The sequence below is a fragment of the Eptesicus fuscus genome, chromosome 6 (assembly GCF_027574615.1).
Source record: "Eptesicus fuscus isolate TK198812 chromosome 6, DD_ASM_mEF_20220401, whole genome shotgun sequence".
NCBI classification, from domain to species: Eukaryota; Metazoa; Chordata; class Mammalia; order Chiroptera; family Vespertilionidae; genus Eptesicus; species Eptesicus fuscus.
In genome coordinates, this window is record NC_072478.1 from 4,592,771 (window position 1) to 4,653,718 (window position 60,948).

At 45.7% G+C, this 60,948-nt stretch overlaps 1 protein-coding gene and 1 pseudogene across 1 annotated transcript; one reads left to right on the top strand and one right to left on the bottom strand.

The window, feature by feature from the left end:
- Nucleotides 1–33,574: 33,574 nt before the first annotated feature.
- ZNF595 (zinc finger protein 595) lies at nucleotides 33,575–47,194 on the bottom strand. Its single transcript, XM_054717085.1, has 4 exons — nucleotides 47,167–47,194; nucleotides 46,832–46,958; nucleotides 45,522–45,617; nucleotides 33,575–35,770 (listed from the first exon to the last, which is right to left on the bottom strand). Exons 2-4 carry the CDS (start codon nucleotides 46,956–46,958, stop codon nucleotides 34,206–34,208), a joined length of 1,788 nt encoding a protein of 595 aa, XP_054573060.1. The 5' UTR covers nucleotides 47,167–47,194; the 3' UTR covers nucleotides 33,575–34,205.
- On the top strand, nucleotides 36,827–37,192 carry LOC103301647 (histone H3.3A-like; annotated as a pseudogene).
- Nucleotides 47,195–60,948: the final 13,754 nt, after the last annotated feature.

Genomic DNA, 60,948 nt, shown 5'->3' on the forward strand with positions numbered 1-60,948 from the left:
GGCGCTAGACTTTTTGCCGCCACTATAAAATATAAATAATACAAGTACTGTCTGCTAAATTCAAGAAAATTTATGTATTTATGAAATAAATAAATAAATTACTTACCTAAATTATCTGAATAGCTGATTTGTAATGACATCACTTGTTTAACTAGCTTACTAGCACGCAGTACGATGTGTATCGTCTGAGAGACAGTTACAAAATGTTTTCGTCGTTGCCAATCCCAAAAAATGCCATTGTTCATTAAGTCCAAACAATGGTGGTCGAATTCTAACAACTGATCAACAATGCGAACTTTGATAAGCAGTTCTCAATAATCAGTTCTCAACAATTATTTGTTATTATTAAAGTTTAACATTATAAAATTAACAAAAATAATATAAAACTCATATCCTGGCTAAATAGCCACATGGCCGCCGAAAACCGTATATTCCCTTCCCGTTCACCGCCGTTCCCTAGCTTGTCGTGCATTCTTTCCAAAAATCGGGACTTCTTTAAAACGCCGCGGGACGCGGGACAAATTGTTAAAAATCGGGACTGTCCCGCCAGAAGCGGGACGTCTGGTCACCTTAGTTGAGCCCCAAAGAGAAGGCACAGACAAGCCCAGGACCTGCAAGGAGACCTAGAACGTGAAACAGCCTTCTCCGGTGTAACTGCTGGAGGACGACGAGAACAGCCCACACCAAGGACGCGGTGAGCCCTGTGGAGACTGAAGGACAGTAAAACAGTTTGGACTATGTCTCTTTTTCAAGTCCTGCAATGGCTTGCTGTTGAATCTAGCATAAATTCCAAACTCCTTATCACAGGCTACAACCTTGATACTCAAGTCCAGGGCATGGAACAGCAGCAATATCACCTGGAGTTGCTGAAAATGCAGATCCCACCCCAGACCTTGAATCAGAACCTGTATTTTATTTTATTTTTTAAAAATCTTTATTGTTGAGAGTATTACATATATCCCCCTGTTTCCCCCACACACACATTGCCCCCCCACCCAGTTCCCGCCCCACCCCAGACCTTCACCACCCTATCGTCTGTGTCCATAGATAATGCATATATGCATACAAGATCTTTGGTTAATCTCTTCTTACCCTCCCCCTTCCCTCAGTCTTCCATTCTTCCATGCCTCTGGTTCTATTTTACTCACCACTTTATTTTGTTCATCAGATTTCTTGCTCATTTATTTTGATTTTTAGATTCAATTGTTGATAGATATTTATTGACATTTTATTGTTCATATTTTTTTAATCCTTCCTCTCCCTCCTTCTCCACTTCTTTCTTCCTCCTCCTCCTCCTCTCCTCTTCTTCTTCCTCCTCCTTCTCCTTCTTCTTCTTTCTTCTTCTTCTTTCTCTTCTTAAAGAATACCTTCAACATTTCATGTAATACTGGTTTGGTACTGATGGACTCCTTTAGTTTTTTTCTTCTCTGACTCTCTTTATCTGACCTTCAACTCTAAATTATAGCTTTGCTGGGTAGAGTTATCTTTGTTGTAGGTCCTTGCTATTCATCACTTGGAATATTTCTTGCCACTCCCTTCTGGCCTGCAAAGTTTCTGTTAAGAAATCAGCTGACAGTCATATGGGTGCTCCCTTGTACATAATTAACTGCTTTTCTCTTGCTGCTTTTAAGATTCTCTCTTTGTCTTTAGCTCTTGGCATTTTAATTATGCTGTGTCTTTGGGTTCCTCTTGTTTGGGACTCTCTGCACTTCCTGGATGTGTAAGCCTATTTCTTTCACCAGGTAGGGGAAGTTTTCTGTCATTATTTCTTCAAATAGGTTTTCAATATCTTGCTCTCTATCTTCTCCTTCTGGCACCCCATAATGTGAATGTTGTTACGCTTGAAGTTGTCCCAGAGGCTCCTTACACTATCTGCATATTTTTGGATTCTTTTTTCTTTTTGCTCTTCTGATTGGGTGGGGGTTTTTTTGCTTCCTCATATTCCAAATTGTTGATTTGATTATCAGAATCCTCCACTCTACTGTTGAATCCCTGTAAATTATTCTTTATTTCAGTTAGTGTGTCCTTCATTTCTGACTGGTCCTTTTTTGTCTTTGAAAGTCTCACTAAGATCCTTGAAAGTTTCACTAAGTCCCCTGAAGCTCTCATTAAGATCCTTAAGAATCCTTATAACTCTGTATCTAGTAGTTTGATTGCTTCCACTTCATTTAGCTTTTTTTCTGGAGATTTCTTCTGTTCTTTCATTTGTTTCATGTTTCTTTGTCTCCATATTTTGACTGCTTCCCTGTGTTTGTTTCTATGTATTAGGTAGAGCTGCTATGTCTCCTGGAATTCGTAGAGTGGCTTTGTGTAGTAGGTGTCCTATAGGGCCCAGTGGCTCAGCTTCCCCACTCACCTGAGCTGGGTGGGCACACTAGATATGCCCCTGTGTGGGCTGTGTACACAGTCTTGTTGTTGAGCCTTGATTGCTGTTGATGTCACTGGGAGGAATTAACCTCCAGGCCAATTGGCCATGAGGACCAGCTGCAACTACAATGGAAGAGCTGCTGTGCATGAGACACCCTATGGAGCAGGACTTACTTCAGTGGGGCTTTGGTGCTCACTGAGTCTGCCCCTTGAGTGTGTTGCTTGTGGATGTGTAGAGTTGTAATTTGCTATGGTCTAAAGCTGCCCATCAGCTGCACTGGCCCTGGGGCCTCCCAAGAGGTGCAAAGTCAGCCACTACCTGGGGCCACCCAATCTGCAGATGACAGCTATTTGTATTGGGCTTGGAAGTGCCTGGGCAAGGCCAAGCTGTGAAGCAAGGCAAGCTGGTGCTAGTGCCACATCTTGGGCCTCTTATTGATAGGTATGGGAACACTTATGCTAGCTGCAACTTTTTGAGAGATTTTAGGAACGTCTGAAGCCTGAGCCAGGACAGGTCATTCATATGGAAAAGCCCCTGCAAACAGCTTGGGTGGGGCTTCAAATTGGATGTGGCGGGATCTCAAGGGATCACCAGTGGGGAGCAAACAGTGTGAGCCAAGTTGATGGAGCCTCATCTATGGCTGCCAGTCGGCTTTGTGACAGGGGAGGTCCCAGCAGAGGGACAGTGACCCCTGTCTGGAAGAAAGCTGCCCCAGAGTTCTTGCCCTGATGCCAGACAGTCCAGTTTCTCCTTGCATGCCCCAGGTTCCTTTCAAGCTGACATTCCAGCGTTGGAACCCAGAGAGATTGAGTAGGAGTAAGTCCTTGTGCCAGCCCTTTAAGAGGAACTGCCTGGGTCTCCAGCAGCCTCTGTGTCACTCAGCCACAGTCCCCACTGGTTTTTACAGCCCAAAGTTATGTGGACTCCTCTTCCCAGCACTGGAACCCTGGGCTGGAGGTCCGATGTGGGGCTGGGACCTCTTGCTCCTCACAGGAGGCCTCCGCAGCTGGAATATCCCTCCCTATTAAAAACACATTATACATGACCAGCCCATTCTGCACCTCCACCCCTCCTACCAGTCTGGATGTCCTTCTTTACTTCTCTAGTTGTAGAACTTCCATTCAGCCAGCTTTCAGGTAGTTCTGAATGGTGGTTGTCCCGTATTTTAGTTGTAATTTTGATGTGGTTGTGAGAGGCAGTGAGCACCAGCATTTACCTACACTGCTATCTTGGTTCTTTCCAGAATCTGTATTTTAGAAAGGAACCCAGGTGCTTTTTCTGTAATTAGAGTGTGAGGGGCATTGGTATACATGATCATAAATGAATAATTTACACTATGTGGTGATGGTCAAGGGATTTATTTCAGCTTAGGAAAAGCCACTACATGTTATGTTTGAGGCTTAAAATCCAAGAGGGAAATCCCACTAGCACAGTGCCAAGTGCTTTTTACCCTAATTTGCTGTGTCCGCAGCCGAATGGATCCTCTATCAATTCCTTGCATGGCAGCTTTTCCTGCCCTAGTGCCTCTACACATGCTGTGGGAATTGTGCCTGGAATGCTACCCCTTTCTTCCACACAATTTTCTGATCTCTACTCCAACGTCACCTCCACAGAGGCCCCTTTCCTGATCACCACCCCCTAAAGTCTCCAATTCTCTCGCTGCCCACTTCTTCTCTGCCATGAGCTTTAGCACAATGTTCAGATTATTTATTAATGTTAAACTTTTTATGTGGAAATAATTTGACTCACAAGACATTGTAAAAACAGTACAGAGAGTGCTGTGGACCTCTTACCCAGCATTCCCATCGGCACCTTGTATCCCGTGTTACATTATTACAGTAACTAGAAGTTTTTGTTTGCTTGTTTCTTCTCCCTGATCTCACTGTTTAAAGTTAAATCCAGTCATTCTCTACCACATTCCCTTGTTCCGGTTCCTTCTTTGTAGTCATATCTTCATACTCACTATCTAAAACTATCTAATTTATGTCTTTACTTGGATGTTTCACATCTCTACTCCTAGGACATAAGTCCTATGAAGGCAAGGAATGTGTTCGCCATGGTATAACCAGCACTTACAAGAGTGCTGTAATTGCTAAGCAAAACCACGTCATTGCTTAACAAATATTGATTCCATCAATGAGTGGGTGTAGGCAGAGGCCCAGTAGTAGTTGAGGAACATGTTACAACAATTAATTGCAGGCAACTAGTCGATAAATAAGTTCTAGAGCAGCACAGTGATTATAGTCAACCACACAGCATGACATACGTCAACGTTGCCAAGAGACTAGATCTTAAATGTTCTCCCTACAGAAGAAGAATGACTATGTGACGGGATCGAGGTGTTACTAAAGCTATGTCATGTGATTGTCATGTTGTAGCACATAAACATATCAAATCAACATGTTGTACACCTTAAACTTACACAATGTGGTATGTCATGTCGGTTGAAGGTGCCCCCCCAAATTAATCATAGAATTCAATACTTCTGACGACCACATTTTATTGTTGTCATATGTTGAATGGTGGGAAGGAAATATATAACTTCAGTTTCCTTGTCTACAAGAAGATATTCAGGAAATACAGTCATCTGTACTTTAAAATTTTTTCTTCAAGTTGATAGCATCATCCTTTGTTGGTCTATTTGATGAAATACGTGCAAAGGTCTTCAGAATGAGGGTGTGAGAGAGCTTTTTCAGGCAGATAATTCTCCTTTTTAATTGGACACAGGTGTCTACTTTTTGAAACTGTGTCAGAAGCTGCTTTGTTCAGACAAGAAAGAATGCTGCTAGGGGAGAAAAAGCATCTCAAAGAACATAACTGTGGGAATTCTGCTAGTTTGCTCTGAAGATAGTGTTTCTGTCTGGCTTAGGTGTTATTGCTACCAGCAGATTCCAGTGCCTCTGCAGCAATGGATATTTTCATTTCCATCTTTTTCTTTAATATATTTTATTGATTTTTTTACAGAGAGGAAGGGAGAGGGATAGAGAGTTAGAAACATCGATGAGAGAGAAACAATCGATCAGCTGCCTCCTGCACACCCCCTACTGGGGATGTGCTCGCAACCAAGGTACATGCCCTTGACCGGAATCGAACCTGGGATCCTTGAGTCCACAGGCCGATGCTCTATCCACTGAGCCAAACCGGTCAGGGCCCATCTTTATTTTAATAAATCTTGATCCAATGTCTGCACCTTGGATTTCATAGTAAGCTTGAATGTATCACTAATACTTTCTACTCCACGTTTTATTAAAAACTTCTTTTTTACTTTTTTTAAATTGTTGACACTGTTACAGATGCCTCATTTCCCCCACTTTGCCCAGCTCCACCCAGCCCCTGCCCCTTCCTCCTGGCATCACCACACTTGTCTGTGGCTATGGGTTATGCACATACACTATGTTCTTTGGCTAATCCCTCCACCTTCTCTAACCCAGCCCCCCGTTCCCTCTCCCTCTAACAGTTGTCAGTCTGTTCCCTGCCTCTGTTTCTATTTTGTTCATCAGTTTCCACAGTAAATACCAAGACACGCTTAGGTGTTAGTTTTGCGCTGCTTTTTATATTGTATCTTTGTAGATTAGAATGATTTCATCTAAACCAGACAAATTATTATACGTTAAAGGTAACAGTGGCTCCTAGTCACATGTTTGTTTAAAAGACTTCAGCTTTCGTCTCTCTGCTATCCTGACTTTAGATCGCCATATCTTCTTGGGAGCCAATGAATTTATATGTATAAAGTGCTCAAGCAAAATATATTGACACATGCTAAGTGCTCAAAATGTATTAACTATAGCAATTATTATGATGCTAAAATATAATGGTATCACTCCAGCAAATCTGAATATGTAGTGTTAGTCGAAAATGTAGGGTCCTTTAAACATAATAGATATTGGGTTCTTGCATCATATTTCAAGTTGAGAAGTATAGTCAATAACCCAAAGCAGCAGAGAATGGTAACTTTGTTTTTAAAACTAGAGGCCCGGTGCACGAAAATTCATGCACTGGAGGGGGGGTCCCTCAGCCTGGCCTGCACCCTCTCGCAGTCCAGGAGGCCTCAGGGGATGTCTGACTGACAGCTTAGGCCAGCTCCCCACGGACTACCTGTGGGAGTGCACTGACCACCAGGGGGCAGCTCTGGCCCCACCCCCCATCGCCCTGTCGCCAGTTGCCGCTGCCCCCCAATTGCTGTCCTTTGCCCGCTGGCACCCACCTTGGCTGTCCTGGTGCTCCCACTTACAGGCCCTGCCCCCCCCCCCCAAGTCATTCCACCAATCAGTCGATTTGCATATTAGGCTTTTATTATATAGAATACTGTTTAGTAAATGAAGTCCAAGTACAGAGTGCAGCATTTCACATTCAAATGAAGGGTGTGGTGTTGATTGATTTTTAACTTCTCTTTGACATGCTTGTTTTTATATGGATTTCCTGTTATCTGAAGTGAACTGCTCTTCCCTCGCTTATGTAATAACCACTTACTGAATGTTTACCTCAAGCCAGTCACAATGCCAGGCCTGCACACAAAGCTCTGTCAGACAGTCCCCTCCTCAGCAAATTGAAAAACACTGTGATGTGTCTTTACTGATGAAATAACGATGGCATGAAGTTGGTACCAGCTCCGATGCTGGGGGTGGAAGGCATGCCCACGGCCCACACGGGTCAATACAACCGCTGTGCCCATTGCCATGAGGGTAAGTGTGGAACCCAAGAACAGTTAAGGAGACTCAAGGAGACTTGGACTGAGATTTCTGGAGAACAGACTTGCTTTTTCTTGCTGGATCAAAAGCAGGCAGGGTGTAGGGCCTGGAGCTCTGCCCTGTTCAGCTGCCCTGGGAACGGACGCCCGTGCAGTGAACAGAGAGACATGACCACGCCTGGTCCCACACACATGGCGAGGAGCCCCATGCCTGGCCATAGCCACATGCCTGGCCGCAGCCACATGCCTGGCTGTAGCCAAGCTGCTTCTGCTGTTTAAAGCCTATGAGGGTCGGTCCACTACCTTCACTTAGGCCTGCTTAAGTTACATTTCTATCACACACAATGGAAAGGACTTGAACTTCACGTGGGTTGGGGAAGAAAACAGGGTAAACAGGAACCATTTGACAGCAGTGCTAGGTTAGAATTTTACTCTGGCTCATCCTCAGCTTTGCTACGGTCCATAAGCTCCTCGGGTCAGGGGCCACGTCCGGTTTGACCATAGATGGAGGGCCTAGTCCAGTGTCTGGCAAACCACCTTGTCACTATTTCTTGACTGAAGCGAAGTAGAAAAATAGAGACGTGAAAAGTCAAAATAAAGACTTTGAGCCCTCGCTAGTTTGGCTCAGTAGAATCAGAATCATGGGTTCGAACTCAGAATCATGGGTTCGATTCCGTCAAGGCACATGCCAGGGTTGCTGGCTCGATCCCAAGTAGGGGGCGTGCAGGAGGCAGCTGATCAATGATTCTCTCTCATCGTTGATATTTCTATCTCTTGCTCCCTCTCCCTTCCTCTCTGAAATCAATAAAAATACACTTTTTAAAAAAAGACTTGGAAATAATTTTTCACACTGACTCGAGGAACTGAGATACAGTGACAGGTGACTGAGGAATTGCAGAAAGACTGACATAGCAGCAGAGGCAACAGAGGGGTTTATTAGAAAGTGAGATGCTGCCACTTAGGCTAGCGCGCATGCCAAGCAGGCTTGACCAATACTGAGCAACGAGGGGCAATCCTCCCCTTCAGCCTCTCCTGGACCACACACAAAATCAAGGATGACGTACAAAAATTTTAAACTTTATATTTTTTTAAAAAGAATGATCAGATCAATGAGTAAGATTATAAGATACAAAATAAAGGTGGTAAGGGTTTTAAAATAAGGTATGTGGAGTGTGTGTTTCAAAGAATTCTAAAAGATGGAAAAAGAGACGTTATGGGCTGAATTGTGTTCCCTCGAACGTTGCATGTTGAAGAGTTAACCCCAGAACCTCAGGACGCGGCTGTGTTTGGAGATGGGCCTTTGGAGAGGTAAGTTAAAAAGAAGCTGACAGGCAAGTCCCTAGTCCAGGCTGCTGGTGTCCTTGTAAGAAGGGGAGGGTAGGACACAGGAGAGATGCCGTGGTCCTGGCACACAGAAAGGACCGCCTGAGGGCACGGCGAGGAGGCGGCCGTCCGCAGAACAAGCGCAAGGTCTCAGAGGAACCGAGCCTGTGACGCCTTGACCTCAGACTCCCAGTCTCCAGAGCAGTGAGCAAACACCTGCTGGCTAAGCCGTCCCCTCGGGATGCGTGGTCGCGGCAGCATTAGCAAACCAGTGCAAGCGTAAACTCTTCCTGCGTTTGGAGGGAGAAAGTGTAAGTTGATGGAGAGCCAAAGAAAAAGATAGTTGTACTTCAATAAATACTTTATTTTACATTAGAATAGGTAACACAGGCCCGCATCACTAAACTCAATTGTTACGAAAAGGATGTAGAGTGGGAGAGAACTCTCTCCAGCGCCTCCCGGCCCAGTGAGTTCCCAGCCTGGTGCTATTCTGTGCCCGTTTCTCCAGCATCTCTCCAGTGGTGACTGTGCCTAAAAGTGTGTGTGTGTGTGTGTGCACATGTTATTTTACACTATGCGCCATTGACTGGAAATTTTAACTTTTGTCCAATTTAGTCTTTGACCAGTATGTTTTTGGAGTCAATTTTTTGGTGTGGGCCTATTATTATTTTTCACATGTAGACATATATTTTTGCTCTTCAGCTTTTTTTAAAATATATTTTTATTGATTTCAGAGAGGAAGGGAGAGGGAGAGAGATAGACACACCAATGATGAGAATCATTGATCAGTTGCCTCCTGCACGCCCCCTAATGGGGATCAAGCCCGCAACCCGGGCATGTGCCCTTGATCAGAATCGAACCAGGGACCCTTCAGTCCACAGGCTGACATTCTATCCTTGGATGCTCTTCAGATTTTAAAATAATGTACATTGTAGATCATCTCATATCAGGGCATTTATAGCTATCACACTTTTTCACAGCTCTACAGATGTTCCATAATTTTTAAACTGGTCGTTTAGAATTGAACATTTTTAGGTTGTTAACAAGCTTTGACTTTTACAAACAATGTAGCAATGGACAGTGGGTACATTGGTCACGAGCAAAGACATCTGCAAGATTCACTCTCGAAGTGGACATGCTGGGTCAGAGAAATGTGAGTTTTAGTGGAGGCTATTTCCTCCACACGCCCACAGCAAGGTGCGGGGTGCCGTTTCCCCACGCCCTTTCTGATACTGTGGTGACCGAATCGTTCTTTGTCTTGTTTACCGGGATGCTTACCGGAACTTACACTTAATAAAACGACATAAAGCTTTATGCACACATTACACCAATGTCAGAGTCCTGGTGTTCAGGGGGTACTATCATTATGTTAAGATACGCTAGGAAGTGCTGGGGGTTAGTTTGCTGTTAGGTCATAATGATAGCCACGTCTATCATTACACACGTATGTGTTCTTTTGTTACTAATTAGTGTCCTTTCCTTTCAACTTGTCCTTTCATTTCAAAAGACCACTCTGTACTTTATTTTGGCAATTTCCTGTTAATCTATAATTATTTCAATGATAAAGGTTAAACACACACACACACACACACACACACACACACGAAAATCATTAGAGGGCTTCTATCATTACAGCGGTTCTTACGGAGGCCTCTGGACGGAGACAGCGGCTCCGGTACCTTATTTTCCTGACAAGCTGGTGGAAAGCGAAAGTAGGCAGGCGGCCAGTGAGGGAGGGAGTTTTGCCATGGAATCAGTGAGCCCAGGGGAAGGTCCGGGAGTGTAATATCTCACAGTATCAAACACCTTCGGATGGAGAGGGTTTCAAACCGAACGTTTCGTTTTGATGATGTGGTCTGGTGCAAGGCTGCAGTAGCAAGGTGGGATGGGAAGGAAGACCAGCCAGAAACTTTCCGATTCCCACAGTCCACTGCGGGTTTGGTGACATGCAGTGGATTTCAGCCCTCTCCCCCCGCCCCCCGCCTCCCTACACACACACACACACACACACACACACACACACACTCACACACACAGAGACACACACACAGACACACACACACAGAGAGACACACACACACACACACAGAGACACACACACAGACACACACACACAGACACACACACACACACAGACACACACACACAGAGAGACAGACACACACACACACACACACACACACACACACCCGCGGCTCCAGGGCGATGCAGTTCTCCTTGAGGAAACAGAACCACATCTACAGAACTCCCAGTGAGAGAGCGTGCCCTGGGGCAGCGTCCCTCCTGGGCAGAGTTGGCAGTTTGTAGCAAACTTGAATCTTTGTGGGGAATCCTGGAGCCTTCCTGGAGCCAAGATTAAGAATGAGGGGGGTTTGCCCGGCTGATGTGCTGGGTGGTTGCGCATCGAGCCAGGAACCAGGAGGGCACAGGCCTGGGTTGCAGGCTCGATCCCCTGTGGGGGGCGTACCAGAGGCAGCTGATCCATGATGTTTCTATCTCTCTATCCCTCTCCTTTCCTGGCTCTCTAAAAAATGAAAAAATAAAATAGACAAACCTTGCTGCTATTCTACTAAATCACCATTTTTAAAAAAGTGATGGGTATTTTTCCAAGCTTTGAAAACAGTTGAAATTCATTTCTGTGCACAAGTGCAGAAATAAACCCTAAAGAGTGCATTCTGATAGGGATGGTGGGCGTGTCCTGGTGGCCGGTGGCAGTACCTGCTCCTCTCTTCTTGGTTTCCATCATGAACCACTGCGCCGGGGCCTCGTGTGTTTAACCTTCCCTGGCTTTATTTTACATGTGGTTTCATGTGTGTTCCTTTGGGGTAAGAGTGGACCTGCCCCATGGAAATGTTATCTGAGGGACGTCAGCTCAGGAAGGAAGTCAGAAGAGAGATTTCGGCACAGAATTCAGGAGGCTGTGTCCAGGAATATTTAAGGGCATGAGCTTTGGAGCCACACAGCTTGGGTTCAACCCCTACCTCTCCAGATAATGTAACTTACACCTGTAATTCTGTATGAGTTGGGGTTCTCCAGAGAAACTGAATATATAAATACATTAAGGTGACCAGACGTCCCGCTTTTGGCGGGACAGTCCCGATTTTTAACAATTTGTCCCGCGTCCCGCGGCGTTTTAAAAAAGTCCTGATTTTTGGAAAGAATGCACGACAAGCTAGGGAACGGAGGGAGAACGGGAAGGGAATATACGGTTTTCGGCGGCCCTGTGGCTATTTAGCCAGGATATGAGTTTTATATTATTTTTGTTAATTTTATAATGTTAAACTTTAATAATAACAAATAATTGTTGAGAACTGATTATCGAGAACTGCTTATCAAAGTTCGCATTGTTGATCAGTTGTTAGAATTCGACCACCATTGTTTGGACTTAATGAACAATGGCATTTTTTGGGATTGGCAACGACGAAAACATTTTGTAACTGTCTCTCAGACGATACACATCGTGCTGCGTGCTAGTAAGCTAGTTAAACAAGTGATGTCATTACAAATCAGCTATTCAGATAATTTAGGTAAGTAATTTATGTATTTATTTCATAAATACATAAATTTTCTTGAATTTAGCAGACAGTACTCGTATTATTTATATTTTATAGTGGCGGCAAAAAGTCTAGCGCCGGCCTTGAAAGTGACACTTACGACTTACGTTATGGCAAATTCATGACCTTTTAAACAATGACAGCAATCTACTAAAAAAAATTCACTCAAATGAGAAATATGCCAAAGAATAAAATAATACTATACATAATTTTTTATTTATTATATTTGTAAATTGTACTTATGTTGAAATTTAAAAAATATATATTACAATACTATTTTTGCGTTCTATGAAAATTTTTGTTGCTCCATATAGACCAAATTTTTAATCAAGAACCCCCACCCCCACCCCCCCCACCCCCCGGTCAATGGTGTCCCGCTTTACCAATGTTAAAATCTGGTCACCTTAGACAAAGAGCACATTATCTGGAAACCAAGAGCTATTGCAGTGGAATCGGTTTCCCTCTATGATGGATCCCCAGGTGGGACTTATGGTAGGGGACCCCTTGGAGGTCCAGGGTTGCCATTTGGTGAGGGCAATACAAATCCCACCCCAAGCAGTGTGTCTGAAGGAAGCCAAGGTCAGCTCTGGGACGTCACAGAGGTAAAATCTTGTGATTCACTGCCACCTACTGGAAAATAGTAGAAATACCTCTTCAGAGAAAGCTGATAGAGGAAAGTCAATAATTCAAAAATACCTCAACAGAGGAGACCAGCAAATACCATGAATAACCATGTTAATGAGGAAGCTCAGAAAGAAAATGAAAACCTCCAGAAAGCAAGCTACAACACATGGAAATATTTTATTTATTTTATTTTTTTAAATATATTTTATTGATTTTTTACAGAAAGGAAGGGAGAGAGATAGAGAGTTAGAAATATCGATGAGAGAGAAACATCGATCAGCTGCCTCCTGCATATCCTACTGGGGATGTGCCCGCAACCAAGGTACATGCCCTTGACCGGAATCGAACCTGGGACCTTTCAGTCTGCAGGCTGACGCTCTGTCCACTGAGCCAAACCAGTTTTGGCCACATGGAAATATTTTATATAAATGACAGAGAATTCAATATTGTGGTTCTGAAAATACTCAACAAGATGCGAGAATACAGATAGAAAATTCTGTGCACTCAAAAAACAAATTAATAAACAAAATGAGTACTTTACCAACGAGATTAAAACTTGAAAAAAGAACCAATCTGCCTGGCTGGTGTGGCTCAGTGGTTGAGTATCAACCTATGAACCAGGAGGTCACGGTTCAATTCCCAGTCAGGGCACATGCCTGTGTTGTGGGCTCAGTCCCCAGTAGGGGGCGTGCAGGAGACAGCCAATCTATGATTCTCTCTCACCATTGATGTTTCTTTTTTTTTTTTTTTAATGAATTTTTATTGTTCAGATTACAATTGTTTCTCCTTTTCCCCCACATATCTCCCCACCACCCAGTTCCTACCTCCCCTCTTCCCTTACCTCCACCCGCGCTGTCCTTATCCATAGGTGTATGATTTTTGTCCAGTCTCTTCCCATACTCCCCACACAGACACCCCTTTCCCCTGAGAATTATCAATCCACTCCCATTCTATGCCTCTGATTCTATTAAGTTCACCAGTTTATTCTCTTCCTCAGATTTTTAATTCACTTGACTTTTAGATTCACTTGTTGATATATATGTATTTGTTGTTCATAATTTTTATCTTTCTTCTTCTTTTTCCTCTTTTTAAAGAATCATTGATGTTTCTATCTCTCCTTCTCCCTTCCTCTCTGAAATCAATAAATACATATTTTAAAATAAGTAAACAAAATAAAGAAACAGAGGAAAGAAGTGTGGAATACGACCAAACAAACTCAACAGACAGAAACACAAAGGAAAAGAGCCAGTGGAGGCACAGAGCTACCAGAAAACAGAAGATAAAATGGCTACAGGAAATCCTCCTACATCAATAATTATCCTAAATGTAAATGGACTGAATTCACAATAAAGAGGCACAGAGCAGCAAAGTGGATTAAAAAACAAAACCTAACTATATGCTGCCTCGAAAAACATATCTAAGCTGCAAAGACAAAGTTAGATTCAAAGCGAAAGGGTGGAAAATGATTCTCCAAGCAAATAACAACTACAGAAAAGCAGGTGTAGCCATACTTATATCCGAAAAATAGATTTCAAGATAGCATGAGACAAAATGCACATTTTATACTGATAATGGGGACACTACATCAAGAAAACATAACACTTCTTAACATATATGCAGCCAACCAGGGAGCACCAAAATATATAAAACAACTACTCACAGAACTAAAGGGGAACAGATCAAAACAACCATAGCTGGGGACCTTAATACTAGATAGGTCAGCTCTAGGTAGATCATTCAAACAGAAAATCAAAAAAGAAATATTGGCTTTAAATGACACACTAGACCAAATGGACATAATTGACATTTACAGAGCCTTTCATTGCAGAACATCAGATTACTCATTCTTCTCCAGTGTGACGTGGAATATTCTCAAGGACAGACCATATGTTGGGTCACAAAACTAGCCTCAACAAATTCAAGAAGATTAAAATTATCCTGTGCATATTCTCTGACCACAATGCCTTAAAAGTAGAAATCAACTGCAAAAGGAAGTAAAGAAACCCACAAATACATGGAGATTAAACAACATCCTACTAAAAATAACGAGGTCAAAGAATAAATAAAAGGTGAGATCAAAAGATATACAGAGAGCCCTGGCCAATTTTGCTCAGTGGATAGAGCGTCAGCCTGTGGATCAAAAGGTCCCGGGTTTGATTCTGGTCATGAGCACATACCTCGGTTGCAGGCTCCTCCCATGCCTGGGCCCTTGTTGGGATTCGTGCAGGAGGCAACTAATCGAAGTGTTTCTCTCACATCGATGTTTCTCTCTGTTTTTCCCTCTCTCTCCCACTCTCCCTATATATATATATATTTAGAGAGAGAGAGAGAGAGAAATGAGAATGACTATACAACATATGAAAACTTCTGGGATGCAGCAAAAGCAATAATAAGAGGGAAGTTTATATCATTACAGGACTATCTTAAGAAACAGGAGGAATCCCAGGTAAACAACCTAACATTACATTTTAAAGTACTAGTAGTAGAAGAACAAAAGCAACCCAAAATCAACAGAAGCAATGAAATAAAAATTAGAACAATAAAATAGAGAACAAAAAGACTATACAAAATTTTAATTTAAAAAGGACTGGTTCTTTGAAAAGATTAATAAAATTGACAAACCCCTGACTAGCCTCACTAAGGAAAAAAGAGAAAAGACCCATGTAAACTAAATCAGAAATGAAAGAGGAGAAGTCACCACAGACATTACAGATATACAAAGGATCATACTAAAATACTATGAAGCACTATATGCCACCAAATTCAATGAACTAGAAGAAATGGATAAGTTCCTAGAAATATATAACCTTTCTAGACTAAATCATAAAGAACTGGAAAATCTAAATAGACCAATCAGCAGTGAGGGAATTGAAGCAACCATCAAAAACCTCCCAAAAGTAAAAGTCCAGGACCAGATGGCTTCACCAGTGAATTCTACCAAACATTCAAAGATTTAAAACCTACCCTTCTCAAACAACCAAAAAAATTGAAGAAGAGGTGATACTTCCTAACACATTTTATAAGGCCAAAATAACCCTGATTCCATAACCTGGCAAGGATAACACACACACACACACACACACACACACACACACACACACACACATACCAAAAAAAAAAAAACAACTACAGACCAATATCTCTGATGAATACAGTTGCAAAAATCCTAAACAAAATACTAGCAAATGAATACAACAGTACATCAGAAAATAACGCATCACAATCAAGTGGGGTTTATTCCAGGGGCACAAGGATGATTCAACATATGCAAATCAATCAAAGTAATACACCACATTAACAAAAGAAAAGATAAAAATCATATGATCTGCCCTAACCGATTTGGCTCGGTGGATAGAATGTCGGCCTGTGGACTGAAGGGTCCCAGGTTCGATTCCAGTCATGGGCATGTACCTGGGTTGCGGGCACATCCCCGGTGGGAGATGTGCAGGAGGCAGCTGATCAATGATTCTCTCTCATCGATGTTTCTAACTCTCTATCCCTCTCCCTTCCTCTCTGTAAAAAATCAATAAGATATTTAAAAAATCATATGATCTTATCAGTAGATGCAGAAAAAGCATTTGAAAAGATATAACAACCATTTATGATTTAAAAATTCAATAACATAAAATAGAAGGAAAGTACTTCAACATAATGAAGGCCATATATTATAAACACTCAGCCAATATTATACTCAACTAGAGGCCTGGTGCACAAAATTTGTGCACTGGGAAGGGGTGTCCCTCAGCCCAGCCTGCATCCTCTCCAATCTGGGACCCTTCAGGGATGTCTGACAGCCAGTTTAGGCCTGATCCCCTGCCAGCCTGGTCGCCCCTAACTGCCCTCCCCTGCTGGCCTGTTCCCCCCCCCCCAACTGCCCTACCCTGCAGGCCTGGTTTCCCCAAACTTCTCTCCCCTGCCAGCCCGGTCACCCCTAACAGCCCTCCCCTGTCAGCCTGGTCACCCCTAACTGCCCTCCCCTGCAGGCCTGGTCCCCCCCAACTGCCTTCCTTCCCCTGCAGGTCCAGTCGTCCCAAACTGCCCTCCCCTGCTGGCCATCTTGTGGCGACCATCTTTGACCACATAGGGGCAGCATCTTTGACCACATGGAGGCAGCCATCTTGTGTGAGGGCATGAGGGTCAATTTGCATATTACATCGTTATTATATAGGATGTCAAAAAACTGAAAGCTTTTCCTCTAAAATCAGGAACAAGACAAGGATTCCCACTCTCACCACTCTTATTCAACATGTTCTGGAAGTCCTAGCCAGAGCAATAAGGCAAGAGGAAGAAATAAGAGGCAGCAAAAAGGGCAAGAAAGAAGTAAAAGTTTCACTTTTTGCAGAGGACATGACTCTGTATATAGAAAACCCTAAAGACGCCACCAAAAAACTATTAGAAACAATAAAAAAAATATGTAAAGTTGCAGGATTGAAATTCAATGTACAAAAATCCAATGCCTTCCTATATATTAACAATGAAACGTTAAAAAAAGAAATTAAAAAAAAAACATTCCTTTTTCAATTGCAACCAAAAGAATAAAATTCCTAAGAATAAATTTAACAAAGAATGTAAAAGACCTATATACTAAAAACTGTAGGAAGAGAACCCAAGATGGCAGCGTAGGTAAACACCTAAACTGCTGCCTTGCACAACAATTTCAAAACTACAACAAAAAGACAAAACGTCTATCACCCAGAACCACGGGAAAGCTGGCTGAGTGGAAGTTCTACAACTAGAAGGAAAGAGAAAAGAGCATTCAGTGCACAAACGCTGAAAAGCTGAGGTACGGAGGTGCGCATGATCCGGGCTGGCGGCGGGCGTTGCTTTCTTCAACCTGAAGGGAGACAAGCTCCTGATTTCTCTGAAATCCAGTTTCTGGGGAGACGCGCGGGACCCAAACTCCTACGGGGAGAAGCTGGACTGTCTGCCATCGGGTCGGAAAGTGAGGGTGGCTTGCTTGCAGAGCTACGCACAGGAATAATCACTTGCTGCGATGGGGCATGAGACACGGGGATGCGGTCAGAGATGCGGGGATGGCTGGCTGGTAGGCATCACTGTTTGCCACGCCTTAGCCTGGTGATGCCCTGAGACCCCGCCCCGCACAACCTACAAACCCACCCAAGCTCCAAGCAGCAGCTTTTGCATATGAATGGCCTTCCCTACCACAGCTTAAACTAGCAAACTTGCAACCCAGTTCAGACAGCTCCAAAACCTCCAAATCCCAAGCAAAGAGGAAAAAACTGTAGTTCTCGCTGTACCTCCTGCAGGGTGGCCTCAGACAGTAGCTGACCTGCACCCCATTGGAGATCTCCAGAAGCCAGTGTACCTAGTGGTCAGTGTGAGACACCAGATTTCAACTCCTCACATCCATAAGTGACACATTCAAGAGGCAGACTCAGTGAGCACCAAAGCCCCAATGAAACAAGTCCTCACTATAAGCATGTCTCCAGCGCAGTAGTTCTTGCATTATAAACACAGCGGGTCCCCACAGCCAATTGGCCTGGAGGTCAATTTCTCCCAGTGTACCAAGAGCAATCAAGGCTTAACTACACCAAGACTTTGCACTCAGCCCACAAAGGGGTGTACCAAGAGCATCCACCTCAGGTGATTGGGGAGGCTGAGCTACTGGCCCCTATAGGTCACCTACCACACAAAGCCACTCCATCAACATAGGGAAGCAGCCAAAATGTGGAGACACAGAAACACATCATGAATGAAAGAAATGGAGGAAAGCAAACTACGGGACGACATAGAGTTCAAAACCACATTTATAAGGTTACTCAAGAATCTTCTAAAAACCACTGAGAAACTTGATGAGACCTTCAAGGACCTTAATTAGAATGCCAAAAAAAAAAAAAAAATGAAAAAGGACCAGTCAGAAATTAAGCATACACTGTCTGAAATAAAGAATATACAGAAACTCAACTGTAGATCAATGTACCCCAAGAATCAAACCAAAAATCTGAAATATGAGGAAACAAAAAACACCCAACCAGAAAAACAAAAAGGATCCAAAAATATGAAGATAGTGTAAGGAGCCTCTGGGACAACTTTAAGCGTACCAACATCCAAATTTTTGGGGTGCCAGAAGAAGAGAGAGAGCAAAATATTGAAAACCTATTAGAAGAAATAATGACAGAAAACTTTCCCTACCTGGTGAAAGAAATAGACTTACAAGTTCAGGAAGCGCACAGAACCCCAAACAAGAGGAATCCAAAGAGGACCACACCAAGACACATCATAATTAAAATGCCAAGGGCAAAGACAAAGAGAGAATCTTGAAAGCAGCAAGAGAAAAACAGTTAGTTACCTACAAGGGAGCACCCATACAACTGTCAGCTGATTTCTCAACAGAAACTATGCAGGCCAGAAGGGAGTGGCAAGAAATATTCAAAGTGATGAACAGCAAGAACCTACAACCAAGATTACTCTACCCAGCAAAGCTATCATTCAGAATTGAAGGTCAGATAAAGAGCTTTACAGACAAGAAAAAGCTAAAGGAGTTCATCACCACCAAACCAGGATTGCATGAAATGCTGAAGGGTATTCTTTAAGAAGAGGAAGAAGAAGAAAAAGGTAAGATAAAAATTATGAACAACAAAAAGACATCTAATACATACCTACCAACAAGTGAATCTAAAAATCAAGTGAATAAAAAATCTGAAGAACAGAATGGACTGGTGAATATAATAGAATCAGGGACATAGAAAGGGAGTGGACTGACAATTCTCAGGGGGAAAGGGGTCTGAGGGGTGTGGGAAGAGATTGGACAAAAATCTTACACCTATGGATGAAGACAGTGGCGGGGCGGGTAAGGGCATGGGGTGGGGTGGGGAATCAGGTGGAGGGGAGCTATGGGGGGGGGAAAGAGGAACACCTGTAATAATCTGAACAATAAAGATTTATTTAATTAAAAAAAACTGCGAAGCATTATTAAAAGAGATTGAAAAAGACACAACAAATTGGAAAAATATCCCATGTTCATGGGTTGGAAGAATCAATATAGTTAAAATGGACATAATACCCAAAGCAATATATAGATTTAATGCAATCCCCATCAAAATCTCAAAGAAATTTTTAAATAAATAGAACAAAAAAATTGTATAGAATCACAAAAGAACCCAAATAGCCAAAGCAATGCTGAGAAAAAAAGAACAAAGCCAGAGATATCACACTACCTGACTTCAAGTTAAACTGCAGAGCATGGTATCAAAACAGCATGGTATTGGCAGAAAAACAGACACACGGGTCAATGGAACAGAATTGAGAGCTCAAATATAAAACCACATGTATATGGGTAGTTAATTTTCAACAAAGGAGCCAGGAACACAAATGGAGTAAAGAAAGCCTCTTCAGTAAATGATGCTGAGAAAATTGGAAAGCCACATGCAAAAAAATGAAACTGGACTACAGTTTGTCCCATTGTACAAAAAGTAATTCAAAATGAATCAAGACCTAAATATAAGATCTGAAACAATAAATTACATAGAAGAAAGCATAGGTACTAAACTTATGGATGTTGGTCATAGAGAATATTTTATGAACTTGACTCCAAAAGCAAGGGAAATAAAGGCAAAAATAAATGAGTGGGACTATATCAAACTAAAAATGTTCTGCACAGCAAAATAAACTGACAATAACTAAAAAAGAGGCAGCTGACTGAATGGGAAGTGATATTTGCAAAAAAACAGCTCCAACAAAGGTATTTAATATCCAAAATATATGAAGAACTAATAAAACTCAACACCAAACAAACAAACAACCCAATCAAAAAATGGTTAGAGAGAAAAGCCTGGGTCCAGACAGCTTCACAGGAGTTTTACCAAACATTCAAAGAAGAACTAACACTGGGGAGATGACACCAGATTTCAACCACGTGCATAAGGGACACATTCAACGGGAATATTCAGTGAGCGCCAAAGCTTTGCTGCACCAAGACCCGGCCCATAAACGTGTCTCCTGCACAGCAACTCTTCCTTTATAGACAAAGAGAGCCCCCCCAGTGACACCAACAACGATCAAGACTTAACTATACAAAGGAGGACCAAGATGGAGGCATAGGGCGGAAGCCTGATTGTTGCCTACCACAACAACTTTGAGACTACGACAAGAGAGCAGAGCAGACACCATCCAAGACCACCATAGGGCTGGCTGAGTAGATGCTCTACAACTAGAATAAAAGAGGGGTATGTGGGATGATGCTGATGCCGGTGACCCAAAGACCACACTTTAAGAACTACGGCTCAGGCGACACAAAAGAACTATGGCTCAGGTGATACAACAGCGGCCTGGAACGTGCTCGGCGCAGTTCCCCCGGCGGTCTCCGGCTGAGGGGACGGCTCCACTGGCAGCCAAGCACGGACAGACGAGCCCCTATGAGACATGGGGTGGGAGACTCCGCGCTTGCTGACCTCTGAGTCCGTCAAGAATCTCAACGCCCCGGAAGCGGCCAGGTGCGCATGCTCAGCGACCGGCCACCGATGCAGACCCAAGGGCCGACGCAGCGACGCCAGACTGGCCCACCGCCATGCACCGGGTGCACCGGAGCTTCGCCGAGCCGCCGCCCGACGAGTTCTGCAGCAGCCATACTGGAGCTCTGGAAGGATGGCCAGGGGAATTGCTGAGGGGGGATTGACTGGCAGGAATTGGGATCGGGAAGACGGGGCCCCGCTGAGACCCGGGTGCGGGCGGGGTTGCGCGCCTCTGGGCTCGGGTGTGGTCACACGCCTCTGGGTATAAGTGAGGTCTCAAGTCCCTGGGTCTAGGTGAGGCCACATGCCCCTGGGTCCAGGTGAGGCCGGACTCCGGGTCCGGGTGAGGCCAAGTGCCCCTGGACCCGGATGACGCTGGATCCCGTGCCCGGGCGAGGCCAAGCGCCCCTGGGTCTGGGAGAGCCCACACACCCCTGGGTCCAGGCGAGACCATGTGTCCCTGGATCCGGGTGAGGCCGCGTGCACCTAGGCCCGGGTGAGCCCAAGTGGCCCTGGGTCTGGGAGAGGCCAAGCGTCCCTGGGTCCGGGTGAGACCATGTATCCCTGGATCCGGGTGAGGCCTCGTGCACCTAGGCCCGGGTGAGGCCACGTACCCCTGGGTCTGGGAGAGGCTAAGCGTCCCTGGGTCCGGGCGAGACCATGCGTCCCTGGATCCGGATGAGGCCTCGTGCACCTAGGCCCGGGTGAGCCCAAGTGGCCCTGGGTCTGGGAGAGGCCAAGCGTCCCTGGGTCCGGGTGAGACCATGTGTCCCAGGATCTGGGTGAGGCCTCGTGCACCTAGGCCCGGGTGAGCCCAAGTGGCCCTGGGTCTGGGAGAGGCCAAGCGTCCCTGTGTCTGGGTGAGACCATGTGTCCCTGGATCCGGGTGAGGCCTCGTGCACCTAGGCCCGGGTGAGCCCAAGTGGCCCTGGATCTGGGAGAGGCCAAGCGTCCCTGTGTCTGGGTGAGACCATGCGTCCCTGGATCCGGATGAGGCCTCGTGCACCTAGGCCCGGGTGAGCCCAAGTGGCCCTGGGTCTGGGAGAGGCCAAGCGTCCCTGGGTCCGGGTGAGACCATGCGTCCCTGGATCCGGATGAGGCCTCGTGCACCTAGGCCCGGGTGAGCCCAAGTGGCCCTGGGTCTGGGAGAGGCCAAGCGTCCCTGGGTCCGGGTGAGACCATGCGTCCCTGGATCCGGATGAGGCCTCGTGCACCTAGGCCTGGGTGAGGCCACGTGCCCCTGGGTCTGGGAGAGGCTAAGCATCCCTGGGTCCAGGTGAGACCATGTGTCCCTGGATCTGGGTGAGGCCTCGTGCACCTAGGCCCGGGTGAGCCCAAGTGGCCCTGGGTCTGGGAGTGGCCAAACGTACCTGGGTCTGGGTGAGACCATGTGTCCCTGGATCCGGGTGAGGCCTCGTGCACCTAGGCCCGGGTGAGCCCAAGTGGCCCTGGGTCGGGGAGAGGCCAAGCGTCCCTGGGTCCGGGTGAGACCATGTGTCCCTGGATCCGGGTGAGGCCTCGTGCACCTAGGCCCGGGTGAGCCCAAGTGGCCCTGGGTCTGGGAGAGGCCAAGCATCCCTGGGTCCGGGTGAGACCATGTGTCCCAGGATCCGGATGAGGCCTCGTGCACCTAGGCCCGGGTGAGCCCAAGTGGCCCTGGGTCTGGGAGAGGCCAAGCGTCCCTGGGTCCGGGTGAGACCATGCGTCCCTGGATCCGGATGAGGCCTCGTGCACCTAGGCCCGGGTGAGCCCAAGTGGCCCTAGGTCTGGGAGAGGCCAAGCGTCCCTGGGTCCGGGTGAGACCATGTGTCCCTGGATCCGGATGAGGCCTCGTGCACCTAGGCCCGGGTGAGGCCACGTGCCCCTGGGTCTGGGAGAGGCTAAGCGTCCCTGGGTCCGGGTGAGACCATGTGTCCCTGGATCTGGGTGAGGCCTCGTGCACCTAGGCCCGGGTGAGGCCACGTGCCCCTGGGTCTGGGAGAGGCCAAGCGTCCCTGGGTACGGGTGAAGCCAGATCCTGGGTCCGGGTGAGGCCGTGCGCCCCTGGATCCATCCGGGTGAGGCTGGGTCCCAGGCCCGGGTGAGACCACGCGCCCCTTGGGTATGGGTGAGGCCACGTGCCTCTTAGTCTGGGTGACGCCGTGCCCCTGGGTTCGGCCGAGACCAAACCAGAGGGAGTCGGACCTCCGTTACCACCTTTTGTCCACCATCCAGAGCTGAGGGGTCAGTGCTGACATGTACACATAAGGAACTACTGGACATCGAAATTGGGTCTCAAAAGAACTGTTGGTCCAGGGGGAAGCTCGCTACAGATTGATTCATTTGCCTGTCAGCATAAATATTATTGCTCGTCTCGCATTCAGTTCTTATTAGTATATATCTAGTGACATATGATCTCGTTCATCTAGAGGAAATGATGAACAACATAGACTGAGGAACAAGAACAGAACCAGAAGCAAGGAGGCATCAATCGGACTATCGGGCCTCAGAGGGAGGATAGGGGAGGGTAGGGAGAGGGTGGGGGGAGGGGGAGAGTTCAACCAAAGGACCTGTATGCATGCATATAAGCCTATCCAACGGTTAAGTTCAACAGGGGATTGGGGCATGCGTGGGGAGAGGGGTGGGATGGGAATGGGGGGATGAGGACAAATATGTGACACCTTAATCAATAAAGAAATTAAAAAAAAAAAAAAAAAACAAAGAAGAACTAACACCTATCCTCCTCAAACTATCCCAAAAAATCCAAGAGGGAGGAACACTTCCAAGCTGTTTTATGAGGCCAACATTATTCTAATTCCAAACCAGATAAAGACACTACAAAGAAAGAGAATTACAGGCCAATATCCCTGATGAACATAGATGCTAAAATCCTCAACAAAATATTAGCAAATTGGGTCCAGCAATATATTAAAAAGATCATACACCATGACCAAGTGGGATTTATTCCAGGAATGCCAGTCTCGTACAATATTCACAAATCAATAAACGTGATACATCACATAAACAAATTGAAAGACAAAAATTACATGATCATATCAATAGATGCAGAAAAAGCATTTGACAAAATTCAACACCTATTTTTGATTAAAAAAAAACTCTCAGCAAAGTGGGAATAGAGGAAGCATATCTCAATATAATAAAGGCCACATATGATAAACCTACAGTGAACATCATACTCAATGGGCAAAACTAAAACCATTTCCCCTAAGAATAGGAACAAGACAGGGATGTCCACTTTCACCATTCTTATTCAACACTAGAGGCCTGGTGCACAAAATTCATGCACGGGCGGGGGGCATCCCTCAGCCCAGCCTGTGCCCTCTCACAGCCCGGGACCCCTCGGGGATGTCCACCTGCAGGGTTTGGGCCTAAGGCGGCAGGCGGACATCTGTCTCACAGTCCGGGACCCATCACTCCTTACTGTCCACCTGCTCACTGCTCCTTACCACTCGACTCGCTGCTCCTTAGTGCTGCTGCAGAGGTCGGAGAGGATCCCGCCACAGCCGCTGCGCTTGCCAGCTGTGAGCCTGGCTTCTGGCTGAGCAGCGCTCCCCATGGGAGTGCACTGACCACCAGGGGGCAGCTCCTGCATTTAGCATCTGTCCCCTGGTGATCAGTGCGCATCATAGCGACCAGTCATTCTGGTCATTCCGCCGTAATGGTTGCTTAGGCTTCTATTATATAGATAGTATTGTAAGTCCTAGCCACAGTGATTAGACAAGAAAAAGAAATAAAAGGCATCCAAATTGGAAAGGAGGAAATAAAACTCTCATTATTCGCAGATAGCATGATATAGTACATAGAAAATACTAAAGACTCCACCAAAAAAATTACTAGATTTAATAAGTGAATTTGGCAATGTAGCAGGATACAAAATCAATACCCAAAAATCGAAGGTTTTTTATACCCCAATAATGAATTCTCAGAAAGAGAAACTAAATAAACAATACCATTTACCATTGGGGGGGGGGGGGAAACTAAGATACTCAGGAACAAACTTAACTGAGGATGTAAAATACTTGTAATCAGAAACCACAGGACGTTGAAAAAAGAGATAGAAGGAGATATAAACAAGTGGAAGAATATACCATGTTCATGGATTGGTAGAATCAACATCATTAAAATGTCCATACTACCCAAGGCAATCTGCAGATTTAATGCAATCCCAATTAAAATGCCAAAGGCATATTTCACAGATCTAGAACAAATACTCCAAAAATTTACATGTAACCAAAAAAGACCTTGAATAGCTGCAGCAATCTTGAGAAAGAAGAACAAAGTTGGAGGAATCACAATACCAGATTTCAAGTTATACTAGAAAGTCACCATAATCAAAACAGCCTGGTACTGGCACAAGAACAGGCATATAGATCAATGGAACAGAACAGAGACCCCAGAAATCAACCCAAGCCATTATGCTCAATTAATATTTGACAAAGGAGGCAAAAAGATACAATGGAGTCAAGACAGTCTCTTCAATAAATGGTGTTCGGATAATTGGACAGATACATGTGAAGAAATGAAACTAGACCACCAACTCACACCATACACAAAACTAAACTCAAAATGGATAAAAGACTTAAACGTAAGTCATAAAACCATAAAAATCCTCTAAGAAACCGTAGGCAGCAAAATCTCAGACATCTCTTGTAACAATAGGTTCACAGATACATCTCCTAAGGCAAAGGAAACTAAGGAGAAAATAAACAAATGGGACTATCTCAAAATAAAAATCTCCTGCACAGCAAAAGAAACCACCAACAAAACAAAAAGGGAGCCCACAGTATGTGAGAACATATTTGGCAATGATACATCTGATAAGGGTAAATATCCAAAATATATAAGGAACTCATACAACTTAACAAAAGGAAGACAAACATTTCAATTAAAAATGGGCAAAGAGCCTAAATGGATACTTCTCTAAACTGTGCATACAGACGGCTAAAAAACATATGAAAAAAATGCTCATCTCACTGATCATCAGAGAGATGCAAATTAAAATGACAATGAGGTATCACCTTACACTGGTCAGAATGGCTACCATTAACAAATCAACAAATGACAAGTGCTGGCGAGGATGTGGAGAAAAGGGAACCCTAATGCACTGCTGGTGGGAATGCAGACTTGGTGCAGCCACTATGGAAAACAGTGTGGAGTTTCCTCAAAAAGTTAAATATGGAACTGTCATTTGACCCAGTGATCTCACTTCTAGGAATATATCTAAGAAACCAGAAACACCAATCAGAAAGAACGTGTGCACCCCTATGTTCATAGTAGCACAATTTACAATAGCTAAGATCTGGAAGTAGCCCAAGCGCCCATCAGTGGAGGAGTGGATAAAAAGGCTGTGGTACATTTATATCATGGAATACTATGCAGCTGTAAAAGAAGAAGAAGAAGAAGAAGAAGAAGAAGAAGAAGAAGAAGAAGAAGAAGAAGAAGAAGAAGAAGAATCATCTCTGAGATTAAAAATGGTGGCAGAGTAAGTGGATGCTGCACAGACATGCTCCCAGGACCAAACTGGAATTACAACTAAAATACAGAAAAACTTCCTGAATAATCAACAGAAGACTAACTGGAGAGAACCCTGATAACTGAAGACAGAAAGTGGAGACCACACAGAGACTGGTAGGAGGCGTGGAGGTGCAAAAGAGCTGGCTGGGTTCCACAGACAGCAACTGAAGTCCTGGAGAGATAGCTCAGCTGTGGGGGTTCCACTGAGAACTCTGGGGTCTAATCCCCAAGCTGGGCCCCCCAGGAGAGAGCACCAGAACTGAGAAGGGTACCCACACAACATCTGGCTCTGAAAAGCAGTGAGGTTGCTGCCTGCCAGGGAGAGACAGCTGGAAATACAGGCACCCTCTTAAAGAGCCAACGCAGAAAATTCCCTGTGCAGACACTCACCTTGTGCTCCCGTGGAGGGAGGACAGAGTGGACTGGAGATATGTGAGCAGAAGCCAGGATCAGGGGCTCTGGGGTTAGAACTCAGAATGCAGACACCCCGGTTTTCTGTGCTGAATATTCCCTCACGTTGCAGAGGTCATCTTTCTCATGCAGACATTTGCTATGCAGGCGGCTTTGCCCGAGAGGAAGACAGTTGACCTACACTATTGGAAAACACCTTACCCCACAGGGCGGAGTTTCTGATCCCCATTTAGAGACTAAGAATAACAATTAGCCTCCAGGCAGAAGCAATTGCCCCATCCTATTGAAAAAACTCCCACCATACCTGTGGACAATTGCCTGAGGGCTATTCAAGATGGAATCCTATCAGTCTGTAGGCAGAGGCATGTTGGAGAGTGGGAATTTTTGAGCACTACTGAGGCCGTGGACTATGCCCCAGATAGAGTTGTCAGTGCTGACACCAGGCCAGGCCTTGAGATATGGTCTCATGGCCCCTTCCCAGCACGTAGGCCTTCTTTCATAGAACACTGTCAGCTTTCTGAAGAACAGGATGACCCTGTAAATAACATGGTCATCAATAGCATGATTCTGATGTTGAATGGGAAAAACTGTTTTGTCTTGGGTTACTTGTTCTGCAAAAACAGGATGTGTTAAATGGGCTTAAAAGTGGTCCTACACATAGGGTCCCTGCTGCTCTCCCGACTCCCTGCATGGAGAATGGCAGGGAGTCGGTAGAGCAGCACCTGGCCGGCTAATAAAGGCTCCCTAAATTTTAATTTGGTCTGGACTCCAGTGGTCGTTCACTCGCATTCGCTCCACAACAGGCAGTCTCGGAGGCTTTGAGTTTTTGCCTGATATATTAGTCAGAAACAGCTTAAGAGGCATAGCAGATCTAATACATAGTCACAAACCCAAAAAGGCAGCCAAAATGAGGAGACAAAGAAACACTAGGTCTAATGACAGTTCCATATTTAATTTTTTGAGGAAATTCCATACCATTTTCCATAATGGCTGCACCAGTCTGCACACCCACCAGCAGTGTACTAGGGTTCCTTTTTCTCCACATCCTCACTAGCATTTGTTTGTTTATTGATGGTAGCCATTCTGACAGGTGTGAGGTGATACCTCATTGCCATTTTAATTTGCATCGCTCTGATGATCAGTGACTTTGAGCATTTTTTCATGTCTCTTGGCCATCTGTATGTCCACTTTGGAGAAGTGTCTATTTCGGACCTTTGCCCCTTTTTTAATTGGATTATTTGTCTTACTGGTGTGGACTTGTATGAGTTCTTTATATTTTTTTTTAATTAACCCATTATCAGATGTATCTTTGGCAAATATGTTCTCCCATACAGTGGGCTCCCTTTTCATTTTGTTGATGGTTTCCTTTGCTGTGCAGAAGCTATTTAGTTTGATGTAGTCCCATTTGTTTATTTTTCCTGTTTCCCTTATCCTAGGAGATATAGCGACAAGTTTTACTGCCTGTGTTTTCTTCTAGGTCCGGATTTTTATGGTTTTAAAATTTACATTTCAGTCTTTTATCCATTTTTAGTTCATTCTTGTCCATCATTTTTCATATTGGATGTTTTATACTTCAGAGTTTCAAAGTATCTTTTACTCATGTAATCTGCTGTCGATTCTATCTGATGTGTTCTTCATTTTATTGTTTTCTTCATTTCAGTCTGTTCTGTGTTTTTTTATGGTTTCTAAGTGTGAATTCTCATTAAGTTCACCTATTCTCTCCTTAATTTGTTTGACTATCCTCATAATCCAGTAGATAGCTTGCCTTAATTTTATTTTAGTTCTTTTTCTGGACTTTTGTTCTGTTCATTCATTCCAAAATTTTTGTTTCCTCATTTTGGCTGCCCCTCTGTTTCTATGTGTTATATAGATAGATCTGCTTTGTCTCCCAGTCTTGGAAGGGGGGTGGGGGGGCTTATGTGGTAGTTGTCCTATGGGGCCCAGTGACTCCCTGATCACCTGAGCCAGGTGTTCCAGGGGTGTCCTTTATGTGGGTTGTGTGTGCCCTCCTGATAATAATTGAGCCTTAATTGTTGTTGACACATCAGTGGGTGGGATTGACCCTCAGGCTGTCTAGCTTTGAAAACTGGCCATACTGTAGCAGATGAGCTATTGTATGGGAGCTGTCTCCAGGGATCAGGATTCATTTTAGCAGGGCTCTGGTACCTGCTGAATTTGCCATTTGGGTGCATTGTTTGTGGCGCTAATTGGGTGGTGCTCTGATGTGGTGTGAATCTGCCCATCAGGTGTGTTGACTCTGGGGCATCTTGAAAGCAGTGACTCTGGGGCATCTTGAGGGCAGTTATAATGCAGATCTAAGACAGCGTCTGCCTGTTGCCCAACACAGGACCACCTGGTAGGAGCTACAAATGGATCTGAGGCTTGTAGCTGCCTATGCTGTGAGCCAAGACTGGCTGCTACTAATGCCAGACTTGGGGCCACTTAGAAGTACTGAACATGCAAAGGCCAGACACTGCGTCTTTGGGATTTGTGGACCTTTGAGAGAGTTAGCAAAATCCAGAGTGGCCTGAAGTCAGCAGGTTGTGAAGAACAGCCACTGAAAAAGTTTTGGGTTTATGGGAGGGTTGGTTGTAGCACTCTCATGGAATCACCACACAGGGGAGAGTAATGTTAGCCAAATTGATGGAGAAAAGATATGGCACCCATCTGAGCCTGCTTGCTGTGTGTGTGAGTCTCAACATAGGAACAGTTGCACGTGCCAGCACTTCTGTATGGAACAGAGCTGGCCCTTCATTCTTGGCCCTGAAGCCAAACAATTCCATTCCTCCCCATATGTCCTGGGCCCTTTTTGAACTGCTGCACCAGTACTGGAGCTTGGAGCAAGTGAGTTCATCAGGGAGTAAGTCCATGCATGGCCCTTTAAGAGGACACCTTTAAGAGGTCTACAGCAGCCCCTGTCTCACCTGAACAGAATCCCTGCCGATTTTCACAGCCACATGTTGTGGAGACTCTTCCTAGCACTGGTGGTCCAGGCTGGGGGAGCCTGGTGTGAGAATATGATCCCTCACTCCTCAGTGGGAACTCTGCAGCTGAGATATCCCTCCTGATTCTCAACCACCACACGTAGGTGGGAACCAGTCTGTTTTGCTCTCTACTCCTACCAGCCTCAATGTGTCTTCTTCCAGCCAGCCTTCAGGTAGGTGGTTCTCAGGGGTGGTTGTTCTATAATCTAGTTATAATTATGATCTGGTCATGGGAGAGGCAAGCACAGCATTTACCTGCTCAGCCGTCTTCATCCTCTATACGTTGCCAGAACATTTTCCCTTGTTTAAAATCTTTGATTTCATCCATCCTACCTAATAAAACAGTAATATGCAAATTGACCGCACCTTCGCTATGCCTAAGCCACGCCCACCAGCCCTGACCACTAGCCGAGCCAGAGTGAGTATGCAAATAAACCCGACCAAGATGGCGGGTAATTTGCATACATAGGCGCCCAGAGCTGACCCCTGACATCAGAGATGGGGAGCTGGGTGTCCGCTCCGGCTCCAGGCCAAAAAGCTGCTGGCAGCGCCTTTTGGCCTGGTGTACGAGTGGAACCCTGCCATCGGAGGCAGGGAGCTGGGTGTCCGCTCCGGCTCCAAGCCAGAAGCCTGCAGTGGCAGGCTTTTGGCCAGGTGCACGAGCAGACCCCCTGCCATCGGAGGCGGGAGCTGGGTGTCCGCTCCGGCTCCAGGCCAGAAGCCGGCATTGGCAGCTTTTCGCCTGGTGCATGAGCGGACCCCTGCCATCGATTGCAGGGAGCTGGGGGTTTCTTCGGCCTGGTGCAAGAGCGGACCCCCTGCAATCGATCCCAGGGAGCTGGGCATTGCTTCAGCCTGGTACACCAGCGGACCCCCTGCGATTGATCACCTGGGCAGGGAGCTGGGGGTCTGCTTTTGGCCTGGGCAGGAGCGGACCCCCTGCGATTGATTGTAGGGAGCTGGGGATCCACTCCTGCCCAAGAGGCTTTCGGTCTGGGCAGGCCTGGACAGGGGCTGAGCCAGTGATCAGAGGGAGCTGGAGGTCCCCTTCCCAGGCATAAAGCTTCGGCCAGAGGCTTTAGGCCTGGGCAGGGCCCAGCCCTCCATTGGTATGAACTATAGAGGAAACACCTTTTCTGACTGCACATTGGCTAAGCTTCCTGTATGCCACTGGTAATATTCTTAGTAACTTGGGTAATAAGAATCCAAAAAGGTGATCTAGGGTTTTTCCACCACACTTCTGGAGAGAAAAACGAAGGTCCGCTGCTGGAGGGGCTAAGAAATATCATATCCTGCCCTAGCCGGTTTGACTCACTGGATAGAGCCTCAGCCTGCAGACAGCAGGGTCTGGATTTGATTCTGATCAAAGGCATGTACCTAGGTTGCAGGCTCCTCCCTGGCCGGGGCCCAGATCAGGGCTCATGCAGGAGGCAACCAATCAAAGTGTTTCTCTCTGTCTTTCCCTTTCTCTTCCACATTCTCTAAAAGTCATTGGAAACATACCCTCAGGTGAGGATAAAAAATAAAGAAATCCATATCCTATGAAAGACACATCTTGAAAATGCCTAAAGAAAGTTGTCATTTTTTCATTGTGAAGGGACTGGAGTCCATGTTGATGAAAACACCTTGGTGGCTGCGGTGACTGACAGTGGCTGCAGCAGTGGGGTGATGGGGCTGGTGCCTTCCCCTGACCAGCCCAGTTGCCTCCCACAAAGGGAGGCCAGACTGCGGCTTAGGTACGCTCCCTGTGGGGCACGGGCCTAAGCCGTCAGTAGGACATCCCCTGAGGTCTCCCAGTATGTGAGAGGGGGCAGGCTGGGCTGAGGGACCCCCAACCCCCAGTGCACGAATTTCGTGCACTGGGCCCCTAGTTTCAGTATAAAATCCAAACTTCTTAGCATGGCAAATAGTCCTTTTGTTATCTGGCTTCCCCATTCTACTCAATGTTTAACATCGGTCATTCTCTTGCTCCTCAGTTCTATTCTTGAATTTCCACAAAAGTGTCATTACATAGGCAGTCTCCTTTTATTTGAAATGCATATCTCACCTTCTGGAGGGTACCTATCCTTTCAAATTCTGGCTCAGATATCACTGCTTCTGGAAAGCATTAGATATCTCCAGGTTTCCTTGGTTAGATTCAATCTCCTCTTTATCCTGCTCAAATCTTTACATTCTTTTTTTTTAAATTTCTTTATTGATTAAGGTGTCACATATTTGTCCTCATCCCCCCATTCCCATCCCACACCCCTCCCCACGGATGCCCCAACCCCCTGTTGAACTTAACCGTTAAATAGGCTCATATGCATGCACACAAGTCCTTTGGTTGATCTCTCCCCCCTCCCCCCCCCTCCTCTATCCTCCCTCTGAGGCCCGATAGTCCAAATCTTTACATTCTTACACTGCAATGTATTATCACAAGTCACCTATTTGCCTGTTAACCATATTTACATATTGACATAATAATTTGCTTATTCATCAGCTAGCCCCTGAATTCCACCTCATTTTTCCCGATTCATGGCTTCTTGAAGGCCTGTGTCTTAAAACTCCCAGCCGTGCAGTATATAGTTCCTGCCACAAAGCTGGAATTTTTTTTTTTTTTAATTACTGAGTTGCTCATAAGTACTCTTTTTGTTTTCCTAAAATTTTTGACATGAAAGAACACCAAATAAGAATAACATACTATTTATATCATGAAAATATTGATGTACCTTTTAACATTTTACACAGGTGTTAAGATTCATTGCCCTTCTTTTGAAAACTCCTCTGTTGTGAATTTATATATTCATACAAGAGGCCCAGTGCACAAATTCGTGCACGGGTGGGGTCCCTCGGCATGGCCTGCAGGGATTGGGCTGAAACTGGCAGTCCAACACCACCAGTCCAATGCTGCCTGCCGCTCCCACTCATCCCAGCCCCGCTGCACCTGCCATGGGCTTGTGCCCAGTTAGTCCTGATTGGGAGAGGCTCACGCCACCGCAGTGGCACTCGCCAGCCGTGAACCCTGTGTCTGGCGCCCCTCCCGAGGGGTGTGGAGAGGGGGCCAGAACATGATCAGCCCTCTGGGCGGGCGGTGAGATGCCCTTGCCAGCTGGGCTCTGGATCTGTCCCACTGATGTTTGCACCAATTGTTGAGAGCCACCTGATGGCTGCTTTTATATTGTTTCTTCCTTGCAGAGCATCTAGGGAGGGAAAGTGGCCGCAGTGCCTGAGGCCAATTTCCAGGAGGCCAGAGGCACTGTTGAGATAGTGCTGGTGGCCAGTCCATTGGTGCCTGGCCCATTCTCCGGCAATTGGACCTGCAGGACTACTGAGGGAGTGGCTGCCGCTGGGCTGGTGGGCTGCTGGGACAAGTCAGTCAGCTGAGTGGCACTCCCGCAGTGGAAGCGCAATGACCACCAGGAGGCAGCTCCTGCATTGAGCAACCAACCAATGAGTCATTTGGTCACTTAGGCTTTTATATATATATAGATATATCCATATATTATATAGATAGATAGATAGATAGATAGATAGATAGATAGATAGATAGATAGATGATAGATAGATATAGATAGATATAGATAGATATATATAGCTTTAAACTTTACTGATTTTTCCATTTAATACATCTAAGATGAAAGCTCACATTCATAATAACTTCAGAGAAAAAATTCTGAGAACAGAATTACAAATTGGATACAAAATCCTCAACTCACAGCAATTACTAGAACAAAGAAAGGCTTCAGACTTTATTTCTATTTTTAAATGATATCCATGCACAAAGTTTGACATAAGGTCAGGAAAGGTCAAACCTCAGAAACTGAGAGGTAATTTTTACTTCATTTTTATATTTTATTTGGTCCTTTTCTCCTAAAAATGTATTTCTTTGATCACATCTTTTATATGCTATTAAAATGTTATTTTAAAAAAGTTTTTACCAGCTTACAGTTGTTTTATGAGAAATCCAATACACACACCCACCCCTGGCCCAGATGTTACTGACAATAACATACCTAGTGTACACTGCTGTAGAAATAAAACAATTCTATTTGACAAATGCCCAAAGTTAATGTCTCTTGCTGTGAATTCATTTCAGGTTATTTTAAAAAGTGTCTACAGACATGAACACTTTCCTCACTATTACACAGTCAAGACATACCCTTGGAATTTAATATCTGATGACTAAATTATAGAAATGTTTTTTAAGCATCCATTACATTTATTCCATCACTCTCATGTGTTCATGTGATAAGCTTTGGTTTAAGGCTTCCTTACATGCAAATCTACTTTCTAGGGGCTCTCGTCAATATGAATTTTATAATGATTAGTAAGAGATGACCTGTGGTTGAAAAGTTTCCCACATGTACTACATTCATAAGGTTTCTCTCCAGTATGAATTCTCTGATGAGCGATACGTGATGAGCTTTGTCTAAAAGTCTTCCCACATGTATTACATTTAAAGGGTTTCTCTCCTGTATGAATCCTCCGATGTTGAATAAGAGCTGAACTTTGGCCAAAAGATATCCCACATTCTTCACATCGATATGGTTTTTCTCCAGTATGAATTCTCTGATGATTACTAAGGGATGAATTACACCTGAATGTTTTTCCACACTCATTACATTTATAGGGTCTTTCTCCAGTATGCATTCTCTGATGTTGAATGAGAGCTGAACTTTGTCTGAAGGCTTTCCCACACACTTTACATTTACATGGTTTCTCTCCAGTATGAATTCTTTCATGAATAATAAGTGTTGAGTGGGAACTTAAGGCTTTACCACATTCATTACAATTATAAAACTTCTCACCAGTATGAATTATTCGGTGTCTATTAAGTCGTGAAATAGAAGTGAAGCCTTTTCCACATTCATTACATCTATACGGCTTTTCTCCAGTGTGAATTCTCTCATGTTGAATAAGAGATGCACTCTGACTAAAGGCTCTCCCACATTCACTACATTTAAAAGGTTTCTCTCCTGTGTGAATTCTCTGATGATAACGAAGGGATGAGCTAGACTTAAATGTGTTACCACATTCATTACATAAATAGGACTTCTTCCTGGAATGAATTCTCTGACACCCAGGAAGGGATGTGCTGCAACTAGATGATTTCCTACCTGGGTTATATTTACAGGGGTTTTCTCTAGCATGGATTTTTTGATGTATGAAAAGGCCTGACCTTCTACTGAAAGACTTACCACATTCTTTACATCTATAGGATTTCTCCACAGTATGTGTTCTTAGATGTTTATAGAGGGATGTACTAAGAGTAAAGGCTTTCCCACATTCTTTACATACATAGGGTTTCTCTCCAGTATGGGTTATTTGATGTTGAATAAGAGCTGAACTTTGGTTAAAGGCTTTTGAACATTCTTTACATTTAAATAATTTCTCTCCACTATGGTTTTTCTCATGTTTACGAAGAGATGAAGTGTTAATAAAGGTTTTCTCACATATACTACATTTATAGCGTTTCTCTGCTGTGTTGATTTTTGGTTGATTAATCAAATTTAAATTCTGTTTGAAGCTGTTTCCTTGTATTTCACATTTTGGTAGTGTTTTTTCTCTAGGAACCACCTGCTTCCTAATAAGGACTGACTTGGAGCTAAGGTTTTGGCCAAATTCAGTATTTTTATGTCTTCTTTCTACACTAAGAATATTTTTGTGGGTGACTGAAAGTATCTGAACACTTTCTTTTTTCTTCTGTTTTTTCTCTAATCTGTCTTCATATATGCAGGTTTTTTCTGATTTGAAGACCCAGGGGCCATTCCTTTTGGATCTTTTCATTATCAACTCCTGAATTAAAGAATCTTGCATTTGAGTTGACTTTGTAGTTTTATGACTGCTCTTCCATCCTGGAGGGGGGAAAAAAACAAAATGAAGATGTTTCATGTGATACAGCTTTTGGCTACAGAGACAAAATGTAAAGAATAAATAAACACTGATTATCTTTAAATAAGGTCTTGGTATCTGCCCAAAAAATAGTAAGAGGAAAATTTTAGGAGATTTAAGCAGTACGGGAAAATAATCAATGAGAGCTGAAGTATTTGGGTAGAAAAAATAATTTTAAAAAACACATTTAAGATGGTGAGTGTAGAGTGACTAAGAGAACTGGTGAATGAAGAATGGAGAAAAGAAGAGTATGAATTAGGAAAGGTAATCTGGGATCAGAGTCCAAAGCCCATGATAGATTCCTAAATTATCTTCATGACATTTCTCTTCTTTATGCAATCATTCCTAACCTGGAAAGTTTTCCTCCATTTCCCTCATGCCAAATTCCTTTGTATCCTTTAGATTCAATTAAAAAATAAATTCTTTCTGAGTCTTTTCTTGACTCAATTTCCATAGTCCATTCCCTTTATTACAGACCATACCACAGTGTTTTACTTTCCTTTTCCCCCATAAGTGTTCTTTACAATCAGATTAGCATACCCTATTAACCTCAAAATCTTCCTGATGGCATCTGAATTATATGCAAAATGTTTTGTTGTTCTTTCTTAATTGCATATAAATTCCAAATTTGAAAAATGTCACATATTCTCAATTATTTATACATTATTTTCACACACAAACATGATTCAAATACTTGTAGAAGTTGCCTTACACATCAGTACATTACATGGGTGATGGGAGGGTTTCAGGGCCAGTTCACATAAGAAGGCATTATTTAATTAAGTTACAGAGGAGTCACAAGTAGACCTGAAGCCAAAAGTCAAAAGCTAGGAAGCAGCCTTGCTCATGCATTAAGCATGAGAGACTGCAAACAAAGTAGAAAAGTCCAAGATCAAAAATAAGATAGGCATAAATATAAAAAGGGGTGTCTCAGCCACCATCCCTAATGCCTGCGCTACCTCCAGCTCATGGAGCTCCAGCCAAAGGAGAAGGGGGGTAAGTAAAGAGGTCGCTATACCATGGCTCGTACAAAGCAGACTGCCCGAAAATCGAAGAAACTAGCTACCAAAGCAGCTCAAAAGAGTGCGCCCTCTACTGGAGGGGTGAAGAAACCTCATCATTACAGGCCTGGTACTGTGGTATCAGAAGTCCACTGAACTGATTCGCAAACTTCCCTTCCAGCGTCTGGTGCAAGAAATTGCTCAGGACTTCAAAACAGATCTGCGCTTCCAGAGTGCAGCTATTGGTGCTTTGCAGGAGGCAAGTGAGGCCTATCTGGTTGGCCTTTTTGAAGACACCAACCTGTGTGCTCTCCATGCCAACGTATAACAATTATGCCAAAAGACATCCAGCTAGCACGCTGCATACCTGGAGAACGTGCTTAAGAGTCCACTATGATGGAAAACATTTCGTTCTTTAAAAAAAAATTATCTTCTTCCTGTTATTGGTAGTTCTGAACATTAGATATTTTTTTTCCATGGTGTCAAAAGGTACCTAAGTATATGATTGCAAGTTGAAAATAGGGGACAAAAATTGGGTATTGGTAGTTTTTCCATTTTTATTTGTGTGTGAATTTTTTTAACCTAAATGCAGGGACATAAAGCATTAATGCAAGTCAAATGTTTCAGTGAACAAGTTTCAGCAGTTCAACTTTATAACAATATAAAAAAACTGTTAAATTTTTCTGGACAATGCCAGCATTTGGATTTTTTTAAAACAAGTAAATTTCTTATTGATGGCAACTAAATGGTGTTTGCAGCATTTTTATCATACAGTAGATTCCATCCATTCAATATACTTTTCTAACTTAGTTGTCCTACATGCAAATACATGTTTTTAATGTTGTCTGTCTTCTGATATATATATATACACACACAATATATATATACACACACACACACTGTATATATGTACACATAAGGTAAAAAAAAGGACTAATATGATGAAGTGGTAAAGAACAAAATTAATTTCAATAAATATTAAAATTGGGTAAGAATACAATTCATTGAATATTAAATTTTGCCAGGGGAATGGTTGTGCACAGAGTTTGGCATTTTATTCTGGGCTAGAGGTAACCATTTAAAGGGCTCCTTTGCATCTCATTTGAGATTCCTATCTCACATTCACTTTCATATGAATCCTATATAATAAAGAGGTAATATGCAAATTGACCCTCACACCGTCACACAAGATGGCCGCCCCCATGTGGTCAAAGATGGCCGGCATTGGAGGGTAGTTGTGGGTGATCAGGCCAGCAGGGGAGGGCAGTTGGGGGTAATCGGGCTGGCAGGGGAGCAGTTAGGCATTGAGCAGGGGAGTGGTTAGGGCAGTGATGGGCAACCTTTTGAGCATGGTGTTTCAAACTTTGCCAAAAAACTGAGCATAACTCGGGTAGTGTGTCCCTTTGAGGAAAAAACATTATTTCGCGATATTTATAGTTTCAATAACATAAATGTTTCATCCTCATCAGAAATGGCACTGACACGTGTCAGAGGTTCGCCATCACTGGGTTAGGGGGTGATCAGGCTGGCAGGCAGGCAAGTGGTTGGGAGCCAGCAGTCCCAGATTGTGAGAGGGATGTCCGACTGCCGGTTTAGGGATCGGGCCTAAACTGGCAGTCGGACATCTCCCAAGGGGTCCCAGATTGGAGAGGGTGCAGGCTGGGCTGAGGGACAACCCTCCCCGCCCCACCAACCAGTGCATGAATTTCATGCACCGGGCCTCTAGTGTGTATATATTCCCTCTACTTGGTGAATATAATGTATTCTACTTTCCTCCTTTCTTCTACCAATATTCACTTCTCAGATCCTTCATGGATAACATTTTCTGTCCCCTCTTTAAAAACTGGTATTCCTTAGGCTTTGAGATTTTTTTTTTTTCACTCTACAGACTCCTTGACTAATTTTATATGCACCCATATCTTTACTATTTATTGTAAGGGAACCAGGAATTTTTTACTTCCTGCCAAACACCTTCCTAGCTCCTTCTCTCCATCTAAGTCTTGATAAATTAAATGATCAAATCTGAATACATTATTTGGGCAAAAGTATGAAAGGCAGTCACAAAAAATGGGGTACTTTCTCCAGTGACTATATTAGTCATTAGTTCTAGGTTTGGTATATGTGCTGAGAAGAAGATAGTTAAGATTCTGCAATTTAGATTCTAGCTTGTAATCAAGTTAGAGATCCTGCCTTAGGCCTGTACGTAAAGACTGCAGTTTTGTGACCAACACCTTTACTAGAATCCTGAGCATTTGGCACAAATGGTATTTTGTTTCTCATGCTTTACTGTAGTCTCCCACAGTCTCCTAGCTAGTCTCCCTGCCTCAAGCCTTGCTCTCTTCCAATTCAGTTTCTACACTGTAGGCAGAGTCATCTTCCTAAAATCTATCTTATCATGTTACAAATGTCCTTAGATCCTCCAATTTATCTTTAATAATTTATATATAAAGTCCTGAGTACCTAACATGGTGATCAAGGTATTTCATGTTCTGACCTTTGTCCACCTGTCCTCATCTCCCTCCCCTGGCTTCTTGTCAGGTATGTTGAGCTATATGCAGTTTCTGGAGCACTCCATGTTTTTTGTATTTCTTTATCTTTGCATGTGCTGCAAACATCCTTTCCATTAACAAATGGTTATTAACTGCCTACTATGGGCCAGGTAATGTTCTAGGGAATGTGATGACTGGGAGTTCTGGAGCTTATACTTTGGTATGTGTGTGAGAGAGTGCTGGGGGAAGTTGTGAAATGAAATGACAAACAATATAAATAAAAGCCATATGGATATGTGAAGAAAGGGCTTCCCAGGCAAAGGGAACAACAGCAAACAAAAGTGTGGTGACTTCAGAGGAGCAGCCAAGAGGCTGTGTGCCTAGAATGCAGTGAGCAAGAGGGAAAATGGCAAATAAAACTAGCACAACAGACAGGGTCAAGTCATATTAAGGCCTCATATGTTATAGTAAGGTCTTTGGAATTTTATTCTTAGCATGATAGAAAGCCACAGAGAAACTGCATGACCACACTCAAGTTGGCTACTATGCAGAGAACAGACTGGTGGGGCACAAGTAGAAGCAGAAAAGAGATAAATCACGTAAAAGGCTACTGCAGTTATGTAGCTGAGAAAGGAGTGGATGACAGATGACTGCATCAGGATCAACTATAACGGAAGTGCTAACAGGACTGGACTTGCTGATGTGCTGTAGGATGGGTGCTGAGAGGGAGTAAACAATCAAATCACCTCTTCCCCCTCAGAAGATAGCCAGCCGAAGGCCTCCTTCCCACTCCCCACTCCCCATAGTGAGGACGCTCTCTGCATACTGCCATGGAAAGTTTCCATATCCAGTGAAAGGGCAGAATGATGTGTGTTGTGTACTATCACTGGAGTGGACCAAGGAAGAGTATATACGGGAGTATTGGTTTATATAAGCATAGAAGAGCTCTTCCAGCTACTGCTGCTGCTTCAAGTCTGACTACAGTATCCTACACTTCACTTCCTCCTGCTCACTCACCACTCGTTGGCTCCATTCTGGCTTCTGTCCTCACTACCACCACCCTTGCTAAGGCAACTATGCTCTCCATATGGCTAAGACAAGATGCTCTTTCCAGGCCTCATCTAACTTCCTCTCAGCAGCATCTGATAGTGACCACTCCTTTTCCTGGAGACATTCTCTTCCTAAGCTAGTGAAGCCGAACTTTCCTCCACGTTCTCTCATTGTTCACCAGCCTCACTTTCCTTGGTGGGCTTCTCAGTCTCCCTTTGTGCACTTGCTTTACCTCCTCTTTGATCCTTAGAGTTCCTCAGGGTTTAGTACTAGGCCCCCAAATCTTCTCACTCTGTACTCTTTCCATGAGCCAGCTTTCATTATAAACATACACCTCATGCATGACTTCTCTACTCTCTACACCCATTTATACAACAACCTACTCCAAATAGCAATTTAAATGTCTCAAAGACACCTCAAATTCAACATGCCTAAAACTCAATTCATGATTATTCCCTCCAATCTTTTTTTTAAAATATATTTTATTGATTTTTTACAGAGAGGAAGGGAGAGGGAGAGAGAGCTAGAAACATCGATGAGAGAGAAACATCAATTAGCTGCCTCCTGCACACCTCCTACTGGGGATGTGCCCACAACCAAGGTACATGCCCTTGACCAGAATCGAACTGGGACCATTGAGTCTGCAGGCCAATGCTCTATCCACTGAGCCAAACCAGTTAGGACCCTTCAATCTTTATAGTCCTTCGGCTCTGTAAATGACACCAGTTCTGAATTAAATCTTTAAGAGGCATCATTAACATCTCTCCCTCAGATCCCTCAGCTAATCGATTATCAAGAATTGTTTATTCGCCCTGGCCGGTGTGGCTCAGTGGATAGAGCTCCGGCCTGCGGACTGAAGGGTCTCGGGTTCGATTCCGGTCAAGGGCATGTATCTTGGTTGCAGGCACATCCCCAGTAGGGGGTGTGCAGGAGGCAGCTAATCGATGTTTCTCTCTCATCTATGTTTCTAACTCTCTATCCCTCTCCCTTCCTCTCTGTAAAGAATCAATAAAATATTTTTTTAAAAAGAATTGTTTATATTCTATCATCTAAATATGTCTCAAAAACATCTATTTCTCCCAAGTTCTACTGATAACAATCCTACTATGAGCCTTGCCTTCAATGACAACTGACTTTCCCGAGTTTCCTCTTATCACACCCCTCCATTTGCCTTCCCTATGGCTTCATTTCTCTCTACCTTACCCTAATATGCCAGAGTTCCTCAAATTTGACTCAGAGGCTCTTTCTTGCTCTTACTATATTCTGAACTCCATAAATTAAGTCAAATTCAGCCACTGTTTCAATTAGCCTACCTTGACCGGGATCTCCCAAATTTACATTTCACACCAAGTCTATATTCAGAGGGGTGGTACTCCAAATCTAACAGGCTATTTGACATCTCCACTTGGATAACGAGGTCAACCAAAGACATCTATATTTAACACATCCAGAATCAAATTTATATCATCTCTCAACTCTGATCTTCCAGTGTCACTATCTCAGTGAATGCTGTCACTGTCCATCCCAGAACAAGCCACAACCAAGCAAGCATCCTGGACAACTTCATCCCCTTCATCTTCCATATCCAATCCATCTCCAAGTCCTGCTGCTTTTGTCTCCCAAAAGTCTCTGAAACTGGTTTGCTTCTTTCTGTCTCCACCAAGTCATTCACACACTCAGTAACTGGAAGCCTACGCTGACCAGGCACTGTTTTAAGTACTGGGGAAATGGGAACAAATGAAACAGACAACCCAGTATAAGGGCGTTTACAATTCAGAGGAAGAGACAGATAATAATATGTACTATTAGGCATTGATAAGCACTCTCAGGAAAAATAATGCATAGTGAGGGGGAAAGGATGAGGAGGAAGGATCCAAGATGGCAGCAGAATGGGTGGGAAGTTACACTGACCTCCCAGAACTACCCTGGAATTACAAGTAAAATACAGAACAAACAAGCTGAATAAGCAACTGAAGACTAGCTGAATAGGAGTCTTTTAACCAAGGACTGACAGAAGAAGCCACATCAAGACTGGTAGGAAGGGCAGAGATGGGAAAGTGTTGGCCTCACACCCGTGTGCAGTGGCTAAGAATCCAGAGGGATATCTCAGCTGCAAAGGTCTCCCCTGATACTGTGGAGTCTTAACCCCTATTGGGCTAGCCAAGAGAGCCAAGAAAAGGAGCCCCTATGACATTTGGCTATGAAAGTCAGCAGGAATTCTGTCCACCAGGGAGAGACAGGAGTCTGCTAGCAACCCAGGCAACCCTTTAAAGGACCAGCACACAAAATCTTGTCTGCAGACATTTCCCTTGGGCTCTTGCAGAGGAAGGCTCAGCGTGGATGAGAGTCATGTGAGGAGAGATGGAGTTGTGTGGCTCCGGGAAGAGAGCTGAAGGGAGAGCCAACAGGGTCCCTGTGCTGACTCCCTCTCCCACACTGACAACAGACGCCATCTTTCTTGGGCTGAGCACTTCCCTGCATACGGCATCAGCCTGGAGGAAAGCAATAGTTCCTCCCACCTACCTCCCTCTCATCCCACCCTCCGGAGCTCATGCCCAGTGGAGGAGGCAGCTGCCCGGGCCTGGGATGCGCATGTATGGGCAGACCCAGGGAGTGTCAGAGACGAGTTGTGAGATCCACTAGCCCCATCCTCTCAATTCCTGGAGGCCCACCCTGCGAAGCTCAGGCTCTCAACAAGGACTGGGCGGCATCCGGGACAGACGGACTGTGTGGCTCTAGGAAGGGGGCATAGGCCCCCTCGCACACCTGACAGGTGCAGAGCCCTCTCTTCGGTTTGGGCCTGATAAATTCTGCTGCCCTCCCCAACGACTCCCTTACACCAGCCCCACCCTGAAGGTCTGTGGGCACCTGGTGGGTGGCCACTGGCCATGGTGTACCCGGGGCTTTTGCTGAGTGTCCTCAGGCCAGCACTGGCACCAAGTCCGAATCTGTATCAGTGTGGTGAACACCACTCACCAGTATCTGGTGACTCACTGAGAAGCTACCTCCGGAACTCGCACACTGCCGGAGGCACTTTCTGACACTGAGCCGAACAGGCAGCCAGCAGGCAGAGGCAGGCGGGGGCCAATCTCAGGGTGATTGAGATTTGCACCCTGTTCGGGAGCTCGATGCTAGTGAAAGCTGGCCTTGGTGTGTGGCTTGGCCTTCCTGCATGCACCCAGCCCAGCGGAGGCAGCCCAAAACTGTATCACTTTGCAGTTCCAAACAGGTTGCCCAGGGCCAGTCACAAGTAGTGTCAGACACTGACCTACATGAGTCCCTTTCAAGAGACCCACAGCCAATACACCCACTGCCAGGCTTCAGACATCGAAACAGGATCCCATTAGCTCAACAAGTACATCCAAAGGGAGAGCTAGCAGGAACCAGACCATCCTGAGGAGAATTCTGCTTCATGTGGTCAGCACCCACAGTGCCTTGTACGCTGTGGTCAGAGTCAATCCTCACAGTCAGCCAGCTTGAGAGTTGACCCCATGTAGGGGACATTCCTAGGGCACCCAGCTCAGGCGGTCAGGGAGACTGCGCCTGAGTCTGGGTCTCCCGGGACACCTACTTGGTGATGCTACCCTACCAAGGCTGGGAGACAGCAACCTCCTCTCGCTCACTCCCATCTGCGCACGCTGGCCTCCTTTCTCTGGAAGCTCACATGTGCCCTTTTCTACGTCTGGAATACTTGTTCCCATCCTCAGATCCGCCCTTCCTCAGGGAAGCCTTCGCCAACACCGCTTCCTCCCTTCCTCCCGGTCTACGTTCTCAGCACTCTGGATCCTTCCCAGAAGGCCCTGGCCATTCCGCACCCCGTGCGCACTCAGCTCATGAACACTTGTCTCCCTACTCGACGGCAAGCTCCACAGCACAATCTGCATCCTTCTGTCCCCAAGTCCCACCCCAGCAGCCTCTACCATTCCTCTCCCGATTCTTCTCTGTAACCCACCTCATAAATGTCGAGATTTCATGGGACTCTGCCCTTTGCTCTGTGCCCTCACTTGGTCAGCTCAAGGCTTCAAATGCCACCTTTGTACCAATGGCTCCTGACCTCCCTGAGTCCCAATCCCATACACTTACACAACTGTCCATGGGAGAGCTCTACTAGAGAACCTCACTCACATCTCAAATGAAACTAATCCCACACTCAATCTGTCCTGTACCCTTAACAAGCGACCCCTCCTCTTCCCTGCTGAACCCCACTGCACGAGCCTTCATCCCTAGTTACGTCTTGCCTACATTATACAATGGTCTCCAGAAACCTCCCATACCCAGTTTTGCCTCGCTTTAAATCTAACCCCTGCAATGCTTCCAAAGTGACTGTTTTTAATTTGAAATTACTAAGGAATTCATGAATTATTCTGCATGTGAAAAATCAAAAGATTACATATAAATAACGTCCCCTTTCATCCCACCTATTCTGGATCCCATTCCAAACTTACTGTTACCAGCTAAGCTGTGCCCCTAACTTCTCTGTATATTACACCTTAGATAAACGCCCACGTAATTTTCTTTAAACATAAATGGTGACACGTGATAACGATGCCCCTGAACTTGCTTCAGTCCTTAACGTGTCTTGGAGGGAGCTCTGTGCACGTCAGGTGCTCTTTCTGGCCGTATGCCAGAGGAGGGACAAACCAGCTCCTTCAGCGGCGCTTTACTGAAGGACATTACATTGTTTCTGATTCAGACCAAAGTTTCTAAAATGTCAATGGCCACAGAATTCTTCTGCCTAAAACCCTCTGCAGTCACCCATCGCGCAGTTCACATCCCTAAGAAGTGTACCAAAGCACTTCATAATGGGGCCCAATCCAATTTTTCCAAAATCGTTCCCTTCATCTCCTTCTTTCCCCATGCACATACCCTGAGCCTCAGTCAGAATGAACTAGTTGCAAGCCCTTACATACACCACGTTTGCTGAATGAACACAAGAACGCGGCCCTCCTCTGAAACAACAGGAAAGAATAAGAAGAGGTCCTGACAGATCCATTCCGAAGTGATTAGCCGGGAAAAGGAGGAAGCTCGTGTCTGGGTCCTCGGCGTCCCTTCTCCACCACTTCTGAGGACCAAGAACCCTGGAGAGCCTTTCCCGGCCATCCTCTGCAAGCCCCACCATCCACTAATAACCAGACCTTCGCCTGGGGGTTCCCGGGCACCTCAGCCCCACTCACCGAGAGAGGAGCCCCCAGGACTCTCTTCCTCCACCTTCCACGGCTCTTCTCCTTGCTGCAACAGGGAGATCACTTTTGGTTTGGAAAATAGGAGCCCTGTTCAGAGACCAAAAACAGAAAGAAAGAAAAGACTTGGTTTTGTTTTGACACAAAGAGGTAGCTCAAATCTGAGTGGAAACTCGGGGGATGGTACAAAAGCTTCTGTGGGGTCTTCAAGCTGTGCCCACACGATGTGAGGGGTGTGCTAGGAAAAAGGAAGGGACTTGTAGCACACGACTAAGTAATAATTAGTTGTACATTAGAGAAATAGCATAAACATCAGCCTTGATTATTAGGGTGTTATTGGCTTCCTATAGAATGTATAGACTGAATTAAATTTGTAAACAGGTAACTGTGGAGAGGATTATGTACCAAGTAGCTTGTTTAAGATGAGAAACACAATCTGACTCCCTTTAATGATGGCAGTGGTCAGCAAAGTATGCAAAATCGGCCCACTGTCTACAGATGCCCTTGAACAAAGAATAGCTGACAAAATAAAAGCAGGTTACAGAGACCACATGTGGCCCCCAAAGCCTAAAATATTTACTATCTGGCCCTTTACAGAAAGTCTGCTGACCCCCGGAAAAGACAAGTAGGAAAGGCAAGTGATAGGTCCAGAGACTGGACAAAGCCCTCTGCTGAGAGACTTGAAAATAAACCACAGAACAATCGGTGCGAGGAAGTAATGCCTTAACCCTGAAGAAAGTTCTAGTGTGTAATTATATAGCGGGAAGGGGATGATTATCAATACCACCCCCCCATTTCCATGGCCAACTCCATGCCTACAGGGGGAATGTGTTTTTAAGATTTATTTTTAGAGATAGCCCATAAGGACAATCTCACAGCAGACTCAGCAGATGTTTATTGGACAACCCATAGCACTTACCCAGGGAAGCAGGTGCTAAATTAGCTCAGTTTCTGAACTGGAAAAGGGAATTAGGAAAGGCAAGTGGTAGGTCAATGAAGAGGGTCAAGGGACACTCGGCTCCCCGCTGAGAGGTGAGCAACCAAACACAGAACAATCACGATGGGAAATGATGCCTCAGTGGGAGGGCATTTCTAATGTGGAACTGCAGGCTATGCCTTCCATGGGCAATTCAATGCCTATAGAAGGGAAAGGTTTTCACTATTTATTTTTGGATCCAAAGTGTACAATCCTCAGGCAAAACTCGGCTAAAGTTTCTGATGACCCAAAGCTTTTATTCAGAGAAGCAGGTGCTGAGTTACCCCCATTTCTATAGGGAAATGTCTCTCCAGGGCAACTTCCTTACCCAGCGAGACCAGGTTATTGTAGTTTTCCAGCATCACATCCTGGTACAAGTGTCTCTGAGGAGGACGCAGCTTCCTCCACTCATCCCGCGTAAAGAGCACAGCAATGTCCTTGAACGTCACTGACATCTGTAAAGACAAGCCATCCCAGCTCACCCAGGCTCACCCACACAGAGTGAAGAAGGTGGCAGTGGGGCGGTAGACGGGCTACTAGGAAATGCTTATTCAGAGATTTCCACAGCCCACTCCTCGGTTCGATTAATTTGCCAGAGTGGCTCACAGAACTCAGAAAAACAAGTTACTTACAAGATTACCAGTTTATTATAAAAGGATGTACCTCTGGAACAGTCAATGAAGAGATGCACAGGGCAAGCTTTGGGGAAAGGGGCGCGGAGCTTCCCCACCCCCCGGATGTGCCACTCTCCTTGACTCTCCACATGTTCATTCAGCAACCAGGAAGCTCTCAGAACCCTGTCCTTTTGGGTTTGTATGGAGGCTTCATTACAAAGGCATGATGGATTAAATCATTGGCCATTACATGTACACAATTGATTAACTCATTACAGGACTGAGTCAACCTCCAGCCCAAGACAGGCAGCGGGGTAGAAGGCTGAAAGTTCCAACCTTCTAGTTGGTTTCTCTGGCAACCAGCCCCAACCTTAGGGCTTTCCTAAAGTCACCTCATTAATACAAACTCTGGTGTGATTGAAAAGGGCTGGTTATGAATAACAAAGCATAGCCACTTTATCTTTATTGCTTTGAAGTTATTTCAGGTAAAACACCCACATATTACTAATCACTTAGGGAATTATAAGTGCTTTGGAAGCTATGTGCTAGGAACAGAGACGAAGATCAAACATATATTTTATATTATAAATCACAATATCACAGCTGCTCAGTGGTAGAGATGGAATTCCACCTCAGGTGCATGTCCAAGGTGCCATTCTTCACCTCTTCGCCAAACTCCCTGTCAATACCTACTCATAGGTCAAGAAATAAATGAAATAATCCATATGATGGAGATGGACAGTAGTGATTGTCACCCAACGTGAATGTGCTTAATGCCACTGCATTATACTTTCAAAAGGGTTAAAGTGGTAAATTTTGTCACAATAAAAAAGTTAGAATGATAAAATAAATACATATGTACATGTATACATATGTACATAAACAAAGATGCATAAAATATTATTCTGAGGTATGCATACCAAAGAGCTGATGGTGATTATTTCCAGATGTTGGGGTAAGAGTGTGCTTATTTTTTTTGTTAATCCTCATCCAAGAATACTTTTCCATTTATCTTTTAGAGAGAGTGGAAGAGGGAAAGACAGAGAGAAACATCGATGTGAGAGAAACACATCCATTGGTTGCCTCCTACACATGTCCCAACCAGGGCTCGGGCCAGGGAGGAGCTTGCAACCAAGGTACATGGCCCTGACCGGAATCAAACCCGGGGCCCTTTGGTCCGCAGGCTCTATTCACTGAGCCAAACTGGCTGGGGCAGGGTAAGAGTGATTTTAATTTCTTCTTTATATATGCACTAGAGGCCCAGTGCACAAAATTCATGCACAGGGGAGGGGGGCCTCAGCCCAGCCTGCACCCTCTCCAATCCAGGACCACTCAGGGGATGTCCGACTGCCGGTTTAGGCCCGATCCCAAGGATGTCCTAAACCGGCAGTCGGACATCCCTCTTACAATCCGGGACTGCTGGCTCCTAACTGCTGACCTTCCTGCCTGCCTGGTCACCCCTAACTGCCCCCACCCCCCACCAGCCTGGTCACCCCTTACTGCCTCCCCTGCCAGCCTGGTCGCCCCCAACTGCCCCCCCTCCCGACGGCCTGGTCACCCCACACAGCCTGCTGTTCAGTCATTTGGGCATCCCTCACCAACCCCCCTGCCACCCTGGTCGCCCCACGCATCCTGCTGTCCAGTCGTTTGGTTGTCCCTCACTAACCACCTTACTGGCCTAGTCGCCCCACGCAGCCTGTGTTCAGTCATCCGTCTGGTTGTTTCGGTCGTGACGGCCCTTGGCTTTTTATATATTAGGATTTTTTTTTATTCTCTGAATTTTTAACATGAGAGTGCAACACATGTATAATAAGATAACTTATTGGCATATGGGGGAATACAAAACAATCTTGTCCTAAAAAGAATTTAAAACCCAACTGGTAGAGAAGAAAAGCACATGAAATGATTTGAACAATGAAAGAAAAAGTGTAGCCGTACAGGACTGTACACCATCTCCTAGTTCAATCCAAAGTCCAGGGCAGTCAAGACCCCAGGTCACATAATTTATTATTGACAGAGGCACGACAATAATTAGTTTTCTTTTAACCTAGTGCTTAGTCTATTCTCTCTCTGGTCATAAACATCCCGTCAGTGAGATATCCACACAGGTCCATGCAGTACTGACGTGTGGGCAGCAGGCAAGGTTAGGGAGAATGCCATACGGGATGCACTCACACACAGGATGAAGATGATTCTGGGCAAGAGACCAACTTGGCTCTGTTGGAATGGAAGGGCAAAACCTTGGGTAAAAAGCAGCCCACATATGCAATGGGAGGCCCTAGCCACAGCCTCAGATCAAACACCACCAAACTTCTTGAGTCCAAAACAGAACATCACGGTGCAGAAGAGCCTGGTAACACATGGCGGGGTCTGCACTGTGCTCTGAAGATCACCAGAGCAATGGCTGGACGATAACAGTGTGAACTTAGAGGCCACACACACGTGGGTTTGAATTCAGGTTATTGAGTTCTCTGAGCCCCCGTTTCCTTACGTGTAAAACGAGGAAAATATGCCCAGCCTGTGTTGCTCAGTGGTTGAGCACTGACCCATGAATCAGGAGGTCACAGTGTGACCCATGAATCAGGAGGTCACAGTGTGGTCAGGGCACATGCCTGGGTTGTGGGCTCAATCCCCAGTAGGGGGATGTGTAGGAGGCAGCCAATCAATGATTCTCTCTCATTACAGCTGTTTCTCTCTCTCCCTCTCCTTCCTCTCTGAAATCAATATAAATATTTTTTAAAACATAATAATAAAATAGGGATAATAACTGCTACACTGTTATGAGAGTGAAAACAAAGGTAAAGCCCTCAAGGCATTCCCAACAACATTGCCTGTTATTATTAGATGAAGATGAGTAAAGAAAGGACAAGCATTTATGGGTTCTATGAACATTATATAACACTAGAGGCCTGGTGCACAAATCCATGCACCGGGCCTCTAGTATGCATACAAAATCTTTGGTTAATCTCTTCCCGCCCCTCCTCCTCCCCCCTTCCCTCTGAGATTCATCAGTCTGTTCCATGTTTCCATGCCTGTGGTTTCCTCTCCTGCATTGAGCATCTGCCCCTTGGTGGTCAGTGCGTGTCATAGCTACTGGCTGGTGAGCCAGACGGCCAGTAGCTTAGGCTTTTATATATATAGACTAGAGGCCCAGTGCACAAGGGGGGGCGCTGTCCCTCAGACCAGCCTGCACCCTCTCTAATCTGGGATCCCTCGAGGGATGTCCGACTGCCCATTTAGGCCCGATCCTAGTAGGGTCGAGCCTAAACGGGCAGTCAGACATCCCTCTCATAATCTAGGACTGCTGGCTCCCAACTGCTCGCCTGCCTGCCTTCCTGATTGCCCCTAACCGCTTCTGCCTGCCAGCCTGATCACCTCCTAGCCACTCCCCTGCCAGCCTGTTTGCCCCTAACTGCCCTCCCCTGCAGGCATGCCCCCCCCAACTGCTCTCCCCTGCAGGCCTGGGTCCCCCCAACTGCCCTCCCCTGCAAGCCCAGTCGCCCCCAACTTCCCTCCTCTGCCAGCCTGGTCACCCCTAATTGCCTTCCCTTGAAGGCTTGATCGCCCCCAACTGCCCTCCCTTGCAGGCCTGGTCCCTCCCAACTGCCCTCCCCTGCTGGCCTGATCACCCACAACTGCCCCCCTATGTGGTCAAAGATCCTGTCCCCATGTGGACACAAGATGGTCCCTCCCAACTGCCCTCCCCTGCTGGCCATCTTGTGGTGGCCATCTTGTGTCCACATGGGGGCAGGATCTTTGACCACATAGGGGCAACCATCTTGTGTGTTGGAGTGATAGTCACTTTGCATATTACTCTCTTATTAGATAGGATAGAGACCTGGTGCACGGGTGGGGGCCAGCTGGTTTGCCCTGAAGGGTGTCCCAGATCAGGGTGAGGGTTCCTTTGGGGCGTGGGGCGGCCTGAGCGAGGGGCATGTGGTGGTTTGCAGGCTGGCCACGCCCTCCAGCGACCCAAGTGGAGGCCCTGGTATCTGGGATTTATTTATCTTCTATAATCGAAACTTTGTAGCCTTGAGTGGAGGCCTGGGCCTGCCAGGGTGTGCGGAATGCTTGGCTTCCTCCATTGCCCAGGAAACCCAAGCCTCCTGCTCGCTCCATGGCTGCAGCCATCTTGGTTGGGGTTAATTTGCATAATCCTGATTGGCTGGTGGGCGTGGCTTGTGGGTATAACAAGTGATGGTTAATTTGCATATTACTCTTTTATTAGATAGGACTATGTGTCTATCTAGCAACATTAATGGTATTATTACTAGAAAAACATTGTTCAGCTATCATGATGATATTTTGCTAGGCCCTGCTCTAAACACTTTGCATGCACTAGTTCATGTGAGCCTCTCACTTAACCTATAAGGTAGGTACTTTTTCTTATTCCCATTTTACAGGTGAGGAAACTGATGTACAGAGAAGTGAAACTATTTGCCCAAAGCCCAGAAATGACAAGAGGACATGGGTTCAAACCTGGCCATCTGGCTAAAAAGCCCTACTTCCTAACCACATACACACTGCCTCTCCACTACCAATATCCCACGAAACCCTCCCTGCGCTTCCTGCAGTCTTCTCTCTGCCCCCAGAGTCAAGAGATCTCTCTGACTATGTCCCCTCCAGCATGGCTATCTTTTGTCCAAGCACTGGCTCGCCATATGGGGCCCTCCCTCATTCACACACATAAAGATGAAAACAGCAGATCAAGATCAGTTTTCAAGAGTGCAGAAGCAAGGCACACCATCCAAAGTTAGGAGGGAGGTGGTGAAGGCCTGGAGCGGGAGTCGGGGCAGGCTAGCATGGGGGAAAATAGGGAACATATGTAATACCTTCAACAATAAAGATTAAAAAATAAATAAACAAAGGTAACAGAAAGGAAAAATTAAAAACTATGGATTGCAGAAGCCTGGGGAAGGTGTCATGAGGATTCTGAGGGTGGAAAGGAAAAGGAAAGCATGACTGCCAAGGGCAGGGAGGGAGACGGGGGTGAGCGGGGAGGGAGATGTGAGTGAGCCACGGAGGGAGATGGGGGTGAGCGAGGAGGCAGGGCCAGGAAGGAACATTTGTTTGTTCTGTCCCCAAGTGAGCTAAGACACATGGCATCTGACCTGTCAAATTAGTAATCATGTAGGGAATTGAAATTAATGAATGAGTGTCTATTAGGGAAAGAAAAGGGAACACCAGACATGGATGGGGGGGGTGGGGAGGGACAAGATTCACTACCCAGGTGGACCAGCTCTTCAACTGGAAAAAGACTTTTACTCCAAATCCTGGAGAAGACTGCATGGGGTGGAGAACTTCAGTTCCAGGGAAAACAGAAAACAAAAAAGAACAAACAAAGAAACATCTGTCCCCAAGACCTGAGATGCAGTGAACTCACCTGAGAGCTTGCTCCCCTCGGCTCAGCAGCCATGTCCCCTTGTTGGCCTCTTCACCCCGAGGATAGGCAGAGTCTCCAGAAGGCTGAACTGAGAGAAGAAAAGGGGCGCCAGGAGGGAGAAGCCCCTTCTATTTCCACCCTCAGACTCACCAGCTCTCGGATCCCTACACCTGAGAATGACTCCGAGTGCCCTCAGAGAGGGGAGTCAGGAGGAGCGAGGCGCAGACCGGACCAGAGAGAGACCGGCCACCCAGGTCAGGCCCCTTCTCCCCGGCTCAGGGGACAAGGCCGAAGACTGCGCCAGCAGCAGCGAACCACGGCGCCTCCCGAGTGCCAGGCAGCGCCCCTGTCATTTTGTCCACAGCACCCCGGGTTACAGGTCGGGAAACTGAGGGCAGAGCGGGAGCGGGAGCGGGAGCGCTCGCCCCAATTCACACGGCCGGCGCGGGCGCCCCAGGATCCCCACCACGGCGCGCTCCGAACACCCCCTCCAACCTCACGGGCGCGCGTGCGACAACTTTCTCCACCACGAGCTTTCCCCACCCTACCGGCCCCTCCTGTAAAGTTATCCATTTCCAGAAACAGAGAAAACAGCTTCGGGAAGGTAAACATCCTTCCCTCCGGCGCGCGGGGGCTGCTGTCCGAGGAGTGGGCACAGACACCAAAGCGTGGGGTCGAGGTCCTGACTCTGCCGCCGGGCGAGGCAGCAACTCCCTTCTCGCGGAAAACTGATCGCTCCGCCCGCCTCCGGGAGGGCAGAGGCGACGGCGAGCGGAGGAAACCGCGTCCTCGCGGGCCCACGGCCGGGATCGCAGGGTCGGGCAGGTGGCGCGCCGGGACGGTGGGAAGGAAGCCGGAGGGTGGAGGGTGGCGGGGCCTCGGTCCCGAGGGGACGAAGTGCCCGACCTGCCGCGTTCAGGCGCACGTCTGCGGGGCGGTTCCCGGGGGCAGGCGAGGAGAGGCGGGGTGCCCGGCCCGCGCCCACAAAGGCCCCGCGCGCGCCCCTCGGCCTGTGCGGCGCATCCTTCCAGGGCCGCCTCCCTCCCCCGCACCCGCGGAGCCTCCGCCGCTCACCTCGCCGCGCTCCGGGGGCCGCGCCTCCGCCTGCCGCGCTCCGCAGGAGGGAGGCTCGGGAACCGCCCGGCCGGACCGCCGCCTCCAGCCCAGACTCCTCCAGGGGTCCGGCCGGGAAGGCGCTCACTCCCGCGGCAAAGGTCCAGCGCCCCACGCAGGTCCGGCCGGGGCGGGCAGTCTCTCTGGGAAATGGAGCCCACGCGAGAACCGAGGATTCTGGGAAGTGTAGTCCTCAGAGCCTGTCTGTGCTCCAGGTCAGGAAAGGGAGGTTCCCCAATCGGGGTCTTCTCTACATCTGCATAAAGATGTAAGGCAGACGGACCACAGGCAGGACCAACTAACTTCCCCTCGTCATTCAAGGAAAGTGCACGTGTGCCAACCCTGCTGTAGCAGCTGGAAATGTGTCCGTGAAAAAAACAAAGGTCATTGGTTGCTCACTGCTCTCCAGAACACTTTGAGGAGGTAAAGAGCATACATAAGCCATGAACATAACTATATAACTTGTGTGGACAAAAAGGGGACACGTACTAACCTGATTAGCTCAGGGGTGGCCTGCTTGGCAGCCTTGCAAACTCAGAGACCTAAAGTAACCACAAAGGATGGTCTGAAATGAAAACTTTTTAAACTAAAGAGCCGTTTACGGTGTGTAGTCATGTCCTAGGCCAGTATCTTCCCAGACAAAAGTCAATCTTTACCTTAACTGAGCCTGTCCATTGTGTTTTTGCATCTACCATAACATATTGTTGGAATGTCAAAGTAATCTTCCTTTTTCCAGATCCCCTCAAGGCACAGGTACTGCTCTGCAGAGATGCCCTCATTATTATTGAGTTACCGTATTTTCTGGTGTATAAGACGACTGGCGTATAAGATTTTCCTGGGTTAAAAAGTCATCTTATACTCCGGAAAAATACGGTACCTGACACTCTATTCATGAGAGAGACTTGGGCGAAAAGACTATTTACTATTACCATATTTTCCAGCGTATAAGATGACTTTTTAACCCAGGAAAATCTTATATGCCCAGTCCTCTTATACGCTGGAAAATACGGTAATTGTTGACTGTTAACTATCCTGCACCCACCTATATAAGAAAGTATATATCTATCATTTTACTTTTCATCCAATCAATCCAAGCTTTCCCCACTTTGATTTCTCCTTAATCGATTACCAATGGATTTCATGTAACCCACTTATGTCTCCTCCTTTGATTACAATGTATCAAACAAGGTGCATTCTCTCCAAGCATTATCTCAATCCATTAAAATTCTGCTTCCTGGCATTTGTCAACAATTTGGCTCAAATAAACTCACAAAAATTCTTCACAAGTTTGAGTGTCTCTTATGTTAGGGTTGCTGAAGGAGGAATGCATAAGGCAAAAAGGGGTAAAGAATATGAATTTACTAGGGGCCCAGTGCACGAATTCGTGCACCTTGAAAGGAACTGTGGGCCGAGAGGCTGCAGTGGGCACAGAGGCGGGTCTCGGCCTATCCTCCCCGTACCGCCTCCTGGCCCCTCTCACCGTGGCCCCCGGCCCCTTGTCTGCAGGCAGCCCCGCTTCTGCTGCTGCCACTCCCACAGACTGATGGTGCTGACCCCACTTGCACCTGCTAACAGCGTGGCGAAGCAATTGGGGCTGGTGCCAGCAGTGGGTGCGGGCGCTGGGCAGGACCGTGGCTCACGGGAGCAAAGAATTTTCAGTAACCACCAGAGGTTCACTCCAATGACAGTGACCGGCGCCTCGCCTTGGTCTGGCACCCCCACTCACCTGCTCCACCATCCCCCCTGTGCTGACACCCCCTGGTGGTCAGCGCATGTCATAGTGACTGGTTGTTCAGTTGTTCCACCATTCGGTCTATTTGGCATATTAGGGTTTTATATATATAGATTAGGTCATCTGGATACCCAGATGGGCTGAGTCCCAAAATGGCACCAGCACCCAAAGTTGGGGAGTCAGAGGTTTTTAAAGGACTCTAGGCGGGCTTTGTCTGGGCAGAGAATTCTCTGTGCAGGTCTGGATTCTAGGAAAGTCTGGAGGAGAGAGATAATGGTCTCAGCAAGTGGAACGTCCGTTGTGAAGTGGCCTAAAGGTCAGTTCTCAGGGGAGGGAGTATTGATTCAATTATTTGATCGGTTCAGTAGCCATGTTTTTTGTCAAGTTTTAGCTACTAAAATCCCTGATAACATCTTACGTTGACACTTTTTAGATTAGAAGATAAGTGTTATGGGGGAAAGCAAAAGTGTAGAATCAGTAGGGTGGCCCCTGCAGTCCACAATGTGAGAATGGAGGGAAGAGTCCCAGGCAGCGTGGGAGGGGAGGGGCAGTCCAGGCACTGAGAAACCAACTATAATTTTTAAAATTTTACTAATGGAACACATGTCCCATTTAAAAGGTTGATAATTTTTTTCTTAAGTAAAAGAAAAATGCACTTGATGCCAACCACACAGAAATAAGCAGTTAACATTTTGGTGAACATCTTTTAACAGACCTCTGAACTACACATATTCATTATCAGTCAATCACTGCAGCTCTCATTTTAACAAAATGGAATATTGCAAATTGCAGTTGTAACTATCTTGGTTTTTTTCTCCACTTAAGAATATGTCTTAAACATTTATTTGAATTTGCCAATAAGTATTGTTCCTCAGTCGTGTTTTTTAATGGCTTCCGTTCATGCCATTTCACCTAATTAATTCTGTTGGTTAAATATATTTAACTAAACTGAGTTCATTTATTAAAATACTAGAGGCCTGGTGCATGAAATTCGTGCACGGGGTGGGGGGGGTGTCCCTCAGCCCAGCCTGCACCCTCTCCAATCTGGGACCCCTCAAGGGATGTCCGACTGCCCACTTAGGCCCGATCCCACCAGGATCGGGCCTAAACAGGCAGTTGAACATCCCTCTCACAATCCAGGACTGCTGGATCCCAACTGCTTGCCTGCCTGCCTTCCTGATTGCCCCTAACCGCTTCTGCCTGCCAGCTTGATCACCCCCTAACCACTCCCCTGCCAGCCTGATTGATGCCTAACTGCTCCCCTGCCAGCCTGTTTGCCCCCAACTGCTCTCCCCTGCAGGCCTTTCTCCCCCAACTGCCCTTCCCTGCAGGCCTGGTTGCCCTCAACTTCCCTCCTCTGCCAGCTTGGTCACCCTTAACTGCACTCCCCTGCAGGCTTGATCACCCACAACTGCCCTCCCTTGCAGGCCTGGTCCCTCCCAACTGCCCTCCCCTGCTGGCCATCTTGTGGTGGCCATCTTGTGTCCACATGGGGGCAGGATGTTTGACTACGTGGGAGCAACCATCTTGTGTGTTGGAGTGATGGTCAATCTGCATATTACTCTTTTATTAGATAGGATAGAGGCCTGGTGCACAGGTTGGGGCCGGCTGGTTTGCCCTGAAGGATGTCCCGGATCAGGGTGGGGGTTCCCTTGGGGTGTGGGGAAGCCTGGGCAAGGGGCCTGTGGTGGTTTGCAGGCCGGCCATGCCCCCTGGTGACCCAAGCAGCAGAGGCCCTGGTATCTGGGGTTTATTTATCTTCTACAATTGAAACTTTGTAGCCTGGAGCAGAGCCAAGCCTTCTGCTTGCTCTGTGGCGGCAGCCATTTCTGTTGGGATTTATGTATCTTCTATAATTGAAACTTTGTAGCCTTAAGCAGAGGCCTGGGCTTGCCAGAGTGTGCGGAAAGCTTGGCTTCCTCCATTGCCGGGGGCAACCCTAGCCTCCTGCTCTTTCCAGCTCCGTGGCTGCTGCCATTTCTGTTTGGATTTATTTACCTTCTATCATTGAAACTTTGTAACCTTGAGTGGAGGCCTAGGCCAGCAAGGGCAGGCGGAAAGCTTGGCTTCCTCCATTGCCGGGGAAACCCAAGCTTCCCTCTGCTCTCTGTGGCCTTAGCCATTTTGGTTGGGTTTATTTGCATATTCACTCCTGATTGGCTGGTGGGCGTGATTTGTGGGCGTGGCTTGTGGGTGTAGCAGAGTGGTGGTTAATTTGCATATTACTCTTTTATTAGATAGGATATTTAATGAACCCCTATTGTTAGTTATATTATTTCCAATTTTTTGTTCCATTAATATCCTTGTAGCTACACTGAGTGGCCAGATTATTATGATCTCTGAACGCATAATAATCTGGCCACTCAGTGTATATATATTAGAGGTCCGGTGCATGAATTAGTGCATGGGTGGGGTCCGGCCAGCCTGGCCATGGGGAGGGGACATGGGGGGTTGGCCGGCCTGCCTGCTGGTCGAACTCCTGGTCGAGGGGACAATTTGCATATTAGCCTTTTATTATATAGGATATACACTGAGTGGCCAGATTATTATGCGTTCAGAGATCATAATAATCTGGCCACTCAGTGTATATTTTTGGAGATTATTTTCTTAGTTTAAATTTCTTGAAATTGTATTGCTAGATCAAGGACTGTTAGAATTTTAAGCACATTGCCTAGTTGTTGCCAGCCCAAATTTTGTGTGCCCAACACTTCCAAAGGCCAAAACTCAAAACTTCAGAATTTGGAATAAGGAAAAGTTTTATTGATTAAGGAGGCGCCAACTGAGAAGATGGGCGTCCTAATCTCCAAATCCATTTTAAGAAAGTAACAGAATTCAGGCTTCTTTTATGTTAAGGGAAGAGAAAATGGAAGGAGCTTTTTTTGTAAAAACAAGGCAGAAGCATAATTCCTCAATGATTAGCATGTCTAAAGCAGGAGCTATTAGCCTGAAGGTCACAGGAAGCAATGCAGGCTTGAAGACCAGATGAAGGCAGAGAGACCCAGCTTTTCACTCAGTTACGTAGTTCCTTTCCTGGAAGATTTTACAATTTATATTTCCATAAGCATTTCATAACAATATATGCCTAGCACCCATACCCATTCTTGATTATTTTCTTTTAAATGCTTTTTTAAAAAATGCTTTTGTTTTTTAATAGAGCAATTTTTAATATCTAATTTTTAATGTTTGTGAAATGAAATATATCTCATATTTATTGAACCACTTGGATATTTTCTGATGTTAATTGCCTGTATAGGTATTTTGGCCATTTACTATTCAAATGTTCAATAGTTTGATATCATTTTGAAATATTATAATGGAATAATTTTTTAAAAGTTCTTTGTTATTTACCCTAACTATGAAAATAAAGCATTCATTATAAAAAATTTGCACACAGTGTACAGACTGAAGAAACATATAATAAATAAGTCCAGTAGAAACACTGATTACATCTATTTATATATGCTGTTGTATGTGTACATACACATTTGTGTGTATGAAACAAAAATAGAATCATGTTTCTCATACTTTTTAAAAATGTGAAATATATATACAGAAATAATTAGAACATATATATTCCAATATAGCATATGGGTATGTTAATTTAACTTGTCAGGAGACAAAAATCAAGTGAAGAAAAAGAAAGTGTTTATTTGGGATTATAAGGAATTGTAATTTAGGTAAGCTGATTCAGATAGTTCATGTTCTGTCTGGCTAGGATGTGCATAAGACCCATTTCTTTAATGGCCTTCTGGCTCCATTTTAAAGCCCCTTAATATAAGTGACACCATTTAATTTTATATTTCACAATTATAAGGCGAACACCCCTGTAAGCATCCACACAGGTTGAGAAGTAGACTCCTGCCAATACTCAGTGCATCATTCCTAGTCATAGCTATTATCCCGACTTTTGAGATAGACATCTGTGTGCTTTTCTTTATAGTTTTACCACCCATTCATACATCCTTATACAATAATCTTACCAGTTTTAAACTTTATATAATGTAATCATACAACTGTACTTTTTGTGTGCTGTGTTCTCCAAAGATTTTATCAGTTTCACTTGTGTGGGGTTACCTACTATACTGTAGATAGACATTTGGATTTTTGCCAAGTTTTAGCTATTAAAAACCCTTATAAAACAAATTTAGTAACATATAAATGGTAGAATATAGGTGATGGTATATGGGTGTTCACTGTAAAATTCTTTCAACTTTACTTTGTGTTTGAAAGTTTTCACAATAAAATTTTGGGAAAACACGGTATCTGGGATTTGAGCCAGAATGGGGTAGCTCCAATCCCTCCAGTTCATCCCTCTAACAACTAAAAAATCCCTGGAAATAACACAACAAACAAGCACGGAAAGACTCTGAAATGTGAAAAGGAGACAAACTGTCTTAGAACTTCAGGGCTGAAGAGCAACATGGTGGTAAATTCTCTTTTATCCCGACCACCTCCCATGTTTCTCAGCTCAGGGGTTACAGAAGCTTTCCAGCCAGGGCCTCCAGCAGACACAGACAAAAAGTGTTAAGAGAATATGTTCCCTTTAGTCAAAGCCAGGGAAAGGGTGGCCTACACAGAGAACTCTTACTCCAGCCAAACGTTAGTAACTAAAGAAAATACTCTAGTCTAAACAAAGTAAATGATAACAGAAAAAGGCTTGGAACTGGGGAAATGAGAAAACAACATCAGACTGGGTAAAGATAGGGATAAATGAAATACATTGTCCTATTGATGAGTTTCTTAAATCGTACACGGTAGTTGAAGCAAAAATGATAATGCCATTTGATGTGCTGCTAAATGTATGTAGAAAAAATACTTAGGATAATTATATTTTAAAAGTGGGGAGGCAGAGGAACCTAAATGCAAGTAAGGTTTCTGCATTTTTTTTACTGGTTAAGTTATGTATGTACTAGATGCCCAGTGCACGAAATTCATGCACAGGTAGGGTCCCTAGGCCTGGCTGGCGATCAGGGCCAGTCAGGGCCTTCCAGCTGCTGGCCAGGGCCTTCTTTCATTCTGCGCTACCTCCTGGTGATCATCACACATCATAGCGAGCAATTGAACTCCTGGTCTCCCAATCAAACTCCTGAGGGGACACTTTGCAAATTAGCCTTTTATATAGAGAGAGAGACTAGAGGCCCAGTGCACGAAATTCGTGCATGGGGGGTGTCCCTCAGCCCGGCCTGCAGCCTCTCCAATCTGGGACCCCTTGGGGGATGTCACAACCTGGGACTGCTGGCTTATAACCGCTCACCTGCCTGCCTGATTGCCCCTAACCACTTTTGCCTGCTGGCCCGGTCACCCACAACTGCTCTCCCCTGCAGGCCCAATCGCCCCCAACTGCCCCTCCCGGCCGACCCGATCATCCCCAACTGCCCTCCCCTGCAGGCCTGGTCGCCCCCAACTGCCCTCCCCTGCTGGCCTGGTTGCCCCCAACTGCCCTCCCCTGCAGGCCTGGTCACCCCCAACTGTCCTCCACTGCTGGCCTGATCTCTCCCCCAACTGCCCTTCCCTGTAGGCCATCTTGTGGTGGCCATCTTGTGGTGGCCATATTGTGACAACAGGGGGGGCAGCCATCTTGTGGTGACATGTGGGCAGCCATA

What these genes read in the sequence shown, in the direction of transcription:
- ZNF595 (XM_054717085.1), bottom strand. Translation starts at nt 46,958, where the DNA reads ATGTCAGTGACGTTCAAGGACATTGCTGTGCTCTTTACGCGGGATGAG. An exon ending in CAATAACCTGGTCTCGCTGG is followed by an intron (nt 45,618 to 46,831) that starts GTAAGGAAGTTG and finishes GTCTCTGAACAG; the next exon opens with GGCTCCTATTTTCCAAACCA. An exon ending in TCCTGGGGGCTCCTCTCTCG is followed by an intron (nt 35,771 to 45,521) that starts GTGAGTGGGGCT and finishes TCCCCCCTCCAG; the next exon opens with GATGGAAGAGCAGTCATAAA.